This window comes from Lactuca serriola, chromosome 7 (assembly GCF_051521515.1).
Source record: "Lactuca serriola cultivar US96UC23 chromosome 7, Lser_US96UC23_V15, whole genome shotgun sequence".
Classification (NCBI taxonomy): Eukaryota; Viridiplantae; Streptophyta; class Magnoliopsida; order Asterales; family Asteraceae; genus Lactuca; species Lactuca serriola.
This window is the reverse complement of record NC_136414.1, coordinates 126,668,974-126,741,062: the sequence shown is the minus strand read 5'-3', so window position 1 is coordinate 126,741,062 and position 72,089 is coordinate 126,668,974.

The window sequence follows — 72,089 nt, the reverse complement described above, 5'->3', positions numbered from 1 at the left end:
ATTCTTCTTAATTTTTAAATTTGTTTTTGTTTCTGTAGGTAGGTTAATTTATATTTGCGCATTTTATTATCTTTTACTTTTATTCTCACCCATGCACAAATTTAGGGGGAGAAATAATCAAAAAAATCAAAAAACAATAAAAATTTCAAAAATCCAAAAAGCATAAAAAATTTAGAAAATAAAAAATATTGCTGATAGTCTTGTTTGCAGGTGTTGTGACGGGAAATGAAATTAGCAAGTGATAATAGGCAATCTAAATCTGCGTAACGTACCTAAGTTGAATTGTTTACGCTCTCTACTCGATGCGCTGGTAGGCACGAAAGATTTTAATTGGACTTAACTAAGAGGAGTTAAAACTTAAGTAATTAAGGGACTTGGCAAACATTGACCTAGTTAGATCCGTTTAGCCTGACAATACGACGCTCAGATAGGTTGAGCAGGGAGATATACATGGGAATCTACTGGTCACACTAAAGAACCCATATCTAGAAATGTGGATTCACTTTTCCTCGATGTGCGGATTCTATCCTTAATTCTGGTTTTGATGCGGTGACTGGGGGATTTCGATAAACTAGGTCTGTAGAAGGTTATTTTCTTTCTTTCTGTTTGTTAGTCATATGTTGCCTCCTCTACGTGATCGAGAGATCTGACCTGTACTGTAACATATGCAACTCTATCTCTCTGCATCTTCTCTCTAAGCAATTCTTTCTATCTATTAGCCATATACTATCTCCTTTGCGTGACTCAAAATTCGACCTGATACACAGTATATGCACCATTCTCTTCTCAATCCCTCTAAAAACTTCAGTTAGTCATATGTCTCATCCTTTGCGTGATTGGAAGAGATCCGACCTGGATGTACATCATATGCATTCTAAATCTATCTTCTCTCTTAATAATTTTTCTGCTCACCCGGTGTAAGGAGTATTCTGGAAGTCCTTGATGGCTGGAGCATATCAGGAAGCAGGAAACACGTTCTAGTGCAATTAAAAATTGAACACATACAGATTGTCTGTAGATCTCGCTGCTCAATTTAGGTGGACAACAATATCCCTGGTTGTCGTCAGCTAAATGGTCCCTAAGAAATTTACTTAAGAATAAGGGCTAAAAATGTCATGTTATTGGTAAATTGTCCAATATTATGTCACAAATGTTTCGTGTTTAAGTGGACCACAATATTGACGATCGATCAGACGAAGACGTGAAAATAAGGGTACTGACAAGTGGAATAGGGTTGTCCAACAACTTTGATCCCAGCATCACAAATTTATTCTCAGTAATTAAATTTTTTAAGTTGTATATTTTATTTGGTGTTATTTCTATTTCTATTTATTTTTATTTTTATTAACTGTTAAAATATAATAATTATTTTTCATTTTAAATTTTTGCAAAGTAATTTTATTTTATTCTATTTTATTTTGTTTTATTTTTAATTTTAGTTTTAATTTCAATCCTCAAAAGATTTGTGTTTAAAATTTTTGAAAAATATTGGACTGTGCCTTACACTGTGTGGACATTAGGTAAAGGGAGTCAAGGTATAAAAGGTGTTTACAGCCGGAATCCTTCTCACTTCTCTGATTCCGGCCGCAAACCCTCCCACCCTCTCTCTCCTCGAAATTTTTTTTCTCGATTTTTGCGAAATTACTCTGATAGCTTTGAAGGTATCATGTTTTCGACCAGGAATATGCATTTCTTTCAATATTTAACTGTTTTTTTAGCCTGAAATCGATGAAAAACGATGTGTCGGAGTTTACGACCGTAAACTCAATTTGTGGCCGCAAAGTTTGCGGTCACGAGTTTACGGCCGTAAACTCCCGTTGACCATAAACTAGTCGTTGACCGTAAACACCCCAATAATCATGTCATTTAATTTTAAAATTAATAATTCACTTTTGGCTCAAAATTAAATTATTTAAAACATTATTTGATTAGGTTCCTCTCTTGTTTTACTTGGTATGTTTTAGTGTAGTTAAAATGGCAGCTTTAAAATTTCCGGATATGCACAACCTGGGTATGGTTCTTGCTGATCCGTCGTTGGCCCATGGGGACTTCAATTCGATGATTCATGGATTAGTAGAATGCCATCTAGCCTATGCCATCACTATGGACACGGTTGTCTACCAAAAAACCATTCGGGAATTCTGGCAGACTGCCAAAATGACAAGGGACGATAATGGAGCTGTCCATATGGATGCGATCGTTCAGCGATGCAAGATTGTTATCGATGAGACATTTGTGAGAGAGACTCTTCTGATCAATGACCTTCCGACCTTTCCCACGGAGATTGGTATTGGTGATGCTCAAAGAATATTAAGGAAGATGGGGTACGAGGGTGATTCTCCACCAACAATGAAGAAACTTCTGCCGCCCTATTGGAGATTTCTAGCCCACGTGTTCGTGAGCTGCATCTCTGACAGAAGGTCCGATGCTAATGAGATATCCCTGAGAAACACTAGCTCTATTGTTTCTCTCGCTGCGGGGATCGTGTAACTCCCATAGATCCGGGCTAGTCAATATAGAGATAATAGGGGTCGAAAATGACTTTTTGGCAAAAGATTATTTAGAATAGATAATCTTAACCAAGTTGTAGTATATGTTACAAGGTTTCCGTACATATAAAGAGCGCCGAAATCCGTGTTATAACGAAGAAGTTATGACCCGTCGAAGTTTCGCGACGGAACCGGCACAGCATCGGGAAGTGTAAATAGTGGATTTACGATAGAGCGACTTTTAGCCTTAATGATCCAAACAAAAGTCATAAAAAATGTTAAACCGAGAGTGTCCATAAAAGGAACACCCAAATCTGACTTCGTATGAGGAAGTTATGATTTTTCTAAGATTTAGCATAGCAGTGCACAGCCCGAAAATTCGAATTTTAGATCGGTCGATTTTCAGCCAAAATAATCTAAACGATAAATGAAGATGTCTTAATAGGAGTTAAACGATAAAAAGAAAGTAAAAAACGGAGCTCGTATGCGAAAGTTATGGACGAAGCTTTGTCGCTACTCTTCGAGCGCGATAAATTCGATACAGTTTTATAAATCCGAGATAGAATGAGAATTAGCCAACGGGGTCTAAATGAAAGTTGTAGTACTCGTAAATACCAATGCGTGGATATAAATAAAGTCGAAAACGGAGCTCGTATGCGAAAGATATGGACGAAGCTAAGTCGCTACTCTTCGAGCGCGATAAATACGATACAATTTTTGTAAATATGAGATTGAAGGAGAATTAGCCGACGAGTTCTAAATGAAATTTGTAGTCCTCGTAAATACGAACGTGTGGATATAAAGAACGTAGAAAAAGGAACTCGTACGCGGAAGATACGGACAAAACTTAGCGGCTACTTTACTATAAAATCCCTATAAATAAAGGGTGAACCCTTTATTATTTCTTCACACCACAAGCATTTCTTTCTCTCTCTCTAACTTCTCTCTAACCTCCCTAAACCCCTCCCAAGTCTAGGGAACCTCCCTAGCACGAGAAGAAAGCCCCAGAGCGCCCGACGGCTCCGAGAAGAAAAGCTTTCGGCTCGAAAACGCTGCTCCAGCGAAGCCCGTTTTTTAATAAAAACCCACTGTAAGTGAGCTACGCCTATACTATAGATTTTATTTGATTATAGTAACATTATTAGAACCTTAAAATAATTATTTGTACTATTATTATAAGTTATATTGAGTGTTATTTAACGCTTATATAATAGTAATAATAGCTAGACTATTAATTAGTCTCGGCGAATAATAGACTAAACTCTACTGGTAATAATACTAGGTTTCGTCGAAGGAAATTATTTTTTTTAAGAAGCGAAGCGTTGTCTGAGTTCAAAATCACCACCTTTTCAAGTGAGTTCATAGTTACTTTCATCTTACACAGAGATATGAAGTATTTTTTATAAATTACGTGTTATGTGTGCATATTATCTGAGTACTTGCTGTCTATGCTAAATGAACGATTGTATACATGTTTTAAAGGATTTAAACTATATATGTATTTTATATCTACAATAATATTGGGGTAAAACATGGGTAGATGTAATAGATGGAATATGAGTTGGATGATGAGTTGAGAGGTGTTATAGACCACGAGGTGAGGGTGAGAGGTGGACGATGTGAGAAGCCTTTTCCCAAACGATGGCCACGTCATTCAGCAGAGTATGGATGACAACCACAGACTATTCTAGACAGTCCAGTAGAGCACTAGCAGGCTCGCAACCTGTAGGTGTTGTGAACGATGTGTTCACCCGGTGTACTCTAAACCTAGGTGATCATGCAGACTTGATGCCTAAACCCTGGTGATCAGGCAGACTTGATGCCTAGACCTTGGTGATCATGCAAACTTGATACCTAAACCTTGGTGATTATGCAGACTTGATGCCTAAACCCTGGCGACTATGCAGACTTAGTGCCTAAACCCTGGCGACTATGTACAATTAGTACCCGTTGTGTAAACCGTGGCAACGATGGACTTCGTGTCGATTCCTTAGGAATAAATGAACGAGGAATAGCTGCTTCTTAGGGTAGATCCTTAAGAATAAAGAAGATAATGGGGATGGGTAATTGGGTTGATTGTTTAATTGTTTGATGGTTAAACATAATAATTATATTATTGTGGGTTGAAAACCCTATGTACTCACCATGTTTCCCAACCTGACCCACTCAGTTTATTTATATCACAGGTGTTGATATGAAGTCATATTACACTGAGAGATTAAATAGATGTAGATCACTAGGGTAAATGAATGTAAGATCTGTTTATGCTTATGTTTATGTATTGACGATGACATCCCAAACGTTTTAAAATTAATAAAATACATTTCTTCGAAAATGTTTTAATAACGTTTTTATCGTGTTTTTCTGGGAAAAAATTCCGCAACGTTTTTATTAAAAGAGGTACTCTGATTTTTATAAAGCATAAACAAAATCGGTCTTTTCTGACCGTGAAAAATGGGGATGTCGCAGTTGGTATCAGAGCATTAGTTTAAGCGAACTAGGAATTTGTAGGAAATTTCTAGACTTAAACTTAGAATGCTAAGCAATGATTGTGAGGAGTGTGTCTAATAGATTTAGTTAATACACCTGAATAGACACAAGCACTAGCTTATTTTAGGAATGATACCTAAATTGCTTTTATGTGCAAAATGATTTGTTATGCTTTATGCTATCTTTTGATCGGATCTATGGTATGTTGTCGACCGGATCTGGAAACCTTATGTGTTCGGGATTCTAAGCGTATGATTACAATATTAGAACTAGCATGTAACGTTTCGGAGTAATAAGGAGATTTATACGTCCATCATAAATAAGATCTTTCCTATCTTAAATTCTCGTCTCGGTAAACCGAACATCTGCTTGGGTGTACAAAATAAGAGGAAGATGATAACCTGAGCCTAAGAATGTAATGGGTCATGCATCGGTCGTTGTGCCTGCACCCGAACCTATCACAATGGCAGAAGATCAGGAAATGATATGAACCATGGTAGACTAAGAAAATAGAGGAAAAGAGATGGCTTACGATAGTGAATGATACCTATCGGAATATATCATAAGAGAGGTATCTTGCCTTTAGAATATGTCTGATAAAATAGGAGTATGTATATAGAAATAGGGTACATCTGAATATACACATTTGATTGGCAGGATGATTTAACGATTGGTGTAATTCCTAAATTTTTCCTATCATCTGGAATGTCCATCACCAACCGAGGTGAAGCAGAATTGATGATTGAAGATATGCATGGAAGAAGTCCTATAGAGTCTAGGGAAATTTTTATGATTATTTGGACACACTCGTATGTGTTAAATTGTTTTGTGATTTTAGGACTTGGGGACTGCGAGACAATACTTGGGACGAGTATGAGTAGGTGTGAAAGGTAGTAGATGCATATACTACCAAAAGCACAGGACTCACACTTGGATCAGGGAAAATCACAAGGTTACCAAGAAGCTAGTAATTGATACCGTTTTATTCAAATATGTCGTTACCATTGTTTCGGTAAAGACTAAGAAGATGATTGTTATTCCGACCCTAGTGGTCATATTGAATTGAGTCCGACTACAATAAGTATGTTATGTGGTTCAGAGAACCAAGTTCAATGTAACATCTGACTTAAGCCATAGGATAGAAGTAAAAGATAATCGAAGTGATCGGTAGACGTATCGCGACGGTTTCTTGTAGCCAGAAATGCTACCTTTTAAAATGTGATCATCTCACATTAGAACATGAAGGGAGGTATAGTCTGTTCTGGAAATTTGACTCTAAAAGACGTGAGTCTAAGCAGTGCAACACACGATGTTAGGTCATTACAATATGACACATCGGTCCATGGTAGTAATCTTAAGATTGTTAAGAGGAAGAAGCAGTCTCCAGTAAGGATCGAGATTGTGACTTGAAGGTCATAATTGGGAGTCCAGCGTGAGATAGGGAGCGGGTCCAAGATCAGGAACCGCCTGTAGTCAGGAAATCTTAGAGTTAGATACTCGTTTGAAGAAACATCAAATTTACGGTTATTACTTAGGATGAAGAGATAACGTATAGAGTCATCATGTGAGCCCGGTTTCTTTGATGATTCTAGGACGTAATCATCCTAATGGGAGATAACTGTAACGCCCGTAGATCCAGGCTAGTCAATTTAGAGATAATAGGGGTCAAAAACGACTTTTCGGCAAAAGATTATTTGAATAAATAATCTTAACCAAGTTGTAGTATATGTTACAAGGTTTCCGTACATATAAAGAGTGCCAAAATCTGAGTTATAACAAAGAAATTATGACCCGTCGAAGTTTCGCGACGGACCCGGCACGGCACCGAGAAGTGTAAATAGTGAATTTACAATAGATCAACCTTTAGCCATAACAATCTAAACAAAAATCATAGAAAATGTTAAACTGAGAGTGTCCATAAAAAGAACGCCCAAATCTGACTTCGTACGAGGAGGTTATGATTTTTCTAAGATTTAGCATAGTAGTACACATCCCGAAAATTCGAATTTTAGATCGATCGATTTTTAACCAAAATCATCTAAATGAGAAATGAAGATATTGTTAATAGGAGTTAAAAGATAAAAAGAAAGTAAAAAACGGAGCTCGTATGCGAAAGTTATGGACGAAGCTTTGTCGCTACTCTTCGAGCTCGATAAATTCGATACAGTTATATAAATCCGAGATAGAATGAGAATTAGCCAACGGGGTCTAAATGAAAGTTGTAGTACTCGTAAATACCAATGCATGGATATAAATAAAGTCAGAAACGGAGCTCGTATGCGAAAGATATAAACGAAGCTAAGTCGCTACTCTTCGAGCGCGATAAATACGATACAGTTTTTGTAAATATGAGATAGAAGGAGAATTAGTCGACGAGGTCTAAATGAAAGTTGTAGTCCTCGTAAATACCAACGCGTGGATATAAAGAACATAGAAAATGCAGCTCGTACGTGGAAGATACGGACAAAACTTAGCAGCTACTTTACTATAAAATTTTTATAAATAAAGGGTGAACCCTTCATTATTTCTTCACACCATAAGCATTTCTTTCTCTCTCTCTAACTTCTCTCTAACCTCCCTAAACCCTTCCCAAGTCTAGGTAACCTCCCTAGCACGAGAAGAAATCCCCAGAGCGCCCCCGAGAAGAAAAGCTTTCAGCTCGGAAACGCTGCTCCGGCGAAGCCCGGTTTTTAATAAAAACCCGTTGTAAGTGAGCTACGCCTATAGTATATTTAATATAGCTTTTATTTAATTATAGTAACATTATTAGGACCTTAAAATAATTATTTGGACTATTATTATGAGTTATATTGAGTGTTATTTAACGCTTATATAATAGTAATAATAGCTAGACTATTAATTAGTCTCGGCGAATAATTGACTAAACTCTACTGGTAATAATACTAGGTTTCGTCGAAGGAAATTATTTTTTTAAGAAGCAAAGCGCTGTCTGAGTTCGGAATCACCACCTTTTCAAGTGAGTGCATATTTACTTTCATCTTACACATAGATATGAAGTATTTTATATAAATTACGTGCTATGTGTGCATATTATCTGAGTACTTGCTATCTATGTTAAATGAACGATTATATACATGTTTTAAATGATTTAAACTGTATATGTATTTTATATCTACAATAATGTTGTGGTAAAACATGGGTACATTTAATAGATGGAATATGAGTTGGATGATGAGTTGAGAGGTGTTATAGACCACGAGGTGAGGGTGAGAGGTGGACGATGTGAAAAGCCTTTTCCCAAACGATGGCCCCGTCATTCAGCAGAGTATGGATGACAACCACAGACTATTCTAGATAGTCCAGTGGAGCACTAGCAGGCTCACAACCTGTAGGTGTTGTGAACGATGTGTTCACCTGGTGTACTCTAAACCTAGGTGATCATGCAGACTTGATGCCTAAACCCTGGTGATCAGGCAGACTTGATGCCTAGACCTTGGTGATCATGCAGACTTGATACCTAAACCTTGGTGATCATGCAAACTTGATGCCTAAACCCTGGCGACTATGTAGACTTAGTGCCTAAACCTTGGCGACTATGTACGCTTAGTGCCCGTTGTGTAAACCGTGGCAACGATGGACTTCATGACAATTCCTTAGGATGATCCTTAGGAATAAATGAACGAGGAATAGCTGCTTCTTAGGGTAGATCCTTAAGAATAAAGAAGATAATGGGGATGGGTAATTGGGTTTATTGTTTAATTGTTTGATGATTAAACATAATAATTATATTATTGTGGGTTGAAAACCCTATGTACTCACCAGGTTTCCCAACCTGACTCACTCAGTTTATTTTTATCACAGGTGTTGATATGAAGTCATATTACACTGAGAGATTACGGAGATGTTGATCACTAGTGTAAATGAATGTAAGTTCTGTTTATGCTTATGTTTCTGTATTGACGATGACATCCCAAACGTTTTAAAATGAATAAAATACGTTTCTTCGAAAATGTTTTAATAACGTATTTATCGTGTTTTTCTGGGAACAAATTCCGCAACGTTTTTATTAAAAGAGGTACTCTGATTTTTATAAAACATAAACAAAATTGGTCTTTTCTGGCCGTGAAAAATGGGGATGTCACAGATCGACTTCAACTTTTCTAGGTTTATCCTGGATGAGTTTGTGGTCAACATTAATGCCACTACTCGGGATACTTTCCTAATGTACCCTCGTTTCGTTCAACTCTTCATCAATAAGAAATTTCCCAATTTGGTAAAGGATGGAGAAACACTCTATATGAAGTCTTTGGGCCCCCACACCATTGGGCTCATTAAACAAAACCACAAGGGGAAGGTGGTCTTTCAGGGGTTGTATCCATTGGTCAAGTTCGGACGATTTGCTGAACCGAACAAAACCACTGAGTCACATGGTTCTTCGGAAAAGATTTCATTGGAGCATACTTCATCGGAAAAGGTGATCTCAGAAGGAGATGTTGATCATTGTGTCGGATCAAGAAGGAGAAGAGACTGCTGCTCCTACTATGTCAGTGGCAGAGAAGCATGACCTACAAAATGTCCAAGTTGAAGGAGATTATAATGAAGGGTCTTCTAAGAACACTGCTGAGCCTAATCAATTTGAAGTCCTCGATCTCACAGGTTTCGACAGAGATGAGATTCCTACTAATTTTGGAACTAATGATGATATCAAATGTCAACCTCAACTCGCTGCCAGATAATCTCGGTGATGTTGTTCACACGGCAACGGAGAGTAGGGATTTGGAAGACGCTCTCGAATCAACCCCCATTACTACAGAACAAGTGGCTGTCTCTTCAATTCAAATGGTGACAGTGTCAAGGATTCCTCCCATTGACATTGCTTCACCTACATCTGAGCCACCTCAGGGTGATTTCTCAACAGACCAGACATTGCTGCCTCCGTCCAAAAGAAGACGACGAGATCCTAGGTTCGGGCATCTGGATTCTAGTTTGTCTCAGGGTTTGCCGTTCACTCCAACTACCACTCCATCTATTGTATCTACAAAACCTTTTCATGAAGGCCTCAGCACATTCTTTGAGACTAGTGGTTCCGTAATTCCATCAGGATTCTCTCCTCCAAGAACTGATCTTGATGCAACCTATGTGCATTTGGCCCAACATCTTGCTCAAGAACAAGTTGCTGCACCTTCTTCTAAGGGCAAAAGAATTGCTTTTAGTGAAGGTCATCCAAGAGAAGATGACTTTGTGATCGATGAACTCCAGAAAAGAGTGAGTGTGCTGGATTAGAAAAACATTGAGCTAAGCATTCGTGTTGAAGATCTCTTGAGTGAGAATAGGAATTTCAAGATTCAAGTTTCTGATCTCTAAGAAGATAAAGCAATGAAGTCCAGGCAAATCTCTGAGCTCCAAGATCATTTCAATCTTTTGACCTTCAGCTACTTTAATCTCAAGAAGAAGATTGAAGACGATTTTGGTGATAAGTATAAGACATACACAAATGAGCATAGAATTGATCTTCACTCTCAAGCTCATCCTGTTGTTGTGCCAAATGCTCAGACTTCTCGAGTGGTAAATCGTTTTGAAGATGAACCTGCTCATGCTCCACATATTTCTGAGATCATTCGAGTTAAACAAGAGAAAGCTGCCAAGAAGGAACAAATCTTGTTCAAGAGGAGTTCCGACAAGAATGCACCAGGAAATCAATCCACAATCACTGTTACGGATCTCGAAGCCGTAAGGTTTAGAGACACGTATGGTGATCAGTCAGGAATCATATCTTGGGGTTTTCATGATCCCCTGAAAATGTGGATTGTTCGTAGAAAGAGCGGCAATATGGAGCTCTACAAGGATTGTCATGATTTTAACTCTTGGACCAGGGTGGATCTTTAAAAGCTATCTCAATCTCCATTCTCAAACCCGGCGGATAATCAGCAAGCAACAAACTTCAAGCACTTTCTGGAAGATCAAATAAAGAAGGGTTTTCGAGCTATGAAGACTGTCGAATATGTGATAATGGGTCATCCTGACATCATTGATCCCAAAACTGGTAATCCACTCCAGGTGGTAATGTGGCCTGCTACAAATCAGGTCAAACAAATTCATGTGCTTCAAGATTACCCGGATAGATCTCTAAGCTCTATGATTTACTGGGCGTTTGATGAAACCACAGCATCTGCAGTCATCAAACTAAAGGAGGGGTGCTTTCGTTTGTCTGACAGAAGGGATTTGTTCCAGTTTAGAAAACGGGACATTCATCATTTGAGCCATTTTCAGATTCAGGTTGCTGAGGAGATATTTTAGTCTGCCGCGAAAGAATACACCACTATGGTTGCTGAGATTATAAACAAGTGGATGTGGAATGGAGTTATGGGGTTGGATGATGTGATGATCGTGGACAAAGATTGACTTCAAGCTAGCACCAAACCAAGGGGGAGATTGAAGGGTATAATTAGTGGTTTGGTTTAGGCTTTCTATGTAATAGGTTCTTTTGAGTCAATTTATAGCTTGTGGTAGATTGTGTGGAGTTTACGGCCCAACATGAGTTTACGGCTGTAAACCCAAGGCCGGCCCAGGTCCAGTATATATAGAGGTGTGCTAGGTCTTTTTTCAGTTGTTGATGTCTCAGAGTTCAAGGATGCTATAACCACAAGTTGTACCAGACGTTATTCCTAATAGAAAAGCGTGTGCAAGCTTGTTCATTCTTAATTCTACTTGTTCTTTATTGTTAACTGATTGTGTTTGCTATTTGATCACTTGTAAGATCCGTTTTAGGACCTTACACTCACTAAGCTTCGTGCTTACAGTTTTCAATTTATGTTTCAGGTACTTTCGGATCCAAGGGGAAGAGCTCGGGTTGATCGCATCGCACACACCACATTGTTCAGCATTGTATTTGACTTTGATGTATTTGGATGTTTAGGTTATACTTTGATTCTATTATGGTTTTATGAATACATTTTGAAAGATGGTTTTATTATTCTAAAAATTGAAAATTTTGGTCTTAATTTTTGGGACGTTACACATGCACGCTGGACGAATGATACATATTCACATATCGATCTAGCATAAAGCTGGCAACATTGGAAGAAATTTATGACATTAGAAAATCCATGGCAGAAAAGGACGTGGATGAGCCATAAAGTAAAAAAAATGGAAGATTCTATAGAAGTATTATACATTATATGAATATAAAGACTTGTTAAGAATTAATTAGACAATCTAATCAACCAAATCGATGTAACTAACTGGCAGCGGGACACATTAAATAAAGCATGCACCCAAGACATGTGTGTTGTTTCATTTACCAAGAAGGATCATAAGTCTAAATGTCAAAAATTTGGCGCCATTTTCTCCATATAGACTGGGGGACTTAATGGTGTATTTGGGCCGACACATTAAGCAATTATCGACCCGGGTCCAACAAGAAACCATCAACCCGGGGTTTGCCGAACTTAATGGAATGAATTACACGGAGTGATGCAACGGTGACCTAAATGATTAGCAATACAAGATGAGTAAGGACCTCTAAGAGAATATATCCCGAAGAAAGTGTAAGTGTACAAATCTCCATAAATAAACAAATAAGGTGGTAAAAACCAAATAGTTGTCTTTATCCATATCATGCAACCGACAAGTTAACACGTTAAACCGATGCACTTTCAAATGCCTACAACAGCCGAGCATCGCCAAAGGAAAGGGGTAAGATATTCGAACTAAGAGCAATTTTACTCCAATGCCTAATCGACATCTAATTTCTGGTAACGGGTCATTTTCGGAATTTTTATTGGGTTCGGGGGCAAGGAGTGGGTTATCGTTGTCACGCCCCGCCCCGCCCCTATTTTATATGTGTGTATATATATATATATATATATATATATATATATATATATATATATATATATATTGTTCGAATCATTTTGATGTTAATTGCATACATTTGAAGATATAATACTTACTGTGGACAATCTTGTTAGTTATTAACAATCTATTGTGAATCATCAGTTTTTATATTTCGACGGATTACACTAAACTTAAATCAAATCATTTTTAATATAACGTCCAGTTTATTTTATTAAAGTGATGCATGATATTTTCAATTTAAAAGAGAGGCTAGAATATGCATTTTTTATAAGACATCGAGGTACCCTAAAACGGAATAAAAATTTCGTTATGAATTGTTGTAAACCCGATAAGATATCTGAAAGCCGATGGGAAAACCCGAGACCCAACGGGGCGCCCCGATATGATATCCGAAAGATATCGGGTCGAGTTTGGGAAACCATGCTCCACCCCAAACTTGTCCCGTTGCCATTACTAGTCGGTGGTTTATACTATTGTTAAAATTTGTATCATAATGGATAAATTTTAGATTTATCTTTATTGTCCATTTACAAGAACATCAAAAGGAATTTGGTTATCTAGAAAATGTAGAACTTTTTATGTTTTTATTATTATTAAAGCTATACATAATAGTGTATTTTTTTAATAGGAACAATCCCTCAACAAAAGTGTCTCGAAAAAGTCTAAAAAAATGATCATGTTAGAAATTTCCTTCAAAAATATTTTCTAGGGATGTCGTCGCAAATATTATCCCTCGAAAAATCCAATAAAATCGGTGTGGGAAAAGTGTCAAAACATCCAAGAAAAGAAAGCTTCTCAAAAACATTACGGAAGATTTTTCGGAAATATTTCGAAACAATTTCCTAAGAGGTATTTTTCTACGAATTTTTTTTCTTCGAAAACACCTCTTTTGTAGTCATTTCGGACAAATTTGGCCCTATAGCACTCCCTTTAAAACATTATGCTTATCCGTAAAATTGTTTGAACGCTTTGTTTACATGTTAAATTGTTTATTTACCAAAGGGCTTGTATCCTATTGATATCCGGTGTTGTTTTTCCTCTTTTAGCTTAAAAGTTAAAGTCACACACCTATGTGCACCTAGGTAGAATAATTTAGATTTAGTTTAATATATTTTCTGTTTAAAAAAAAATAATAAAATATTTCAATACCCACACGGTGTAATTAATGTTTTTTAATGGCACCTCCATCTACCGCTAAAGTTACTGTTGAACACTTATATATACATTCCACAAAAAGGAAAACACTAACCACGTACTTCAGCTACACATAAAGGCACCATAAAATTATGCTAAATATAGGGGTTACGAATCATGTGATAAGAAAAATAGATGCAACCACCAGCCTAATCCACCTCAGCCTCATGTATAGGTGGCAATCGTGTCGTATCGTGTCGGGTTCGTGTCGTGTCGAAACACTAAACGGGTTGAAAGTGCTTAACCCTAACCCGACCCATTTAATTAACGTGTCGTGTCATGTCAATCCGTTTATTTTCGTGTCGAGTTCGTGTTGGGTTTCGGGTTAGGGCTATACCTTGAAATATGTTGTGTCATGTGATGTTAAAAGATTGAGCATGTTGAAAGAATAGGAGTTTGATAGGCGGAAATGAAAAACTAATTGTTTGGAGCAGAATAAATGAGCAAGTTTAGATTACAAAATTAAAAGAGTGGGAGCTGGGGAGGCGGATGACAAGGTCATGAGGATGTGAGATTGGTGAAAAAGACTGGGTAGTTTGGGAGAAAATAGAAAAACTGAAATAAAGTCTTGATCTACACGGCTAAGTCATTTCAATATTACAAAACAATTCAATTCGAAGGTTTTCTTTTACTTATAGTTTTGGTTTTATATCTTTCTAGTTTATTTAAATAATTCAAAAAACTTGCATATAAATAAACGGGTCATTTTCGAGTCATATTCGAGTTGAAATTCTCAACCCTAACCTTACCCATTTAATTTTCGTGTCGTGTCGTGTCAACCCGTTTATTTAAACGAGTTGAAATATCTTACCCAAACCCGTTTATTTCGTGTCGGGTTCGTGTCGGATTTCGTATCGTGTCAATTTTTGCCACCTCTAGCCTCAAGCCCTCACTAACTATGTTCCACAACATGTTAATTAAAATCTATTAAAACTAATAACATGATCCTTGTACGCAAAACAAACAATTTTGCTGGGGTTTGATGATTCTATATAAGAGATCGACACAACTTACAAATATCATAAGCATTCTAACGCATATATATATATATATATATATATATATATATATATATATATATATATATATATATATATATATTCTCTTCCACTAGCCCAAAATAAAAATGTGGGAGAATATTTGAGAAGTTTTGTTCCTATGATTAATATAGTCTATAAACTCTTAGTGATTAAGGTTTAGGCATAAACCCTTTAGGATTTATATAGATATTCTCTTCCACTAGCCCAAAATAAAAATGTGGGAGAATATTTGAGAAGTTTTGTTCCTATGATTAATATAGTCTATAAACTCTTAGTGATTAAGGTTTAGGCATAAACCCTTTAGGATTTAGATTAGCTCTCTTTTGTATCCCTATTTAAATGAGGTTTAACCTCATTATTTATCAATGAAGCATTATATTATATAACTTAAACGTGGTTCTAATTACTAACTATAGAGTAAATTGTTGGCGAATTGTCAGAGTCTAATATGACAAGTTATGCATGTTTGGTCCAAAAGTCGATATCTTGGAATGATGTCCAAATAACTTCTAGTATTGTCCATGTTATTGTAGAAGCCTTATAAGGAAAGTCTAGATGTTTAGGAATCCTAATTATATACTGAATTCTTTTTTAGTATATATACATGTCAGGTTTTAGTAAATGTAATTACGAGAAATTAAAGTTTTGAGTAGTTTTCTTCAATAAAAGTTTAATGCGAGTTATGCATTCCAATTTTTGTCTTTCTATTTAGCTTTGAATTGGTATCAGCGCTTCAAACCAAAGCCTTGTGACAGAAAGCGAACTTCCAACAGATAAGAACGAGTTCTCGTGTTCGAAATCAGAGAGAGAGAGAGAGAGAGAGAGAGAGAGAGAGAGTTTGTGTGGATTACCCGAGCAGAAAACCAAATCGACACATTTAAACATTAGTTTTCCTATTCATGTGGTGGGTTTCGTCGGCTTCGATCGATCAGAAGCAATATGATCATACCCCATGAACAAAGTTAAGGCTATGGGAATTCTCGATCAACATCTTGAAGAGCTCAGCAAAATCAACAGCATGAGAGCTTAGGTAGGAACAATACTTGATCGATAATGTTGGGAAGAGAAGCTTCGCAACCACCGGTGAAGGAATCGACTTCACTAGCGTTTCAATGCCTATCCATTATGAATACAAATTACAACATCAAGAGGATGTGCAAGGAGGTGCGACTTGGAATTCATGGCGTCTAGGATATGGTCGACCCTACACTAGATGACGCCAAGAAGAACAACATCGTGAAAGGTTGTTGTTTCAATCTGTGACAACTAGAAAATTTTCAGTCAAACCAAGTTTAAGGGGTCATGTGTATAAGTGTATCCACAATGTATACCTACATGACTTTGATACAATAACAATCATTGGAAAACCAAGAAGGCTTCATGATATGATTTAATATATATATATATATATATATATATATATATATATATATATATATATATATATATATATATAAAAGTGTTATGCATGCTTTAAAAACCAATGTTGGTAGTAAACACATAAGAGTTTAGCATGTAAACTAACTGGAACATAAAATCATGGAACTAAAACATTGTTTTGTAACTTTTGGCCTAAATACCCCACCTTGAGATTTTAGCTTGCTTCGGACCACACAAGGCCGAAATCTCCTACCTAGAATACCTTAGGCCAAAAACATCACCCTAGAACCCCACTAAGGCTGAAAACACCATGTGTGAGGGGGCTAGTGTCACACCCCGAAACCGAGACGGCGGAAACATTCAGGGGTGGAGGACGTCATTTACAGTATCATAACAATTGCATAATAGTAAAACAAGCAACAACATCCATTGTATTGAAAATATAATTAATACATTTGTGTTCTTAGTATTGGTTTCATGACACCAAAATATATAGCAAAATAAAAGACGAATCTTGAATATGCTTCGTCTTCACGAAAACCTGAGTGAGTGTACATGTCTACTGGTTCCCTAAGAATACAAGTTATTTTGAAAAGAGATTATCAACATTTAAGTTGGTGAGTTCATAAGCTTTTAGTATTAGAAATCTGACTTTGTTTCATGAAAATGTTAGTGTGTTGCTCCAAAAAATCCAATATTTTCTATAATAAATGAAGTGTAGTCTTAAGCCTTAAGACCAAAATGTTTGTATGTTATTGTACTTTGAAATAGTATAAGTGTATGTTTTCCATAAATGTATGCTTTCTTTGCTAGAAAATAGTGTATTGCACTTGTATACACTCTGGTGTGTACAAGTACTGGAAAGTAATGATATGTAGTCTTATTACTTAAAATAATACTCCTGAAGTGATGTTTGTTTAGTAAACCCAAAATGTTTAGTTAATACTTAATGTGAGTAAGATTATAACCATACTAAAATGACTAGTGGCCTGCACGACGTTCTTTAGGCGAATGAATTTTATGACATTTGTCACCCAAGACCTGCCGGTCTAACTGTAGCTAGTAGTCAGGGCGCGAGATTGCCAGTCCCGTATAGATTTATACACAAATTAACGCTCTCCCTCCAGAAGACTCTGGTTATAATTTAGGACGTTTAGCATGTACACGAGTAGGTACCATCAAGTAGTGGCTTACATTTTAGTATTAACTAGTTTACGTATAGTGTGTACACGTTTTCTTGTTCTTGTAAATGAATAATGTACTCATAGTGAAAAGTAGTTATACTTATGTAATTATTCATGTGATGTACCCGTGAACTAGAAAATAGTGTGAATTTATCCCTAAACTATACCTATAATAGTTTATAAGTCGTTATGTCTGTACTGAAAATGATTAAGGAAATACCCCTTTGCTTGACATGTTAAAAATGGTATAGAAATTTTTATTGAAATAAGTTTTATACATACAATCATATATATATATATATATATATATATATATATATATATATATATATATATATATATATATATGTTGCATGTATAATTAAAGTATAAAAGACAGTCAAACAAATAATCCTATCCTAAGCACAAAACCAAACAAGGAACATGAGTTAAGGCAGAAACACAGGTCCTAAGCTTGTTAAATCTTAATTATATATATATATATATATATATATATATATATATATATATATATATATATATATAAATGTAGCTTTGATAAACGCAATAATTTAAATATTTGAAAACAGTTTAGAATAGTTTGACATAGTTTATAAAGGTATTAAATAACTTGAAATAATATGTAATCGTTTTTAACTGTTAACACAAAATATTTTGTGTTTTACTTGTATTCTCCCCCTAAAAACATTAAAAAATAGTAAAACGCAAGGGTATGAACTCACCTTAAGTGAGTGATCGAGAAGGGATACGGTGTAGAAGTGATATTTCCACATGTTAGTACCCGTAAAATATCTGTATCCTATTAGTATTTCATGCATAATATATTTATAATTAGTGGAAATAGTAGAAAACATGTTATGTAATAGCGTATTATATAAGAATCACTTACAAAAAAAGAAGTCTTGGAACTAATTCGTAGGTGTGATAGGCGTTTTCGGTTGCTTGAAGATACAAAAGTGTTCTTGGTGGAAATAAGGAGATTGGGGTGTTTTTGGTTGGCAATATGAAGATTGGCTGGTGATTTCGGTTAGATCTTATGAAGATCCAAGTGTTTTCGGATGATACTTGAGAGAAAAGGTGATGATTTCGGTCTAATGTTTGAGAGAAAAAGGGAGGTTTTCGGTTAGAAGGTGTGTGAATGAGGAAGAGTTTTCGGTTTGGCTTATATATTGGATTAATAGTAAATGTGATATATGCATTGGAATGTACAATATTAAGTGTGCCAAAGGATAGAATTTAAGAGATTTCGATATGGAACTCTACCCGAGAAAAGGAGATTTGGGCCGAGAACGGGTTTGCGGTCCGAAGTGTTTTTGGTCAGAGGGGTTTTTCTGTTCTAATTGCGGTCTGCTGTTTGCGGTACGAAGAAAGTGAGGCCAATCACGTTTACGGTCTTAACGACAAACATGATTTCGGTCCGAGGGAAGGGCATCATGCGATGGTTTTCGGTGGGGATTTCGTTCCTCGCATTTGGTTCATAATTTTGCAACATTTATCCAATACAAGGTTTATATATATATATATATATATATATATATATATATATATATATATATATATATATATATATATTAAAATATTAGTTTAGCCTTAATAAATTAATAAATCAACAAATTTGACTTTATTTAGCAAGTTTGACTTTTGTTGACATTGGTTGACTTTTGTTGACTTATACTAGTTTAAAAATAATGGGTTGTCACAACTAGAAGCGAAATCAACCCCTTACTGGATGAAACTCAAACTGAAAACATCTCAAATTAAGATTTTGGACCGAAATCACTAAAGAACAAAGTGATTTCGGTCATACATGGCCAAAAACATTTCCTTTGACTCCTTCCTATAGAAATTTCGGTTAAGGTGTGACAACCCGAAATTTATTCTATCATTTTTAACCCCTCTTTCCGTTAATAAGTCTCGCTTTATTAAACTGTCCGTTAACCTTTTGGGCTGTTTAATTAATTTGGGACTTTTATAATGACTTGGTAAGGGTTGAAACAAATTAGAAACACCCTCATTAATCCCTTGAAAAGTTTTAGTTTCAACCAAGTCAAAATATGACCATTTAATCGGGTGCGACCAAAAGCCCCGTTTAACGTCAGTATCGGGTAGATTTCCACTGAGCCACAAGCTCAAACCCTGTAAAAGGGGGAGTGGACTCCATTCACACTCTTTCCACCCTCTCTCTACACTCTCTCTCTCTACAACTTGTTTTCGAGCCAAAAACGCCCGTTTCGAGCCCCAAACTAGTAAGTAATCTATCCTAACTTGTTGTATACCTTAGTTAACATGCAAATTCGTGTTTAAGACATCAAATAGGGGCAAAATTATGTGTTTACTGCCCAAGAACACTCTTGGACCGTGAAACACCCTTAAGTGGGGTTTTTAAGCCCCAAAACCCCTCTAAACTACCCCTAGGGCTTAGATATGACATGTGGACTTACACCTTCGAGCTTAGAACACTAAAACCTTGCATTTTGGTGAGGAAACATGAGTTTACAGCCCAAGAACACTCTTGGACTGTAAACCCCTCTTCATAGGCCGTGAACACCCTTTTAGGTGTTAGAAATGCCCTTAAACACCTCCTATGGCCTTGGAAAATGTCTAGAAGAAACCACCATTAAAGTAAAAGCTTTAAACTTCAATTTAATCATGTACTTACGAGTTTACAACTGTAAACCCCCCTAGGATTGGTCCATGGGCCGTAAACTCCCAAAAAGTGCCCAAATGGTGCCTTAACTTCTTCATTTCACTTGGAAAAATACATAGAACTTTATTCTCTACCATTTAAGACCTTAATACACCAAAGGAATGTGCATATAGGAGCTTATGGCCGTAAAATCCTTGTTTAGGGCCGTAAACTCCTCAAATGGTCCATTTAGAGCCTTAAACCCCCTTCATATGCCTTATATTTGGACCTAGCTTAATTTTATGAGAGATATAAGACCATTTAGCATCCTAGAACACCCCCACCATGAGTTTACGGCCGTAAACTCATGGATAGTTGGTCTTAGGGCCGTGAACTCTATAAAGAGTTTACTCTTGAAGAGTAAACTCCCTATCTAGGCCATACACACCCTTAGATGTTACCCGGGACACTCCTAGCACTTAACCAAAGTGTTTTCCGCATTTTAGGATGCGTATATGTGTTTAATTAGTATTATATTTACAAATTGTATGTAAACATATGTCATCATATGTTAATAGGTCACTAAGTGTGCTCAAGTCTTTATTTTACACCGAGCACCCAACCGGCACCTTCACCCGATCCACTTACAGCAGGTGAGTTCATACCCCAGAATTAACCTTTTAAATGTTTTTACATGCTTTTATGGGGGGGGGGAGGAATACAACTTAAAACATGCCAGTTATCATATTAATCACATGTGACTGATAACCCGCATGCACAAGGATTTATTACATTGTTATCTGTTTTACAAAGTATGATACTGTAAATGGTTTTCTAAAACGTCTTTACTTGTTCAAAGCTTTTCTCATGGACTCTCGTGCTGTATGTTTTATTTCAGATTTAGTTACAACAGTATTTTAAATAAAGGATTTCTTTACCTATAATGTATTATCAAAGTTTCATTTAAAACTTGTTTATGAAAGGTTTTCAAAGGATTTCTAAAGGTTTTCAAACTTATTTTACAAAAGAATACCAAATCGTGATTTTCTTAAGTATAAAGGTTTTCCAAAGTTTTCATCAAATTTTTCTTCCATGTTTTTATACTCCTACTTTGTTAGATACTACTGCTTCGTTATACTTCTACTTAGTTAATGCTCCCACTTAGTTAAATGCTACTACTTTGTTAACGCTTCTACTTAGTGATACACTCCTACTCGTTAACGCTTTTACTTCGTGATACGCTTCTACTTATTAATGCTTCTACTTCGTGATACGCTCCTACTAGTTAACGCTTTTACTTTGTGATACGCTTCTACTTATTAACGCTTCTACTTCGTGATACGCTCCTACTTCGTGATACGCTCCTACTTGTTCTCTAGTGTCTATCAGTATGTCACATTCTTTCCGACGCTTGCAGGGCGTCAAGTTCTCTAGTGTCTATCAGTATGGTTACGAGTATCTCGGGGTTACCTTATAATTCATGGCCTTAAGGTAACGGGAATTAACACTGTATTTCTGAAACAACACTCTTAAGATCACTCTTTGTTTTTAGACCTTGCTAGATGTATCATTCATTTGATACTGTCTAGGGTCTGTGCTCACTGTTTTAGACCTTGCTAGACATATCATTCATTTGATACTGTCTGGGGTCTGTATTCACTGTTTTCGACCTTGCTAGACGTATCATTCATTTGATACTCTCTGGGGTCTGTGCTCACTGTTTTAGACCTTGCTAACTGTGTCTTTCATTTGATACCGTCTTGGGTCTGTGTCTGCTTTTGTTAGACTGAGCCAGGCGTGTCGTTCACTTGATACTCTCCTGGAGTCTATGATTTCTTTTGCCTTAGTCAGCAGTATTTCCTGCTGAGGCATATGTTATTTTCCCTAATGTTTTTACTTGTGATATCCTTCTACTTCCTTTAAAATCAAATACCGTATTTTGGTAATGATAGTATTTCAGGGAAAATTCTCTTTAAAACATAACACCGTCGGGTCTTGGTAGAAGACTGCTTTTATTTAGAAAATATAGGATTTTCTGAAAAGGTCTCTAATACACCGTTGATTCTAAACTACTACTTTTTATAAAAGTTATTTGAATAAAATGACACTAAATACTTATGAACTCACCAGCATTTATAAAAATGCTGATACTCGCTTTCAAATAACTTGTATTCTCAGGTCAGCAATAGACAGGTACATCCCAGGAGCTTTTGGTGAAGACAGTTTAGTACCAAGCTACACCTATATTATTACTTGTATTACTTTGATGTTTTTATGTAATGTAAACTATCTAAAACTATTACTATTAATGCAATGGTTGTTATACTTTGATTACTATACTGCATATGTTGTGATACGTGGCATGACGTCATTTACCCTAAAACGTTTCCGCCGTTCCGGTTTTGGGGTGTGACATAAGGGAATGAGAAGATAAGGTTTGACTTAAGGATTTCATAGTTCAATCTTTTCCAAGACAAGTTTATACCCAATAGTACTCCAAGCAAATAAACCAACAATTATCAACGTAAATATCCCAACAATCTTTTCCACACTCTATTAGAACCATAATCATCATTTAGGAATTCTCCCATTTTCATTTTGTCACACCCCCAAACCAAGGATGGCGGAAACGTCCGGGGGTGGTAGATTTCATGTATAGTATCATAACATCGATTATAAAAGTGATCAAAGTAAATACAACCATCATAAATATAATTGAGAAAGTTACATGGTTTCATGAGTTACATGTTTCAAAATCGATTACAATATAATGATATGACATTTCTATAAAAAATGTTTTGCTAAATCTTATTTTATCATATTTCATTTTGGGAAAAAATTCCGCAACTCTTTTAATCAAAGGATTACTTTGAAATTAGTTTAAAATCATAAATTAAACTGGTCTTTTCTGGCCTTGAATTTTGGGGATGTCACAGTTGGTATCAAAGCATTAGTTTAGGCGAACTAGGAATTTGTAGGATTTCTAGACTTAAACTTTGAATATTAAGTGAAGATTGTGAGATGAGTGTCTGTCATATTTTAGACACGAGCACTAGTTTATTTTAGGAAAGATGCCTCAAATGCTTTTATGTGCTAAACGTTATATGTTTTTCATATATGATATTATTTGTTCAGATCTACGGTTTGTTGCCAACCGAATCTGGAGACCTTATGTGTTTAGGATTCTAAGCGTATGATTACGGTATTAGAACTAGCATGTGAACATTTCAAAGTGATAAGGATGATTTAATTATCTATCGTGATAGAGGATCTGAATTCACCTTATTTGGTGTGTAGATCAAAAATGGTAAGAACCAGAAATGGAGTTGGAAACGTGAATGAAAACAGGAATCAACTGCCTATGATTGAACAATTAGTTGTTGCAGTAGCAACACCTGAGCCTTTGACAATGGCTGGTGTAAAATTGATGATTCAAACGATGTTGGACCGTCACATGGAAGAAACGAGATGTCTGCTTCAGAATAATCGTGAAGAACTTTCAATGCCGATTGAACAACCCGAGTTGAATGAAGGGCAGTCGGAAGGAGGTAACTTCAGTGGCATTGTTGGTCAAGCCAACCCACCATTAGTTAGACGAAACAACCAAGATAGAGGAAATGATGGACTTGGATGCAAGTACAAGGACTTTTTGACTTTTAAACCATCAACCTTCACTTGAAAGGAGGATCCCATCAGAGTCATGGATTGGATCTCGGAGATGGAGTTAGCCTTCATGACATGTGGATGCAGAGGCAAGTTGTAGACCATGTTCGCCGTACGTCAGTTCAGAGGTGGAGCTGTTCATTGGTGGAACACTCTGGGGAAGACCCTAAGCCCTCATGAGCCACTACAACTAACTTGGGCAGGGTTCTTGGTGCAATTCAAGCGCAAGTTCTGCTCGGCCCAAAATCGGCTAGAGTTGGAGAACAAGTTTCTGACATTGAAAAGAGGCAGCATGTTAGTCGATGATTAGACCAATGCCTTTACTGATAAAATGGAGTTTCCCTTGCGCATCGTCCTAGAAAAGCTGACAAAGGTTGACTGGTACGCAAAAGGACTCCCATGGGAGTATGCAATGCCAGTATGTCAGGCACCTACTTTGGAGGCAGCTATTTGGGCTGCCAAGTCTGTGAGGATATGATCAAGGGGAGAACTGCCAGCAAGGTTGAAGTGGGCGAAAAGAGAAAGTTTAAAGGAACTTCAGGTTCCAACAAGAAAAGCAAATTTTCGAAGTCTAATTCGAAGAAGTTTGGAGGCGAAGGGATATGGTGTGAAAAGTGCAAGAAAAAGCACTTTGGGAAGTGTAGTGAGGAGGTGACCTGCTACAAATGTGGAAAAACTAGGCATTATACCAATAAGTGTCCATCCAACAAGAGGATGTGCTTCGGATGTAACGAAGAAGGGCACATTTTGAAACACTGTCTTAAAAAGAAGGAGGCAACAAAACCCAATATTCCACCAAAGCCGAAGGCGAGAGCCTTTCAGATGACCCTTGAAGCTGTGAAAGATGAAGCTTATGTCGCTTCAGGTACCTTTCTCATAAACAAATTGCCTGACCAAATTTTATTTGATTCTGGTGCCAACTACTCATTTATTTCACATGAATTTGGTAAAAAACTAGCTTGGCCTGTTGATTGACTAGATAATGCTTTAGTAATCGAGGTTGCTAGTGGCAAGTTTATACCTGTTAGCCATCTTATGAAAAACATCTGCATCGACTTAAATGGGAATAAGTTCCATGAGGAATTATTGCCTATCGAGCTAAACGGTTTCGACATCGTGCTGGGAATGGATTGGCTTAGCGCCAATGATGTCGGGATATTATGCAAGAAGAAGATAGTAAAAGTAAACCCGCCAGGGAAAGAGTCATTTATGGTGTATGGGAAAAATGAAGGGTAAATTTTGGTATCATTTCTTTATGAAATCCAGAAAGTGTTTGGTCAAAGGATGTACATCATATTTGGTATTCGTAATTGATGCAAAGAAGGAGAAAAAAGAGATGCAGAGGATTCTTGTGGTGTGTGATTATCCGAAATTATTTCTTGAAGATCTTCCTGGATTACCGCCTGATAGCCAAGTGGAGTTCAGAATAGACTTGTTACTAGGAGGCATGCCAATAGCAAAAGCACCGTATCGACTAGCACCAACGGAGATGAAGGAGTTGATGATGCAACTTCAGGAGTTATTGGACAAAGGTTTCATTAGACCTATTTCATCACCTTGGGGAGCTCCAGTGTTATTCGTAAAGAAAAAGGATGAGAGTATGAGGATGTGCATTGATTACAGAGAGTTGAATAAGGCAACGTTAAAGAATAGATATCTTTTTCCTAGGATTGATACCTGTTCGATCAACTACAAGGTTCAAGTTATTTCTCAAAGATCGACCTAAGGTCAGGATATCATCAGCTGAAGGTGAGAAAGAAGAATATCGAACAGGCTGCATTCAGAACATGATATGGACACTACAAGTTTTTGGTTATGTCGTTTTGGACTAACCAATGCTCCAGCAGCATTCATGGATTTAATGAACAGGGTTTGTAAACCGTTCCTTGATAAATCTGTGATAGTGTTCATAGATGATATTCTGATTTACTCGAAAAGCCAAGAGGAGCATGGTAGACACTTGCGAGAAGTATTGGAAGTCTTGAGAAAGGAGAAACTATATGCCAAGTTCTCCAAATGTGATTTTTGGATTCCAGAAGTCCAATTCTTGGATCACATGGTCAACCAAGAAGGGATAATGGTTGATCCAATGAAGATTAAAGCTGTGATGAAGTGAGAACAACTGGAAAGTCCCACGGAGATCCGAAGCTTTATGAGATTAGCCGAATATTACCGAAGGTTTATCCAAGGCTTTTCTTCGATCGCTACTCCATTGACAGCTTTGACACACAAAGGAGCTACTTATGCTTGGAGTGATAAGCACATAGAAACATTTGAGAAGCTAAAGAAGAAGATATGCGAGGCACCGATTCTTTCTTTACCCGATGGAGTTGAAGACTTTGTTGTCTATAACGATGCGTCTGGGGTTGGGTTGGGTTTTGTTTTGATCCAAAGAGGAAACGTGATAGCATATGCGTCGCGACAGCTGAAGGAGCATGAAAAGAACTACCCCACTCACGATTTGGAGCTGGCAGCGATAGTTTTCGCTCTAAAGATATGGAGGCATTACCTTTATGGCACGAAGTGAAAACTTTTCACTGATCATAAGAGTCTTCAATATCTCTTTAATCAGAAAGAATTGGATATGAGACAACGATGCTGGCTAGAGTTACTTAAGGACTACGACTGTGAAATACTTTACCACCCTGATAAAGCAAATGTTGTCGCTGATGCTCTCAGTCAGAAAGTAAATCTTGAAAGAAAAAGGCCAAGAGCGTTGAGAATAGAAGTTGTCTCTACAATTGTGGAGAGTATAATGAAAGCTCAAGAAGAAGCTTTTGAGAAGACTGACCGAAAGGAGGAACGTTTGGGTAAAACGTTAGTGTTCTGTATAAACAGTCATAGACTGAATGTGTTCTAAGATCGGATTTGGGTACCTAAGTCAGGAGGAATAAGAGATCATATGATAGAAGAAGCTCACAAAACCATGTACTGCATTCATCCTAGCAGCACTAAATATGTATAGGGACATAAAACCCTATTACTGGTGGCCGACGATGAAGCTTGATATCGCGATGTACGTGGCCGAGTGTGTGACATGTGCAAGAATTAAGGCACAACATCAGAAACCATATGGGAGTTTACAACCTTTAACTGTGCCTATGGGTAAGTGGGAAGACATTGCTATGGATTTTGTCACTAAACTGCCCAGAACAAAGAATGGTCACGACATGATTTGGGTGGTTGTTGATCACTTCACTAAGAGTGCACATTTCATAGCAGCCAATGAGAAATTGTCTATGGATAAGGTTGCGAATTCTTACGTGAAGGAAATTGTGAGGCTTCATGGTATTCCGTTAACTATTGTATCAGATCGTGATAGCCATTTCACCTCAAGGTTTTGGAAAATGGATTCTAAGTTGTGTTTTAGTACATCTTACCATCCACAGACTGATGGTCAGAGCGAGAGGACGATACAAATGCTTGAAGATGTGCTGAGAGCATGTACCCTGGAATTCCAAGGTAACTTGGATGAACATTTACCTTTGGTAGAATTTTCCTACAATAACAGTTTCCACTCATGCATTAAGATGGCACCTTATCAAGCTTTGTACGCACAGAAGTGTCATACGTGTTGGCTTGAGGCTGGGGAAAAGCTGTTTATGGGACCCGAGATAGTCCATCAAACTGCTAAAAAGTTGAAAATGATTAGGGATAGATTGTTAGCAGCTCAGGATCGTCAAAAGAGCTATGTTGACAACTAGCGAAGACCGATGACTTTTGCAGTTGGAGATTCGGTTTTGCTTAAAGTCTCACTGTGGAAGGGACTTATAAGATTTGGTAACAGGCGTAAGTTAAGTCCATGGTTTACTGGACCGTTTAAAGTTCTTCAAAGGATAGGGAACCAAGCATACAAGCTAGAACTACCCGAAGAACTGAATGGAATTCATAACACTTTTCATCTGTGTTATTTGAGGAAGTTCACGACAGAAGTTCCCGACATGATTCCACTTTTGTAATTAAGAATTGATGAAAATAAGAGGTTAATTGAAGAACCAGAGGCAATCATTGACCGTAAGACTAAGAAGTTGCGACGCAAGATGGTCGAATTAGTGCTTGTCCGTTGGAAACATTCGAATCGGCCAAATATCACCTGGGAAATGGAGAGTCACATTATGAGTCGCTATCCGCATTTGTTTGTTGATGTGTGATTCCGGAGACAGAATCGTCCTAAGGGGGAGAGAATTGTAATGCCCGTGTTTCTAGGCTAGGCATTAATATTGATGTAATAGTCTAGGTTAACCTTTGTAACTCATTTTGAAATTATAGAAATGTATTATCTGAGTATTATGTGTTTTATGCTTAATTGTGTGGCTTAAATGAATTAATAATGAAAATAAGCGTAATAATAAAATATTAGATAAGCCTAATATCTATGAAGGAAGTTGTAGTGGTCGTGACAAGGGTTCCGTATATATAAAGAATTCTGAAATCCGAGTTATAACGAAGGAATTATGAGCTGTCGAAGTTTCGCGACAGAACCAGTACGATACTGCATGACGTAAATAGTGAGTTTACGATAGAACGATATTTAGCCTTAGTGATCTAAACGAATGTCTTAGAGTTTGTTAAACCGAGAGCGTGCATGAAAAGAAGATCTAAATCTGACTTCGTATGAGAAAGTTATGAGTTTTCGGAGTTTCGACTTAGCAGTATGCAGCCCAAAGTTCGAATATGAGATCGAGTAATTTCTAGCCGAGACAATCTAAACGAGAATCAATGATCTCGTCGATATTAGTGCAAAAGTAAAAAGACAAACGAAAATGGACGTCCGATGAAAAAGTTATGAATTTCTAACGGAGATATCATGTCTTGGCGAACAAAAAATATAATAATAAAAATAAAGTCAAAATTAGCCGACGGAGTCTAAATAAAAGTTGTAGAGCATAGTCTCACCTATGCGTGAATATAAAGAATGTCAAAAAAGGAGCTCGTACGTGAAAGATATGAATTTCAAAAGTTTCGAAATGCGGAGTACGCCCAGCATGCTCATGGTTCACGCTCTGGGTTAGGCCACGTCGCCCTAATCCACCACTCAAGTGTCTATTATATAGCCTGATGTTTGAGGCATGTAATATGGTTAACAAGAAAATACTATTGTAATCATCATTAGACATAATAATATACCTATTTAGATACTATTCAATGTATGTTCAATGTCCATGAATCACTAAAAACATCGTACAGCCTGACGTTTCTGCCGTTAGCCATGGGTGTGACAAACATTTATTAAAGCCATTGGCTATAGCAAACTAGTACTTTCTTAAGAAATTACGGCTATAGCTTTAGGCTCACTACTTTGATTACGATTACCCATTAAACCTACTAGATAAAAAGTATTATTAATAATTACACTACTAATAGACTACTTACGAAAAAAGTGGCTAGAAGGGATTATTAGCCTTCGATTGCTGGATTTCTGAACTACTATATGCTAGAATGGTCCTACTCTCTAACTTTTCTTACCTGGTCAATCATTGCTTTTTAGTATTGAATTGTAGAACGAGAATTTAAAACACATAAGAAAACATAAAATATAAACTTAGAACATTTACACAACCCAAAAATACATAATCCAAAACAAGGTTTTAGGTCAAATACTGTTGCGATAATTTTTGTTCTGTCAATTGTAATGTATGCTAGATTAGTCCATTCCGTATTGGGTTTGGCCTATCCACCTGGATTTTAATGATTCTAGGGTTACACTATTTAAAGTGCATGCATACACCTTATTAGGGGATTAATTGTATTTTGGCCCTACCATGCCTGTACAAAGAAGTTCTTTATCGAGCTCTTCTAAGGCAATGATTTTAATCATCCAACACAACTTCGATCATTAATTTTATTGTTTGATTGACATTTCTATTAAGAATCTATCGATCTATTCTTATTTGTTTCAACAATTGGTATTAGAGGAAGAGATTGTGTAAATCATACGCAACACTCTTCTGTCGAAGTGTTATTAGGCTTTTTCCGCTTGAAGTGTTATTAGGCTTTTTCCGCTTTTATTGGATCTATTCTTGCCATCTTCACCGTTTTCATCGATTGTTGACGTTGGATCATGATCCTTATTACGCCCTAAACTCGATTTCAGTTTTACACATCTGATTCTTAATAGGTTTTAGTGAATCTACAACATGCACCATGAAGATCTACACACTCTATCTTTCAATCTTTCTTGCAACATCGGATCTACAACCAAAATCCCTATCCTCTTCCCACAAGACTATGAAGTATGGGATTTACATTTCGAAGACTATGTTTTGGGTATTGAAGACCATGGAACTACAATATGGCAAGCCATGACAGAGGGAACCTTCATGCACATGGGAACTAGGAGCGTCATCAAAACTCAAGCAGAATATAATGCTCTTCTTATGGACGTTAAAGACATCCCTCAGGATGAAAAGGATAAACTGCTAAGCAACATCAAAGCAATGAGGATAATCAGGTTTGCTCTACCTGCAGACACATTTCTTCTGGTGAGCTCTCATGAAATAGCGAAGGAGATTTGGGATGGGCTGAAAGAACTCTATTCAAATGATGCAGATCTTAAGCATTCTGTTCAGACACAACTTCTTTCGGAGTTTGTTGCCTTCGTTCAAAAGCCATATGAGAAACATGAGTAAATGTTTAATAGTTTTAATCATCTTCTAAGCAGGATGTTAAAACACAAGATCATACATGAGAAGACTGAACAAAAGGTGACGTTCATGAATAGTTTGAGATCGGAATGGAAAGCTGTAATATCAACTGTTAAAGCACATGAATAGTTTAAGAATTACACTCTAGCATAGGTGGGGGTTATTTTGAGATCCTACGAAGATGAGGTGACGAAAGATGACAAGTTTGTTTCTAGTATGGGTTATATGGCCTTGATCACAAAGGGCAAAAAGGCAACAAAAGGAGATTTGGAGTCTGACCTCTTAAATTGCGAACTTTAAAAAGAGGAATATTCTCTAATAGTTTCAAACCCCAAAAAGATTGCGAAAATGAACTTTGGACGCCTCGAAAACAGGAACTGACAAGGAAACTACAGTTTAGAAAAGGCTAACAACGAAAGCGTTAAGAACTCTCAGATGGACGAAGTGAAGAAAGAGAAAAAGGTATTGGGAGACTCCGGAAATGACTACAACTATTGTCATGGAAAAAACACACTTGGCCAAGGAGTGCATGCTGAGAAAAATGAGTGAGGAAAAAGAAAAAGAAGATGATGAAGCTTACAATCTCAAAAAGATAGAGGAGATTAAAAAAAGAATGTTGATATTGCTAAGCATGCATTGATTTTGCAGGAAGATGATGACAGGTTTGGAAGAGTCGAAGTTTGGTCGACTTATTTAAAGGATGAAGAAGTTTGCAAGCCTACACATGGAGAGTGTTTCGTAGCAAAGTCTGAAGTCCCTGAGTACGAGGGAAAATATTTGATGGTTCGTAATGATGCATCGGAGCAAAGAGGATACACAATCAAAAGCGGTAAGGCTTCTAACAACTATTTTGATGCGAGTCCTATCTCTGAGTAGATCAGTGAGTGCAACAAAGTGATCAACAAGGTACACTCTATCCTTGAGTCTCTTAATATTCATGTCTGTCGGTATGAAACTGGATTAGATGATTTGAAATTTATTGTTTCTAACTTAACTAATCAAATCACTAGGGTAACAAACAAGAGTGAAGAGAGACAAATATGGATTGAGAAGTTGGAGTTAGAGTTGTGTAGGTCTAGGGATAATCTCACTTATTTGCAATGAGACAATTTAAGGCTTTTGAATCAACGAAATATTTTATGTTTGATTGCTAAATGTCTTTATTTTAATATGACTTAGGTGCATCTTGATTGTGAAATAGGAAAGAATATACACAAAATGATTTTTCCCTTTCTCGAACTGAAAGAGGACGAAATTGATGAAGACTGCTACAAATGCGAATCCCTTGTGTTCCTCTGATGATGTCTCTAATTCTTACAAAAGTGGACAAGACAAAATTGAAGTTTACATCCAGTCCAAAGAACAGAAGGCCATGCTGAAACAAATTTGATTGAAAAAGATAAAGAGCAAATTAAATTTGATACTATACAGAAATTTGACTCATTGTGCACTAAATTAAGTTCGGAAAACACCCTTCATGTTGAAAATGTATCTAAATTTAATGATGAAAGTGAGATGAGGAAAATTTCTATGGAGTATGATATTGATTGCTGTGAACTTTTAAAAAGTGAACCTGAACCAAAGAAAAATCTGATTTTTGAAAATTCAGTTGAGTATTTTCGTATTTCTGAAAATAAACGTTCAACGGTTTTAAAAGAAAACGCAACAATTTTTCCAAAAGTTCAAACTATTCCGAATGAGGTTTTCGTAACTTCTGGACTGAACAAAAATCATACAGCATAATTATTGTCCCTTGTAGAAGAAGATAATGCAGATGGGTGTGACGAATTCCTTTGTTCTGCTCCCATTGATAATGCTGATGAAACGAAAGGACTTTCTGAGATGACCTCTTGGAAGACAAAATGGAGATATGTTGTTGAACCACTAAACAAAGTTAACTCCAGTTACGAGAAAGGCATTTCGAGTGATACTAAAAATGTTCCAAATGATATGCCATTCGAACAGATTGACACTCCTGTTAGAAAAGTGAAATCTAGGGCTATTATTCATAAGTCAACAGGTGAATTTGTTACTAAGAAATGTCACTGAAATTCTAGATATAAAAACACCTAAAAGACAGAAAGCATTTCTGGAAGTCTAAAAGTTCCAGTTCTGTTAATCAAGAAAGATCTATAAATCCAAATGTGAAAGTTTTCAAATCTGAATCATAAAAAGATATCAAAACCACAGTCTTCTCCACTGGATTCAAAACCAAAAGTTTTTCAAAAACCATCATTTAAAAAAAACGAAGCCTTTGGACAAGGCAAAGCCTAGTTTTTCTCCAAAAAAAAATGTTTCAAAATCTGATAGCAATCGAAAGATGTTAAGGGCAAGGAAAAGGTTGTTTCGGAATTTAAAACTCCCTTCCAGAAGTCCGAAATACACTTGAAAAGGGAGGAAAAGAAGTTTGAGAAGAAGGTTGTTAAGAAACAAATTGTAGCTAAACAAAGAAAATTTTATTTAAAAGAAAAGAATCCTAAAGATAATAGGATTGTTGTTTTCAAAATTATGAAAGAAGATAATTCAACTTTGGTAAAACGATCTGACTTGGTTGATGAAGCTATAACTTTTTGTGTTTATAAGAAAGCCTCACATGGACCCAAACACCTTTGGGTTTCTAAATCTCTCTGATTTTTGCAAGTAATTTGTGACAAACGGTTCGAATCTAAATGGTATATTGATAGTGGTTGTTCGCATCACATGATAGGAAGGAGAGAAGAATTAAGGGAATTCAAATCGTTGAAGGATGGAGGACGAGTCAAGTATGGAAATAATTCACTCGGGAAATCAAAGGATACAACATGATTACGAATGTGGAATTCTCTATTCGGAAGGTTGCCTATGTTGAAGTCCTGCAACAAAACCTCATAAGTGTATCTCAACTAGTTATAGGTACTGGTTTGAAAGTATCGTTCGATGTTGATGGATCATAGATTATCGAAAAGAATTCCAATAAAGTGCTTCTGAAGTTTAAGAGGAAAGGAAAAATTGTTGGGCTGAAGATAGTTTTGATGTTGCGTCTTTTGGGCTCGTTGTTTAGCCTTGTATTCTCCGGTTTGGGCCTGTCCAACCGAGAGCCTTTTATGTATTGTATATAAGTTAAATGCTTGCATGCATATTAGGTTAAGATTGCTGAGATTATCGAAATAGCGATTCATCAAGAGTACAATATTTTTCTTTAATCGTTCTTGTAATCTTCTAATCCTTTACAGTTGATGTTCTTAATCGAGCTCTTCTAAGGATTTTATTTAATCATTCGACACGTTTGATTCAAGCTGTTTTGTTCTTATTATTGCGTTTTTACTGTTTCATATTCATATACTTGTTCAAGATCTAATCGATCTTCATAGATTAAAAGTTGTTTTAATCCCATCAATTGGTATCAGAGCAGGAGGCTGTGTAATCGATACACATCTTTTCTGTGAAAAAGATTTCCATTAGGGTTTTCCGCAATCATCGATATTTATTGAGCCGTCATCTTAATTGACGTATCTTAATATTTATTGTTTTGCCCTAATCTGCTTTATTATAAGTCTGATCTTTGAACAGGTTTTTACGATCATAATGGACGCGACGCAATCAAACCCTATTAATATTTCCAACAGCATCGGTTCGACGACAAAGATTCCAATCTTATACACCCATGACTATGAAGTATGGGCGCATCATTTTGAAGATTGCGTGATTGGATCGGAGGAAAATGGTTATCTCATATGGGAAGCCATCATCAATGGACCGTTTTCTCATTCTGCGACATCCAGAATCATCAAGACACAAAAAGAGTACAACGATCTGATTAAGGACGTGAAGGATATTGCACAAGACGAGAAAGACAAATTCCAGTGTAATATTAAGGCGTTAAGGTTGATCAGATTCGCCCTTCAGTCAGACACATTCAGACTGGTCAGCTCATGTACTACGGCAAAGGAAGTATGGGATAGACTTCGCGAACTGTATTCCACAGACGAAGATCTTGAACATTCTATCCAAACCTTGCTTCTATCTGAGTTTGGAGAATTCAGGCAAGGGGCCGAAGAAACGGTGACCCAGACGTTTGATCGCTTCAATCATCTTCTCAGCCAGATGATCAAACACGACATTGAAAGGAAGCTCATCGAACAAAAGGTTACTTTCTTGAACGGACTGAGATCTGAATGGAGAGCAGTAGTTTCCACAGTCAAAGCCCATGAACAGTTTAAATCATACTCTTTGGCGAAACTGGTGGGTATTCTAAAGTCCCAAGAGAAGATTGTGGTTCAAGAGAAGAACGTTGTTTCTAGTCTTGGTTCGTTGGCCCTCCTATCTAAAAGTAAAGTTGTGATGGAGGATGAAGAGCTCAACTTGGAAGAATATGACCTCACAACTGAGGATTATGCCATGATGGTATCCAATCCTAAGAGGTTCATAAACAAGAGATTCCCCAGCAACAAAAACCGAAACTGGCAGGGGAGTTACAGCTCTGAAAAAGCGAACAATGAACCGAAGGCTAAGGAGCCCAAGAAGGAACCGAAGGCAGATGGCAATTCCGGAGTAAGCTGTTTCTACTGTGGTGGCAAGAACCACTATGCTAAGGACTGTGTTCTTAAGAAGATGGCTGAAAAGGACGATGGAAATGATGAGGAAGCCGTGCTGCAGAAGAGATTGGATGAGTTGAGAAAGAAGAAGTCTACCGCTAACCCTTCTATTAATGCTTTTATTGTGCAGGGTTCGGTTAATGACGATGAGTTCGGTAGCACAGAAGTTTGGTCTACTGACTCAGAAGACGAAGAAGTGAGGAAGCCTACTCATGGAAAGGCTTATGTGGCGAAGGAGGAAAGCAGTGGTGGAAAATGCTTCATGGTGACTGACGTATCTCAAATGAGGGGATACAATACCGATGGAGGAAGCAATGGACCGAAGGTGCAGGAGGATATGTGCTTTACGGCCAAACCACTCAGCCAGCAGTTCAATGAGCTCGATGAACTGATAAAGAAGGTACAATCTGTTTTTATTTCATCTAAAGTACCATCATCCTCATATGAGAAGGAACTAAAAAATGTTAATACAAGAATTTCTCATTTAGATAGTAGCTTAACTCAAACTCGAGTCACCAATTCTAACCTGACTGATCAATTAAGCAGGGTGGCGTCGAAGAGTGAGGAGCGGCGAATGTGGATTGAGTTAAAAGAGTCGGAATTAGTTAAAGTCAAAGACGAAAACATTTATTTGCAGAGAGACAATTTGAAATTGTTAAAACAACGAAATGTTTTTTGTTTAATAGCTAAACGTTTATATTCCAATATTACTCAACTTCACTTGGATTGTGAGAAAGGCCAAAAGATCCATCGCATGATTTTGCCCTTCCTAGAATTTAAGGAGGATGAAATCGATGCCGAAGCCCACAATTGTGAGAGTGTGATATCGTCTGATGATGTCAATCCGACCTACATGTATGGACTGGACAAAATTGAGGCCTTCATTAAATCCAAAGACCACAAGGACATGCTCAAAAATCTTTTGGACGAAAATGACAGACTTAAACTGAGAACCGAAACCATGCAAAAATTTGACACTCTAAACACCAACGTAAGCTCAGAAAACAAAATCGATGTTGAAAATGCATCTGAGCTTAACGAGGACGAAAACATGAGTGAAATTTCTGTAGAGGATACGGTTGACTGCTCAGAATTTGTTAAAAGCGAAACTAAAAACCACAAAAATCTTATTTCTGAAAATTCTGTGGAATTCGCTAGATTGTCCCAACAAAAGTCCCCGAAATTAGTAGAAAAAGTTGTTGTGTATCAAAAGGTCAGCACCACTCCGAATCAGGTATACAAGGTGACTGGAGTAACCAAACATCAAACAGCTGAACTCACAGCTATTGTTAACGAAGACAATGTTGATGACTGTGATGAGTACTTCTAGGAAGCTCCTATTGATAATGCAAACGAAACCGTTGGCTTGTCTGAAAGAACCTCCTGGATGAGCAAAGGAAGATACATCCCTGAACCATTAAATAAGCCAGATAACTTCAATGAGCCAAGTACCAGTGGTACGAAAGATATTCCTCAGGAGAACGATCATTCAGCAAAAGAAGACATTCCCTCTACTCCAACAGCTCAAAGTGAAACTTCATCAGATATTCCCTCCACTTCCTCAACGCAAACTGAATCTTCTTCGAATATTCCCTCTGCTCCCTCGGCTCAATGTAAAACTCCTGAAGTTCAAAAGGAACCAGCCAAGGTGACAACAAAAACGAAAGTGAACGTTCATCATCAACCTAAGCAGATGAGGGATAAGAAGATAGAAAGGAACCAAAGATACAGGAAAAACCTTTCTGAAAGGAAACAATTCTGGCACTCTCAGAATGCATACTTTTCACACAAAGACAAGAATCTGAAGTATGAAAACAATCCTGTAAGAAAGCCTGAAAGTTCCAACAACCGAAAGCCAAGGTTCGGTTCACAAGAAGATACCAACCGAAGGCAAAGGTTCGGTTCTGAAAAGGACTTCAACCAAAACCAAAGGTTCGGTTCCAAGAACAACTCCAACCGAACACAGAGGTTCGGCTCTAAAGTCAAAAGAGAACAAGACTCGAAGGTTAGTTCCTCCAATGATCAAAAGCAAAAGGGTCACCTAGAGTCATCAGCCAGGAAGTCCTCTCCATCCAAAACCTCTCATTCTAACTCTTCTCGTTCTTCTAATTCTTCTACTTCCACCAATTCATCTCCATCTTGCTCTAAAGCTAATCCCGCATGTTCTCAAAAACCTCATTCATCAGCTGAACAGAAGGGAAAGCAGAAGGTCGATGAATCCAAACCAGAGTCCAAAACGAACATACCCAATCCTAACAAAATAAAAGTCTTTACCATTAAAAGGAAAGATGAAACAACTCTAATTAAAAGAACATATCTAGTTGACATCTTTCTTACTATTCCCGTTCCCATGAAAAGCTCACATGGACCCAAGAAACTTTGGGTTCCTAAATCTGCTTAATTTTTGCAGGTTATGAGTGACGAGCAGTTTGACGAAGAATGGTACATCGACAGTGGCTGCTCGCGTCACATGACAGGGAGGAAAGAGGAGCTCAGGGAATACAGATCTCTTGCAAATGGTGGCAACGTTAAGTTTGGAAATAACTCTTTCAGCACCATAAAGGGATACGGGATGATAACGAATGGTGACTTTACAATAAGGAAGGTGGCTTATGTGGAAGGACTCCAACACAACCTCATCAGTGTATCTCAGCTTGTTGGAGGTACAGGTCTCAAAGTTTCATTCGATGATGAAGGTTCTGAAATCATAGAGAAAAAGACAAAGAAAGTGATTCTGAAATCAGAGCGAAAGGGTGAAATGTTTCCTCTGAACATGAAACCCATCAAAGGAAACCCAGCCATATGTCTGTTATCAAAAGCTCAATCCGACGAAAGCTGGTTGTGGCACAGAAGACTCTCTCATCTCAATTTCAAAGATATCAACCGACTTGTCACTGGAGGTCATGTTAGGGGTCTTCCATTGCTCAAGTTTGACAGAGAGCATTTGTGTGCTGCATGCGAAATGGGAAAGCAGAGTCGTCAAAGTCACCCATCCGTAATTAACACAAAAGTTGTTGAACCACTCGAATTGCTTCATATCGATTTGGTTGGTCCTTCATCTATCGAAAGCATCAGTGGTAGCAAGTATATTCTTGTTATCGTTGATGACTTCTCACGATTTACATGGGTGTTCTTTCTAAAGCTCAAATCTGAAGCGACTCAAAAGCTGAAAGTGTTTATCAAGCAAATTGAAGTCCAGCTCAAGAAGGTCGTTCGAAACATCAGGAGCGACAATGGTCTCGAATTCAAGAACAAGGATTTTGAAGAGTTTCTTGCAGAAAAGGGAATTAGTCATAATTTCTCAGCTCCCTACACACCACAACAGAACAGAATAGTCGAAAGACGAAACCGATCCTTGTGTGAAGCTGCCCGAACTATGCTAAGTTTCGCTTCCTTACCTCTTTATTTTTGGGCTGACGCTATTTCTGCTGCTTGTTATACACAGAACAGGTCCTATCTCAATAAGCGATTCACGCTCACACCATATGAGATAATAAATAACAGAAAACCCAATGTGAAATTTTTCCATGTGTTTGGCTCAAGGTGTTTCATCTTTAACTCTAAAGAACACCGCAACAAGTTTGATGTCAAAGCCGACGAGGGAATCTTTCTGGGTTACTCACTCACATCCAAGGCGTACAGGGTCCTAAACAAACGTTCAAGACGGATTGAAGAGACATACTATGTGACCTTCGACGATAGCTATGTCAAGAAGCTACAGGCCATAGATGACACTGCCAGGGAAATCTTTCCTCAAACTGGCCAAGTCACAGTCTCAATCGCCAATTTGTACGAGAATTTTCTGGAACTCTTTGACGAACCGGAAAAAGCTTCTCTCTCAGAAGCAGGTGCAGCTGACAACAAAGTTGATCATATGAAGCAAATTGTCGAAGATGCTGCAAAAAGAATGCATGAAGGAGAATCGCCCACTGATGAATCTCCAACCAACAATGCTTCAGTCGAGGGGGAGCCAAGTTCTCATGTCGAGGGGGAGCCAAGCTCACAAGTCCAGGGGGAGCCAAGCTCTACTACTTCAACCGAAGGTCCTTCACCAACCGAAGGTGCCTCTCCAACCGAAGATGCCCCTCCAAACGATGGTGCTTCAATGCCTGAAAGTCCAGCACCACAAGAAACCCCTGAACCTCATGTTTCTCAAGACTCATCAATTGAGGGGGAGCATGATGATATGACGCTTGATTACGATAGCCAATCTGAGCCAGAAGAGATGATCAACGCTGAACTAGATCCAACCTTCGATCCGAATTACCCTCCTCTTACCAAATAGACCAGAGATCATCCTATCTCTCAAGTAGTTGGTGATGTATCTGAAAAGGTTCTGACCCGATCTCAACTGAAGGCAAAACAGACATCCTTATTTTCAAAGGTTGAGTTTTGTATGTTTAACTCATTCGTATCAAAAGTTGAACCGAAGACAGTGAACACTGCCCTCGATCACTCTGATTGGGTTCAAGCAATGCAAGACGAACTGAACGAGTTTGAAAGGAACAAAGTCTGGCGCCTCATTCCAACTCCTCCAGATGCTTCGGTTGTTGGTCTTAAATGGGTTTTTAGAAACAAAATGGACAAGGAAGGTAATGTCATAAGGAACAAGGCTCGTCTGGTGGTCAAGGGATACTGTCAGGAGGAAGGAATAGATTACGAAGAGACGTTCGCTCCAGTAGCTAGGCTAGAATCTGTTAGAATATTTCTGGCCTATGTTGCTCACAAAAACTTTGAGGTTTTCCAAATGGACGTCAAGTGTGCATTTCTCAATGGAGAACTCGAAGAAACTGTGTATGTGGAGCAACCTCCTGGGTTCGTGAACGAAAAGTATCCAAATCATTGCTATATTCTGGATAAAGCTGTGTACGGCCTCAAACAAGCTTCGAGAGCCTGGTATGAAACGCTTACAAAATTTTTAAAGATGTCTAAATTTAAACAAGGTTCGGTTGACCCAACCTTCTTTCGCAAAAAGGAAGGTAATCACCTTATGATAGTTCAAATTTATGTCGATGACATCATCTTTGGCTCCACGAATCCCAGCTTAACAGCTGAATTCAGACAGTTGATGGAGACTAAGTTTGAAATGAGCTCAATGGGTCCTATTAATTTTTTCCTTGGTTTAAATATAAGACAGGGACCCGAAGGCATCTTTATCAATCAGGAAGCTTACACGAAGACTCTCCTAGCGAAGTTTGGAATGATGGGAGACTCAAAGGTCAAAGTCCCAATGGCATTTGGCACCAAACTTACCCCTTCACTAGATAAACCGGCTGTCGATATCACGCTCTATCGTCAAATGATAGGCTCACTGATGTATCTAACAGCTAGCAGGCCTGATATCATGTTTTCTGTGTGTTATTGTGCTCGATTTCAGGCTAACCCACGCGAACCTCACATGCTGGCAGTAAAGAACATCCTACGCTATCTCAAGCGAACCACCTCCTTAGGTCTATGGTATCCATCCAATTCAGGCTTCTTCGTTCAAGCCTATTCTGATGCTGACCTTGGAGGATTTGGACTCGACCGTAAAAGCACAATTGGTGGCTGTCAATTTATTGATGGGAAATTGGTCAGCTGGCAATCCAAGAAACAAACATGTGTGTCGCTGTCTACTGCCGAAGCAGAATACATTGCCGCTGCATCCTGCACATCACAAGTGATTTGGATCCAGAGTCAACTTCGAGACTATGGACTCAATATGAAGAAGATCCCACTATATTGTGACTCTGAAAGTGCAATTAGGATCTGTCATAACCCAGTGCAACACTCTAAAACCAAACACATAGCACTGAGGTATCACTTCATCAAAGATCATGTGGAAGATGGAAATGTCGAAGTTCACTTCGTAAGAACCACTGATCAACTGGCTGACGTCTTTACCAAAGCTCTTCCAGAAGCATCATTCAATAAAATATTGCAAGGGCTAGGAATGATGGAATCAGAGTCAGTACCTCACACTACCTCTCAACCTCAAATGTAAGAAGCGAAACCAACCGAACGTTCGGGTTCGGTTCAACCATCTGACTCGCTCATTACTTCAAAGGTAGTTTTTCTGTGTTGTATATTTCTTGTACTATTTTGTTTTTCTTTATGTTAAAAGTATTTATTTCTTGTATATCTAAATTCCTTAGTTTCTCAAAATTTTCCAAAACCGAAACCTACCGAAGGTTCGGGTTCGCTTTTTCAAAATTTTGTGGAACCGAAACCAACCGAAGGTTCGGGTTCGGTTTTTCAAAATTTTGTGGAACCGAAACCAACCGAAGGTTCGGGTTCGGTTTTTCAAAATTTTCTAGAACCGAAACCAACCGAACGTTCGGGTTCGGTTTTTCATTTTTTCCAGAGTTTTTTTTTAGGTCTTATTTTTATTTTAACTCTTATTTTTTTATTTTTATCTGTTATCTTTTTTTTTATTATAAATTTCAAAAACTCCAAAAATATTTTATTTATTTTTCTTTGTGTGCTCATTCGTTTATGGGGATATATTTGATGACTTACTTAAGTGTCCCTAGAAGCATGCTGCTGTATGTGTCCCAAGCCTCATAAGATTTTGAATAATAGCCTTCATGACCTGGTATACACAAACCTTGTCTTCCCAATAAGGCTAACTCATTTATTCTAATCGTGAGCTACCTCACTCTCTTCTCACATGAGTTAAGAGTCTCCTGCTTGGTCCTTATTTTCGCAGCAGAGGTACTATGTTTTCTTACACCTTCCCCATTACACTTCTCCATTACATTCGTTTCATCACTGTAACCCTTGAGACTCTCAGAAACTACCACTGAGGTTTATGGTTACACAACATCTGTGTTTATGATCTTAGTTTCGTGCCACTACGAGCTGAGTGAAACCCAAAATTCAACACCAACAAATTGACGGTGACCAATTAATTTGATCAAGTTTTCACCAATGAATTGACGAATGTACCTTCATGGAATCTCAAATTTTCTTTTGCGTGATTCCAATGAAATTGTTACACACCATAACATTTCTTCCCAAGGGATCCAGTTTTACATTTTTTTATCTGAGATTTCATATTAATCCAAGCCACTATAAAATCAACTCCTACCTACTTGTTCAACAGACTACACCGGTCTCACAAGTACTTTGTTCACTTTCGTTCTTATATCAAGAATTGAATTGATGCATCAAAGCGAAACCACCCTTAATTAACCTAATTAAAAGAAGCCTTTCAACATTTATTTATAAATGTTTGATCGTAATTCAACGGGATTCCACACTAACACTTTGAGGTCTTTCTTGACCTTGAAGGAAGAGATTCGTGCCCGGGATCATCAGTTTCGTGTCATTATGGACATCACAGATTATCCTAAAAAGAGTTGCTTTATTTCTTTTTCTTTTACACTCTTTGCACGAAAATCCTAGATTTTCAAAAACTCCGTTACTAATTATTTTACAGGCTGGATTATTACTGGATGGTTACTAATGAAGTTGTGATCAAAAATTAGCCACGTGGGTCATTAATTGAAAACAGACGTTTAAAAGGGGAAAAGACAAAAAGTTGCTGACTCGGCGGGAGTTAAAAGGATAGAAATTCAAACGACGGTAAAAAGGAGGGCGCGTGAATTTGAAACGGCCGCGCTTTTTCTGACATTTAAAGGACGCGTGTGCGATATTGAAGCATCATCAATCTGGCATTGAGGCGCGTGTGGAAATGGAAACGGTTCCTTTCTCTGAACCGGCGCTTATTGGGCGGCGTAATCCTAGGAAACTGACACTCTCTCTCCTACGTGATCATCGCACGCCCCAACTGTCACCAATCAGTCACTCAAAAACCCGTTTTGTATTTCCATAAGAGATTTGAAACGATTTTTCTCTCTCCTATCACCCACTATAAAAAGCCATCAACACCACCTTTTACCTCTTTACTGCCTCCATAATCTCCAAAGCAAAAATTCTCCCAAACTCTCTCCCGTTCATCTTCTTCTCTAAACCTGCAACAATGGCTGAATTCTCTTCTGTTCATGCAACTTCCCAGATTCTTCCCATCCGACCCCAACAATGCCTAGTCATTGATCTGAACCCACTGGCGTATGATTCCTACATGTCGTCGGTCATAGAATGCCTCAAGTACTCCCAGCTTTCTCCTGCACTATCAAAAATTGAAACGGTGCCAATGGTGGCCTTATCTCAGGTCTATGCGACGGCTTACTATGACAAGGCCGTCGACCGGGTATTCTTTGAAGTGGGAGAACACAAGACTTCAATTTCTCGCTCCCGTTTCTGCACTATGTTAGGGTTTGCAGCTGACTCATCGCGAGTTCACCCGGAGACGATTCCGGTTGGGATGTTGTACAACATGTTTTACAACATGGGCTACACAGAGGTTCTCACCTCCGTCGCCAAGTTTTAGAAGTCCTGCCTACCGCCCCAGTGGAATGGGTTATTTACCGTTCTCTTCAAGGGACTGTCAGAGAGGAGCTCAGGATCTGACGGTGCAAGTCGTCTTTTCCTTTCGATAATGTATGGGGTGTACAATGGGATAAACCTAGACTATGGGTTTGTCCTTTGGCAACAGCTGATTCAAAGCCTCTCTTCCTCTTCCCGACACTCTGAGGTGTCGTTGGCCTGGTTCTGGATCTTGATCACACGATGGGCCATGGACAAGTTCAATGTTCCAACAGCCGATGGTGCATCGATGTCTTCTATTGGTACGTTTCATACCAAGAAGATCATCGTATCCGATGCATCAAAATTTTCTTTCATTGGCTCTATCCCGGAGTGGATGTATGGTGATGTGCCTTCCGACAGCAGACTGATTAGAACGATCAAGGAGTTTAGGCCAACTGGTCCGAGGGAACTGACACCGGACATGCTGCGATCGATTCATGATGCCGACAAACCGGTGGCCAGGGGCAAAAAGGCAGAGAAGGGGAAGCAAATGTCCAAAGCTCCAAAGGGACCTTCTCCCAAGAAGCGCAAACAAACGAAGGCTGCTTCATCCCCACACCCGAAAAGGAGGAAGACCCAACAGAAGCGAAAGCTTGTCATTCCCTCCTCTTCAAGCGAATCCGAAGGTGGGAGTTCGGACTCTGAGGGATCACAAGAAGACGAATCTCCTCAACGAGGCAACACACCCCCTCGGTCCCCAACCCCAGAGATGGAACTTCATCAATCCCCAGTTCCTTCACCTCCACCCACAATTCCTATTTCCATTCCCACCATAAACCCCACAATTCCCCCAACCTCTATCCCTATACCTCCACCCATATTCACCACATCAACCGAAACACCACCAGTTACCGAAACCCCTCCAGTAACCGAACCTCCTCAAACCGAAACACATACCACCCAAACTACCCATACACAACCACCACCCGAAACTATCCCCCCACCCACTCAACCAGAACCAACCAAACCCATAACACCCCCAGCTTCTCCACCACCTCAATCTCCAGAAGACGCCTCCGATGGTGGTGATCAATACCTCGGTGGTGATCACATGAACTTCGATTCGGTCTACTATAGTCCGTTTCAAGTTCAGAGTGATGAGGAGGATGATGCTCCAGTGACACGGAAGCATCTTCGCGAGCTTAACGAGAAGGTTGATCAACTTCTCGCCTCCTCTTCCAACCAGCAGTCATCTTTGTCTGAAGCTGCCCTTCAGAAGATCGTTGACGCCTTCTCCAGGGCTCAACATGATTCTGTGGCCTCAGCAACTACTACTATAGACGCCTCCACCCGAGCCTGTGAGGCAGCGACCGCAAAAGTCGATAAACTATTCAATGACGCTTCTGTCCTGCTGCAGTCTTTGCAGGAGAACGCCGAAGCCACTAAGACAACTCTGGAACCAGTTGTTCAACAATTGGCCCAGTTTGTCTCGATGGAGCTGTCTTCGTTCGCTACTCTCAGACAACATCTTAGCGACGACAACTCGGTACTTCGTGCCTCCATCGATGCCCGCTTGGCAAAGCTACAAGAGGATCTTGCGGCAGAAAATTCTCTGATGGACGTCTTGGCGAGTAAGACTACCGCCCTTAAGGTCAAGAGCATGCAACTTTCCAACTCCCAGCAACAATTGGAAGCTCTTCGATCCGAGAGGGAGGTCATAAAGACGTGTGTTTCGGATGTCCACGCAGCTCTCTCAAACATCCTGGAAGCACACGACCCCATCCTTAACCACTCAGTGAGGCGTACCCTCGCTGAAAAACTCTCTCCGGCCATGGACCTTTTAAGTAAAATTGAAGGCCTACCGAGTTTCGTGTCCATTCCGAAACAAGGGGGAGATGAGAAGCAAGGATCGAAACCACCTCCTTCCTCCAAAGCGACTCACACAACCGAACCAACCCCAACTGGTCATGCCTCGGGTTCGGGTGTGAAGAACAAGGGCAAAAACATAGCAGAGGGAGGAGATGAAGATGAAGATGAAGATGAAGACAAGGAGACCATTGCGGACATGTTAAAAAGAAAGAACAGTCGCAATGCTGAAGACGATGCCAGTCGTGTGGCGCGTGAGGCTGAAGAAGCCGAACGAAAGCAAAAAGAAGCCCACGATATCCTTGAGAGCCGAAAGTTGCTCTTCCCTGCCTGGACCAGGGATCGTATGATAAAAGAGGCCATAGAGACTCCAAGCATACTATGGCTCGAGCCGGTGATATCATTCGACTGCAACAACTCTATCGATTCGCAGTTTGATATGCCGCTGACTCGAAAGGCGTTCATCTTCCACGCCTTCTCTAACATTTTTGAAGTCCCGCATCCGAACGATGAGCTTGACAGGGAGCTCATTGACTTCTACCTGGAGGCCGCTCGCCCTCAATACCTTACATGGAGCGCCCAGAAGATTGTTAGTGTTCGGGTGCTGAAGCCTTATGCCGTGGGGAGATTCACAAACGTTAAGTTCAAGCTCATCCGAGGATCTGCAAGAACTGCCCACATCATCTCCCTGGCAGATCTGCCCAATCTGAATCCTCATGATTGGATAGTCTTGTACAATATCCTGCTGATAGATGAATCTAAATATGGTCCCATCATAGACCATGTCAAAAGGATGCTGGCCTACTATATCATGGAGGTTGCCCTAATGGATCAGGAGGTCGCCACAGTTTTTAAGAAGAAACCGAAAGTCGCACCTGTGGGATCGGCCAGTGATCTAAATCAAATGCAAATGGGTAAGATTGATCCGAGGCGAAACTCTGTGATGTTCACTAGAGCCGAAGGACAGAAGTGTCTCTTCGCTTTAGCTGACAAACATCTTTACACCACAACTTGCTTGGAGCACGTCTTATCAATCATCAAGCGGTGTAAAGACAATTCGGCTGATGATATCAAGTACTTCAATGATATGATCAATTGGTACATTCGGTTTAGACAGACCATCCTCTCCATAACCAAGTGTCTGTTTAACACCGTGAAGAAGAAGGTACCAGCTTCAGCTGCCGGCCCAAGTAAGAAGTGAAGGTCTCGCTCCAAATTGATGCAAAGGGGGAGATTGTTGGGCTGAAGATAGTTTTGATGTTGCGTCTTTTGGGCTCGTTGTTTAGCCTTGTATTCTCCGGTTTGGGCCTGTCCAACCGAGAGCCTTTTATGTATTGTATATAAGTTAAATGCTTGCATGCATATTAGGTTAAGATTGCTGAGATTATCGAAATAGCGATTCATCAAGAGTACAATATTTTTCTTTAATCGTTCTTGTAATCTTCTAATCCTTTACAGTTGATGTTCTTAATCGAGCTCTTCTAAGGATTTTATTTAATCATTCGACACGTTTGATTCAAGCTGTTTTGTTCTTATTATTGCGTTTTTACTGTTTCATATTCATATACTTGTTCAAGATCTAATCGATCTTCATAGATTAAAAGTTGTTTTAATCCCATCAAAAATGTATCCATTGAATCTGAATCCTATCACAGGAAAGCCTGCCATATGCCTTCTTACGAAAGCATCTTCGTATGACCGTTGGTTATGGCATCGAAGGCTTTCGCATCTCAACTTCAAGGACCTCAACAAACTCATACTTGTCAATCATGTGTGAGGACTTCCACTTCTGAAGTTTGAGAAGGAACATCTCTGTGTTGCTTGCGAATTGGGAAAGCAGAGCATGAAGATTCATTCAACAATCATTAACACTAGAGTGATTGAGCCACTTGATTTATTCTGTATAGATCTATGTGGTACTTCAGCCATCGAGAGTATTCGTGGTAACAAGTACATTCTAGTTACTGTTGATGATTTTTCCGGATTCACCTGGGTTTATTTTCTTAAACAGAAATCAGAAGCCACATCTAAGCTTAAGGACTTTATCAAGCAGATCGACTTGCAACTATGAAAGCTAGTGTGAAATATTCACAGTGATAATGGTTCGGAGTTCAAAAACCAAGTGTTTGAAGAATTCCTGACTGAAAAGGGAGTTGTTGATAACTTCTCAGCTCCTTACACTCCTCAGCAGAACGGGGTCGTTGGAATGCGAAACCAATCTCTATATGAAGCTGCGAGGACGATGTTATCCTTTGCGAATTTGCCACTATACTTCTGGAGTGAGGCGATCGGAATAACATGTTTCACTTAGAATCGATCACTACTCAATAAATGATTTTCCAACACTCTCTATGAGATATTGAATAAACGAAAACCTAATGTCAAGTTCTTTCATGTATTTGGTTCCATGTGTTTTATCTTCAATTCCAAGGAGCAACGGACCAAGTTCGATCTGAAGGATGACGAAGGAATTTTTCTCGGCTATTCTTTGACTTCTAAGGCATACTGGGTTCTCAACAAGAAATCCAAACAGATTGAAAAAACCTACTATGTCACGTTTGACGATAACTATTTAAAGAGGTATCAAACATCCAAACGTCAATCTAAGGAGATCTTTCCCATGAAAAATTCAATGACGATTCCTCTATCAAACCTCTATGAAGAAATCAAAAAGTTGTTTGACGAGCCAGAAAAGGCGATCTCTTCATAATAAAAAGTAACAGATAACAAGGACGATGAACTCAAAAATAATATTGATGATGTTGTGAAGGATTTTGAAAACAAACCACAAGCTACGAATGCTCCTGTTCAGGGGGAGACTGTAGATCCCGAAGTTAGCTTAGAACTGCCATTCCAGGGGGGATTTAACTCCTGCAGTTCACCACGAAAGTCCAATCCAGGGGGGCATCATATTCCGAATGATGAGCAACATACATCATTCGAGAGGGAGAATGTGAGCAACAACAATGATTCAAATGCTCAGTCATAATTTGAGGACTTGAATGCCTAATTGGATCCATCCTATTATCCAAACTATCATCCTCTGTCCAAATGGACCAAGGATCATCCTAAGAAAGATGTAATTTGAGAAGCATCTTCAGGAGTTCTTACGAGAGCACAACTAAAGGCGAAGCAGACTGTATTATTTTCTAAGATGTAATTTTGCATGTTCAATTCGTTTATCTCCAAGATTGAGCCCAAAAATGTTAAGATTGCTCTTGATCATTCTGATTGGGTGGAAGCAATCCAGGAGGAGCTCAATTAGTTTGAGCGTAACAAGGTTTGGAGACTAATTCCAACTTCGAAGGATGTATCGGTTGTAGGACTGAAATGGGTGTTTCGAAATAAGCTTGCCAAAGAAGGTAACGTAATAATAAACAAAGCTCGATTGGTCATAAAAGGTTATTGTCAAGAGGAAGGAATAGACTATGAAGAAAATTTCTAATTAATAGTAAGGCTGGAGTCGGTTCCAATCTTTCTGGCGTATGCAGCTCATAAGAACTTTGAAGTCTATCAAATGGATTTCAAGTGTGCTTTTCTGAACATGGAACTTGAAGAAACAATCTATGTGGAATAGCCACCTAGGTTCGTAAACGAGAAATATCCAAACCACTGCTATCAAACAACTATTATGAGAAATAGAAAGAACAGCCACCTAGGTGAGTTCATACCCCTTAATCTATCTTTTAAATGATTTTAAATGTTTTTATGGGGGGAATACAAGTTGATAACATAATAGTTTTTATGTCAATCACATGTGATTAATAACTATCAAACAACTGTATTTTCTTATACTTCAAACTGTTTTATCAAACAAACTCTTCAAAACATTTTATAAACAGACATCAAGTCATCTATTACCATTAAAATGGTTGACACTCTTTTATATGTTAAACCCTTTATTAAACTCTTTTAAACTTATATATATATATATATATATATATATATATATATATATATATATTGTCAAAATCGTGTCCATATAGATATAGTTATATAAGTGAGGTTGAAAGGACTTAGGAGTGATAACTCACTTTATTTCTTGTTCCTTGTTTGGTTGTGGACTTAGGGTATCCGGTTATTTGTCCGAGTGTCGTTTGAATCTTAGTTATATATTATGTATATATGTATAGATATAAAAGTTCTTACATCAGTTCAGTACCTATGGGTAGCAAAGGTGTACAAACATACTCATTCATTCAAACAATATTATTAGTAAACTATAATAGGTATAGTTTAGAGGTCCATTATTCACTATTTCTAGTACAATGAAACATACAAGAGTCAGCTCATTCATGAGTCAATACAAACTTACTATTATGAGAAAGTAAGAAAGCATACACTACACTATACAAGAAAACATACTATACACTAGAACAGAGAGAACATACAATACACTAGAGCATACTATACAAACACTAGAATACTATAACATTAATGTGAGACACTACTTCATGGCATGGCAATCTACTGATGTGCCACGTTTTGTAACAAGAGTCTCCTGGAGCGAGAGCATGAATTTGTGTATAGATCTATATGGGACTGACCGTCCTACACCTTGCTGCTAGCTAGAGTGGGACATGCAGGTCTACGGGTGACGAATGTCATACCAATTCGACGTCTTTGATCGTCGTGTTTTACTAGTCAATTTAGTATGGTTACAAACTCATCACTTTTTACCTTAATTAACAAACTGGTTTAAGGTAGTTAGTACATTGGTAATTACTTATATACAATACTACAGTACATCATTATTTTCCCATTGCATTCACATTGTGGTCTTCTCACATAAACAATAATGTAAACTATATTTTGGTAATGATAGTCACACTTGGGAAAATTACACAATTTTACAAACAAACAATATACAAAACATTCGGGCCTTGGTAAAAGGCTACTTTTTAGAAGAAAATATAGGATTTTCTAGGAAATATAAACATTTACTACAAGCTCTTACAAACATTTACATCAAACATTTACAAACACTTTCATACAAACAATGACACTAAAATTCTTATGAACTCACCAGCTTTCATGCTGATCTACTCCTTTAAAATAAGTTTTATTCTCAAGTCACCAGTCGACAGGTACCGATGACCAGGTTTTGAGAAGACGGAGCTTTCAAGACTCGTCTTTATTTTGATTATTGATTTTTTGGTGTCTTATAAACTATACACATAACACACAAGTATTAAATTATATTATTAATGCAATGGATGATGTTGTTGCTTGTTTACTATTATGCATTTTTGAGATACTGTACATGACGTCCTTCGCCCCAGAACGCTTCAGCCATTCCGGTTTTGGGGTGTGACATAAACATATTGCACTGAAGTATCATTTTATAAAGGATCATGTGGAGGATGGCAATGTTGAAATTAACTTTGTAAGTTCTCTTGATCAACTGGCTGATATCTTTACGAAATCCTTATCTAAACAAACTTTCAATCGAATTCTTCAAGGCTTAGGTATGATTGAAGCACACTTTGTTTCGAAACCAGCTTCGCATTCGAAATGCATTAGTTAAACTACGAATAGGTCTGAACTCTCAAAGTCACGCGGAGTCTACTGTTCACACTGTGAATGGGTCCGAGCCCTCGGAGCACCTCGGATTTCACTATTCATTCGATGATTCGGAACATCATGTATCCTTTGTATATTATGTATTTTCGATATTTTATTTACTGTTTTTATTTCTTTCTCAGAAAAATTTCATAAACTCCAAATTTTTTTCGTTGTGTGTGTCATTTTTTAAATTCATTTTATTTTAGGTACAATTTGGTTATCTCAATTTGGAGTGATGAGGCAGTTATATTACTCTGATTCTATGTACTAGCTAAGTGTCCCTAGAAGCATGTTGTTTCATGTTGACCAAATCCTCTAAGACTCTATGATGAATCCTTAATGAAGCATTCACTCCGAATGTTTCTTCCCAATTAGGCTAAATACTCACGTAAGTCGTTGAGCTACCTTACTTTTCTCATATTGAATTAAGAGTTGACTGCTTAGTCATTTGCAATACAACAAAGGTAGATTCTCTCTTTGGAACCATCTTATATACTCTCCATTACCTTCACTTTCACATTTGTAACCCTTGAGACTCTTATCAATTACCACTGAGGTTTATGGTCACACAACTTCTATGTTTATGATTTTAAATTAATTGTCACCACGAATTGAGTGAAACCCAAAATACGAAACCAGTTTCTGAATTGACGATGAACAATTACTATGTTCTATGTTAACCATGGAATTGAAAGTTTTTAACCCTCGTGGTTCGTACCTTAAAATATCTTTTTCTTTGAGATCTTAATTGAATGTTCTTGAACTAAGACATTTCTTCCCAATAGATCTAGTTTTTATTTTTCTTGAGATTTCGATTTTGTCTAGCCATTTAAATATATCCCTAGCATACTTGTTATTATGACTACACTAGTCAGACAAATACTTCTTTCAAATGTTCAGACTTATGTTGAGTTTTGGAGTTTGGTTGAAGATGAAGCAACCCTACGAGCCTAATGAAAAGAAGCCTTTAATTATTTCTCAACAAACAAATGATCGTAATTCAACGGGATAACACACAAACACTTATGAGTCTCTCTTGACTCTGAAGGAAGATATCATTGTCCGGGATCCAACTGTTTCATGTTAATTTATAATTGACATCACTAGAAGCCCATATATTTTGGTTTTATTTCTTTATCTTTGGCACACTCTTGCACGGAAATCCTTATGATTTTCCAAAGTCTGGCTCGTAACTCCGAATGATAACTTTCATGTCCTAGAACATGTTATGGTGATTGATGAATTCCGAATGTCTCTGTACTCCAAACGTACAAAAATGAAATATCGACATCTAAGGGATAAGATTTCAAATATTGGGCGCATGGTTTCAAATTTTCATGAAATCATGCTTTGTCAGTTATGCCGCCTGACATTATGCCTGTCACTCACGCTTTTTCAGGCACCTTTTCAGGGAACTGAATGGTCTTATAGGTGGCTTTCTCTTACCAACCATACTGTATATAGAGAAAAAAAATGACGATTTCTTTCTCTCATCACTCTCAAAATCTCTAAAGCAATATTCTGCACTGTTCACCTTCTTCTCAACTGCATCCATGGATGCTTCTTTAGACACTCCATTTGCTACTGATCAAACCGCCTCATCAGCGCTGCTGAGCATTAAGCGTAATCAAAACCTTGTTCTTGACCTCGATTCATCTAAGTATGATGCAACTATCCAACCTATGATCGAGTGTCTTCATCATTCTCCAGTGGATCTTGCGCTAACAATGTCAGAGCATCTTCCCTTGGTTCTTCTGTTTGAGGCATTTTCATTTGCACGGTATCAACAAAGTGAAGCTCTGATTTCCTTCGAGTTCGGTTCCATCAAAATCACAATTTCCAAAGCCCGATTTAGCCGCCTCCTAGGGTTTTCTCAATAAAGAGATTTCTTGATCTAGAGTCAATCTCTTCTTTTGCACTTCTAGAGATGTTCTTCCAGATGGGATATCTAGACAACCTAACCATTCTTTCCAAGTTCAAGAAGCCCAACGTTCCTCCGATGTGGAATTATCTATTTACTCTTCTCTTTAAAAGCTTCTCAGAGCGAGTTACCGTATCCGACAGTGCAAGTAAGCTTTTCTGCACTATTGTCTATGGGCTATACTCTTGAATTAACTTAGATTATTGGTCCAACCTCTGGGCTTAACTGGATCAAAGTACCTTATCAACCACCAAGCACTCGGAGATTTCATGTGCCAGATTTTGGTCCATTGTTGTTCAAAGGGCTATCACTCGCCACAACATTCAAGTGGTTGAAGGTTCGGTTCTTGCTTCTATTCCTATATTCCATACCTAAAACTTCATCGTATCTGATCGCTCCAAGTTCACATTCATCGGCTCAATTCCAGAATCTATGCTATGTTCCAATAGCAAATGAGCTCATAAACGAGTATCACAAGCAGCCTGTTTCAGGACTTCACCATTTAACTGACGAGATGTGCAAGGCAATGGAGGACGCCTCCAAACCCAAAAAGGGAGGTAAAAGAAAACCAAAGGTTGGACCTTATGAACCGACTCAAACTCCAAAGAAGAAAGTCAAAAGAGACGCTTGCACGCCGAGGTCTCCTTCTCCTGATGTCGACGAGGATTCAGAGTCTCATACCATATTTGATGTTCGTAGAACAGAGCCAGTCAAGTACAAACTAATGACACTTCTGTGACCTCACATCCGGTGGTCTCGGAGCCATTTTCTACTCAGACAAATCCAAAGGTAACTTTTTCAATACCCACCTCTTTTCATTTAAACGAAGATTTCTTTAAGGACTTTACTCCTCCATCTTCTCCAAATCATACCTCCACTCAAACAACTCCGATTTCAAATGCTCCATGTTCGAATGTTTCCGTTGGAGTTTCACAACCTCAAGTCTCGATTCCTATATCTACTCCATTATACACCGAATTAAACACAATAGTTACCATTACGACCGATTCACCTCTAATGACTGTCAACGTATCTGATACCGGGGCATGAGCTTTTGGTGTTACTCTTGGTTTTGGTTCTGTTACTGTTTCTCCTATAATGCAAGATGATCCAGACACAGTTTTTGGTGAGGATAGGGATTATTTCCAAGATTTTACCTTTAGTCTTTTCAACGTTCAAGAAGAAAGTGATGATGATGATGCCCCGATTATGAAAGGGCAATTCAAAGCTCTTAATGAGAAGTTAGATACTCTCCTTAAGTCTTCCTAACCTGACGCACTCAGTTTCTTTGTATCATAGATAATGGTTTCAAGGTACATTATGATGAGAGATTCAAGGAGTTTTAGGCCATTAGTATAAGTTAATGTAAGGCATGTTTTGTTTATGCTGATGTTTTGTATCAATTATGATATCCCAAGTTTTAATAATGATGAGATATTCAAGGAGTTTTAGACCAATTCCACATTTTTAAAGATCCCTCTGATTTAAAATAAGCAAAAATAAATAAAATGGTCTTTTCAAGCCGTGAAAATTGGGGATGTAATAGTTGGTATCAGATCATTAGTTTACGCGAACTAGGAATTTTAGGGAATTTCTAGACTAAAACGTAGAATGCTAAGCAATGATTATAAGCTAAGTGTCTATTTTATTTTAGTTAGTATACCTAAATTGACACAAGAACTAGAATATGTTAGGGAATGTGCCTTAATTTGTATTGTGTGCTAAATGATTTATATTCTAGCAATGAATTAGGTTGCCAAATTGCTAGTACTTAACTAAATGAAAGGGCTATGGCCGATAATAACTTGGATAAAGAAATTTTATGTGTTCAGGCCTCTAAATGCTTAATTACAATATTAGAATTGGCATATAACTTTTCAGAATAATAATAAGGATTATGCATCTAATCATAACTAAAATTTTATGTGTCATAATATACTCACAATTTAAGTAATCTGAGAAATTTTCTGGAGAAACAAAATGTCATGATAAACGGCTTGTAGCGAACTGAGCAAATTAAAAAAAAAATAAGGTGGATTATGATAGTGAATGATACATTTCGAAAGATATCATAAATAATACTTATAGAGTGGTATCATACCTTTAGAATGCATCTGATAAATAATACGTTTGGCACATCAGAAGTACTCTTTCAATTGATAGGAAGATAGAACTTTTCTGTAATCCATGAGGTCGTCCCATCATCTGGCGTATCCACCGTCAACCAAGTTGAAGCAAAATTGCTATTAAAGATATGCATGAAAGAAATCCTATTGAAGTCTATGGAATTTCGTTATATATCTTGTTTCTACACATCCATATGTGTTAAGATGTTTTTAGGAGTAATGACTTGAGGACTATGAGAGATTCCTAGGATAAATATGAATAGTTGTGGAAGGTAGTATGGTCCCGTACTACTAGAAACATAGGATTCGTACTTGAACCATGATGAGTCACAAGGTTACTAAGGAATTAGTAATTTGATTTTCTTTTTTTATATCCATCGTCACCATCGTTTTGGTAATGGCTAAGAAGAAGAATCTTATTCCAACCCTAGTAGTCAGTGCAAATCGAGTCCGTCACAACTAGGAAATTTGAAGCCTTGTAACAACAATGATAACAAATGTGAACCAAAATGTGAAAGCATGTATGATGCTTATTCAATAACAACAAAACTTCCATCAAACACTTTATACAACCACTGCAAATAATCAACAAAGAATTGGAAACCATAGAAATCCCAGTTTCAGTCGATTTTGGACTACGACTTCCTAATTGGGCCTAATGGGCCAATAAGCTTCCAATTTGACTATCTTGGGCTTAGAACTCTTAAATGGGCTCTAATTGGACCCACTTCCATTAATTTTAATATTTTGGACCATATTGGGCCTAGAATGAAATAAAATACCTTAATAGACCCTATTGGGCCATAACTAACCTAATTAGCCCTAATGGGCCATACAAACTTATACATGATTTATTTTGGGCCGTGAACCCTCTCCAAAGACCAATTGGGCCAAAAAATTCATCTAAGTGGTTCATAATATGGGCTTAAGCATTCAAGGCCCAAATCTTTTTCTCTCTTATCCCTTTCTCGGCCCAAGAAGAAGAAAACAAAAAAATGGAAATTGATGAACTAAGGAGGGTTATCCACCTCCTTATTATATTTTGGTTTTCCACGCACCATCACATACTTCCATGCACACCATGACTTCACTTATCTCTCTTTCTCCCTCTCCTTTCTATCCTCGGCCGAAGACACACACCCACACACACATTACATCCAACTTTTAAAACAAACTCTCTCAAGAATACCTTCACTTCTCCTCATCATATTTTAGAGATTTAGAGCTTTTCATGGAGTTTCTTCTACAAAAATCATCATTCGAGGTAAGTTGGTGCTTAAATCCATGATCTAACTACTTCATTTCATCCAAAATCTCCTCCTAATCTATTCAAACTCGCGATCTTGCATCTTAGAACATATCTAAGCCAAAGATCCTCTAAGAAGCTTGCTAGGACGAGCGTAGCATCAAACTTCTTCCATTCTTCTTCAAAACCAAACCCACAAACTCAAGGTGAGTTCATACCCCTCTCTTTTTCGGTTTTTACAAGTTTTATGGGGGAGAATACAAGTAAAATGTGTAGATCTATGTGTATGTGTGTGCTATGTATGATTTTATGCATGTATGTGTGATTGTAAGTTTTATGTGGTAAATATGCAACAAAAAGAGAAGCAATCTCCAGATCTATGACATCAGAAGGAAAAAAACATGATATAAGGTATACCACACTAAACAAGTCAAGAAAAATATCCTCTAAGATTTAAAATAGACATATTGTAACATAAAACAAATTTTGGGGCTTAAATTGTCAAATAAACAAAAGTTGGGTAAAAATTTGTCATTCATGGTTTACTTGAGGGTCAAAATAGTCAAAACAGTTAAAATAAATGTTTTTCTGAAAATTATGCTCTTCAAAGGACTTGAAATGTAAATAATAGCTCAATGGTTCAATTTTTGGGCTTTTTGGCTCATTAAGCCCAAAGTTGCGAAAAATCTGATTTTCAAAGGGCTAAAATGAAAAATTCCTCAACATAGGGGATAAAAAGGTAAAAAAAATTATTTCAAGGGTTAAAATGTGTTTCTTTACTAAAAAGGATAAAAAAATGTAAAGTTTTTGGATTTTGGACCAAAATTGTAAAAGTTGCAAAAGTTTGGGCTTTAACCGAAAAACACTTTTCTGGAAGGGCTGGAACTGTTAAAGAATAAATTTTGGGCTAAAAATATCAATTGAGTAAGTCTATAGGTTAAAGGTGTCAAGAAATTGATTTAAGGACTTAAAATGTCTTTTTTTTATATAAAAAGGACTAAAATTGTCATCTTTATTAAAGAAGGGCTGAAATGGGTCAAACCAACCTTTGAATCAATTATTTTACTATCAAGATATTTGAGTCAAAAATACAAAACTACAACTCTTGAAGATGAATATATGTATAATTCCAAGAATCGTTAACAACAACCGAGCGGCCTCGTGCCAATCCAAAATAACAATCGTCCAAATCAAACCTTCCAACAATTATACAATTCCTAAAAACAAGTAAACAATCCAAACCTTGGGCTTGAAACTCCAATCATGCTTGTTGGGCCTTTGTTACCTATTAACATGATTTTGGGCCCAAGGAATAGTAATAAATGTTATTGGGCCTCTTACGACCCAATTTCATATTTAAGGGACCCTCAATGGCTTTTAAGTGCTATTGGGCCTTAGTGGCCCATTAGTACTGCTAGTAAGGTCCAAGTAAACAAATACAGGTCGATAATCAATAGTAATCAAGTAAATTGGGATTTAGTGAGTAATAATGGGTGACACCAATGTGTGTCGGTCGTAGTCTGTAGTTATAATCAAAGTCTCCTAGAGGGAGAGTGTGAGTTTGTGTATAGATCTATACGGAGGTGACTCGCCCACACCTCAGTTGTTCGCTATAGTTAGACTCGACCAGTCTAGGGTGACAAAATAAGATCAATTCCGGCGTTCACCAGAGTGCCAAGACAGACGAACTAGTCATTATCGTGCATGGTTATAACGACTCACATAAATAAATCCAATATAAATCAATTAATGAAGGTAGTTCAAAATCATTCTTGTGATGGATAACAATTCAAACCGTTATATGAAATTTTTATTTTGGAAAACATCGGGTTTTTCGGGGAAGTTCAACATTTTCACTTGTACGTTTAATACAAAGTTTTACAATTATACATGTTTTGAAATCATCATGCATATATTTATGGATCTTCACACCTTTTTATAAACAATGGTCTTTTCAGAAAATACCGGATTTTCTGGGTTTTTTTCGTTCAAACTACACAAAACATTTTCATATCAAACCTGCTTATGAACTCACCAACATTCCATATGTAGACCACTTTTCAAAATAACTTGTATTCTCAGGTAACATGTAAGCTGAGGGTTAAGTACCAAGTATGTTAGTGTGTTTTGCTTTTGAAAACTATCAAACAATTTATGTATGGATTGTAATGTTAAAAGAATGTACTTGATGTGAATAATGTCAGTTGTAATATATTGATGCATGGTGATGTTTATGTTATGATTGATATATATTCATTGTGATGACATTCAATTTAAGTCACACGAGCCCTCGGACATTTCTGCCGTCTGGTTCGGGGTGTGATAGGTTGGTATCAGAGCTCTGTTTATAGTGAACTAGCATATCTAACCACACATTGATTTGCAACTATAAACCAAAAAGGGACAAAACAACTCTGAACAAAACAAAACAAATAAAACACAACGATAAAACTTCTCTACTCGTAAGACATAGGAAAAATAACATAATACCAAATCAAATAAGATAATGCTAGCATCTCGGTTAAGTCGGGACTGTTTATAGTCGTATTAAGGAGTGAATATAGCCTGATCAACTACATTTCCTCTGAGGTACAACTATCACATGCCCCGAGGAAATCGCGATGGTAGGTAAACCTAAAAACATACCCCTTTATCACCAAGAAGAGAACATCAACTCAATTTATACAATAATTAAAACTACTTAGGAGTAATGATAGTTTATTCGTATACCTCCTCTCAGTCACCATGGAAGGGGAGCACCAGGGGATTCAGTTTCATCAGGTCTTAGTGGCTCACAGGATGATCGAAGATGAGCATCAGGGAGATAAGGGGGAGCACACGATGTGGGTCCTGATGAGTACACAGACTTAGACTACAAGTTTGATGGGACCGATGACGACATGAAGGAAGAACAAGACTCAGGCGAGGACTCTACCACATCACCTGTCAGCGAGGCGCAGCAGGACCACCCCGCCCTACCAGGGAATCCCGCAAGGGAGAATCGCTCTCCAGAATATGATATTGCTGCTCTGCGGCAACAACTATTCGCCATGGAAGCACGAGCAGTGCAAGCTGAGTCGGAGAGGGATGAAGTCATTGGAGAAATGACTGAGATGGCCCAATTGTTGGCACAACACTTCGGTATATGACCTCGCTGCAGTCATAGGGCGCTCCATAGAGTGTTAGGAGTAGACTTACCTTACTAGTGCTATGATTTATGCTATGTACCATCGACTCTATGTTTAAGTGATTACACTACTCATAGAGTCGTTAAGCTGCCGAACTTGCACCACCTATGTATGGTCTTTCGAGCAAATTTTCATGTATCAAAGTGTGGATAATATTAATGGAAAATATTATGTGTTCTACTATGATGTTGTAATCTACTATGTGTTATATATCCATGATTGTATGCTAATTCATGAAATTACTTAAGTTCGTGCCACACACCTAGTTTATAGGACCACAATCTCACAAAAACCGTAGGCACTGAACATCTTGCCGTTCCATGACAGAAAGATGACTCAACGACCAACTTGCGGAAAACCTAGGCCAACCCCACCCGAAGTCAACTCAGCTGCATCCCAAGCAGCTATATCTGCTGCGGTTACTATAGCGATGGCGCAAATCCACCAAGGGAACAATGGTGGAGTCAATGAACAAGGGGCTGGAAGTTCAAACAATGGGATGAATCAAGGACCTACCAAAACATGCTCCTACAAAGATTTCACAATGCCAAGCCACGAACCTTTATGGCACTGGGGGAATGTTAACACTGAAAAGATGGATCGAGAAGGTGGAATCGGTGTTCGAGATATGCGAGTGCCCATAGGAAATGAAGGTGAAGTTTGCCGCATGCACTTTCGTGGATCGAGCTCTCACTTGGTGGAACGGACACGTAGAAGGCATGACTCTCCCTGTGGCCAACTCTATTCCCTGGGCGGAGATGAAAGAAATGCTGATGGCCGAGTACTGCCCGAGAGGCGAAATTTAGAAGATCGAACAAGAGTTATGGAATCTCACCGTTCGAAATTCCGACATTGACGCGTACATATCAAGGTTTAGCGAACTGTTTCTATTGTTCCCTGGCATGATTACTTCGGAGGGAAAGAAAATCAAACGGTTGATCTGGGGATTAACCTCCCCAATCCAAGGAAATGTGATAGCAGCAAATCTCGAAACTTTTGACAGTGCTAAGAGATTGGCCAAGAAACTGCACGACCACAACAACAAGAAGGGCAAGAAGTCGGTGGAGGCTGAAGGAAAGAAGGAGAGTGACAACAAGAAGGGAAAGAATAACAAGAGGAAGGGACATCAAGGCTTGGAATCGTCCAAGAAGCAACAAACAGTGATAGTCAATGTTGCAACCACCCAAGTTCCCTCCACACCACATGCTCCAGTCTCAGCTGCTCCAAGTGCTCCTAGGCAGTATTCTGGAATTCTTCCAAAGTGCAACAAGTGCAGTCTCCATCATAATGGAGAATGCAAAGAGATGCATTGCACCAGCTTCAATCGAAAGGGTCAAACGGAAAAATATTGCAAGACCTATCCTCCCCAGAATCAGCAGCAAGGAAACAACAACAACAAAAACAACAACAACACCAACAACAGCGGCAACAATGCAGGACCGAGCCACACCTGCTATGGATGTGAAAAGACTAGGGATTTCCGTCGAAACTGCCCCAACAACAACAACCCTGGGAATGGAGAAACATGAAGAGTGCTGACCATGGGCCAGGGAGAAGCGGTTCAGGATCCCGCTATTGTCACCAGTACGTTTCTCCTAAACCACGCTTATGCATGCATCCTATTTTTATACCGAAGCAGAACGAATCTTTGTGAGCAATAAATTTAAACACTTGTTAAAACAACAACCCAGAAGCTTAATGAAACCTTTATGGTGGAAATGGCCAATGGGAAAACAAAATCCACTAGGGAAATCTATATCGGATATGCCCTAGCCTTAAACCAACACGTCTTTCGAATAAACTTAATGCCTATTTCCATTAGGAGTTTTGATGTGATTATTGGCATGGATTGGTTAAGCCCCCACCATGTTGAGATTATGTGTCATGAGAAGGCCGTTCGCCTTCACCTTCTGATTCGCAAAACCCTAATTATATACGGAGACAAACCTAGCACAAACTTTCGACTTATCTCGTGCATTAAGGCATAGAAGTATCTGCGAAAGAGGGACTTGACGTTTCTGGCTCATATAGTGGATAAATCCAAGGAAGAGATCAATATTCAAGACATTCCAGTAGCTTGTGAGTTCCCAGATGTCTTTCCTGAAGATCTTCCGGGGATACCCACCGAAAAACAAGTTGAGTTTCGAATTGATTTTGTGCCAAGAGCTACTCCCATTACCAAATCGCCTTACAAGTTGGCTCATGCGAAGATACAAGAATTGTCCAGCCAACTCAGTGAACTTTTTGACAAAGGATTCATCCGACCCAGTTTCTCACCATGGGGAGCTCCGATTCTCTTTGTTAAGAAGAAAGACGGATCTTTTAGGACATGCATTGACTACAGGGAACTAAATAACCTCACTGTCAAAAATCGCTTCAAGGCGCAACCTATTTCTCCAAGATAGATCTATGATCTGGATACCATCAACTCAAGGTCCAATAAGAGGACATCCCCAAAATCGCTTTCTGAACTCGTTATGGACATTATGAATTTGTCGTAATTCCCTTCAGTCTAACGAATTCCCCTGCCGCATTCATGGACCTAATGAATTGAATATACCGACCATTCCTTGACAACTTTGTCATCATTTTCACTGAGGACATTTTAGTCTATTCTCGAAGCGAAAAGGAGCATGGCCAACACCTCCGACAAATCCTGGAAACCCTGCGAACCGAAAAGTTATACGCAAAACTCTCTAAGTGTGAGTTTTGGCTCCGTAGTGTTAAGTTTTTGGGTCATGTTGTTAGTCAAGAAGGGATACACGTGGATCCTCCCAAGGTTAAAGCCATCGAAGGATGGGTAATCCCAACGACACCCACATAAATTCGCCAATTTTTTAGGCCTTGCAGGCTATTACAAGAGGTTCATCCAGAACTTCTCTAAGACAGCCAAGCCATTTACCATGCTTACAAAAAAGGGCGTTCCCTTTGAATGGACATATAAGAAAGAAGTTGCATTCCGAACTCTGAAGCAAGCACTCTGCAGTGCACCAATGCTATCTCTACCAGAAGGAACAAAGGACTTTGTAGTTTACTGTGATGCGTCGAATTAGGGTCTAGGTTGCGTACTTATGCAGCGTGGGAAGGTGATAGCTTATGCATCCCGACAACTAAAGACACATGAGGTGAATTACACAACCCACGATTTGGAATTGGGAGCTGTGGTCTTCGCCTTAAAAATCTGGAGGCACTACCTTTACGGTACAAAGTTCAGCATTTTCACGGACCACAAGAGCCACCAACATATCCTAAATCAAAAAGAGTTGAACATGAGGCAACGAAGATGGGTTGAGCTACTAAATGATTATGAGTGTGAAATCAAGTACCACCCAGGCAAGGCTAACGTGGTAGCAGATGCCTTGAGTAAGAAAGAATACTCAAATCATCGTGTGAAAAATCTCTTGATAACCATCCAATCCCACCTGACCTCGTAAATCAGAACAGCCCAGTCATATGCCATGAAGGCGGAAAACAGAACAAGCGAAGCGTTACGTGGAATGGAAAAGAATCTCGAAGTGAAAGATGACGGAGCATATTATTTCATGAACCGCATTTGGGTCCCTAAACTTGGGGGATTCAGAGAGGTAGTCATGAATGAAGCCCACAAGACACGATACTCCATCCATTCGTGTTCAGACAAAATGTACTTGATATTAAGCAACACGATTGGTGGCCCAACATGAAGGCAGAGATTGCCACCTATGTTAGCAAATGCCTTACTTGCGCTAAAGTGAAGGTGGAATATTAGAAGCCCTCGGGATTATTACAACAACCAATAATTCCCAAGTGGAAATGGGAAAGGATTACTATGGACTTTGTGACCAAATTTCCCAAGTCAACAGATGGATTGGACACCATATGAGTGATAGTCGATAGATTGACGAAATCCGCTCATTTCCTGCCAATAAAAGAATCCTACAAGATGGAGAGGTTGACAAGGATATACATCAAGGAAATTGTGAGACTTCACGGAGTGCCAGTATCTATCATCTCAGATAAAGATAATAGATTCACTTCACGTTTTTGGCAATCGCTTCAAAAAAAGCACTGGGAACACATCTCGACATGTGCACTGCCTATTATCCGCAAACGGATGGTCAAAGTGAATGACCCATTCAGAAACTTGATGACATGCTTCGCACGTGTGTGATAGACTTTGGAAAGTCGTGGGATACCCACTTACCTTTAATCGAATTTTCGTACAACAACAATTATCACACGAGCATCAAAGTTGTTCCTTTCGAGGCATTGTATGGACGTAAATGTAGATCACCGTTGTAGTGGGCTGAGGTAGGTGACACCCAGCTAGCGAGAGAATTGAAACCAGGCGGTGTATTAACGGGACTAGAGATCATACGTGAAACGACGGAAAAGATAGTACAAATCAAAGATCGACTACAAGCATCACACGACCGACAGAAGAGCTACGTTGATAAGCGACGGAAGCCCTTGGAGTTTCAAGTCGAGGAACGGGTACTGTTAAAAGTCTCTCCCTAGAAAGGGGTCATTCTTTTTGGAAAAGGAGGGAAGTTGAAACAACGATATATCGGACTTTTCGAGATTCTCGCACGAATCGGTCCAGTGGCGTATAGACTGCAGCTACCCGCTGAGCTCAACACTGTACACCTTGTGTTCCATGTTTCCAATTTGAAAAAGTGTTTATCCGACGAAACCCTCTTCATTCCCCTTGAAGAAATAGAAATCAATGCGAATCTCATGTTCGTCGAATAACCAGTCGAAATCATGGACAAGGTGGTGAAGCGTACTAAGCAAAGTCACATTCCGATTGTGAAAGTATGGTGGAACGCGAAGCGTGGGCAAGAATTCACATGGGAACACGAAGAACAGATGAAGCAGAAGTACCCTCACCTATTCTCGCATTCTCAAATCTAGCTTTTAAAAGAATTTCGGGACGAAATTCCCTCTAACGGGGGGATGATGTCACAACTAGGAAATTTGATGCCTTGTAACAACAACAATGATAACAAATGTGAACGAAAAATGTGAAAGCATGTATGATGCTTATTCAATAACAACTAAACTTCCAACAAACACTTTATACAAGCATTGCAATTAGTCAACAAAGAATTGGAAACCCTAGAAAGCCCGGTTTAAGTCCATTTTGGACTAGGACTTCCTTATTGGGCCTAATGGGCCAATAAGCTTCCAGTTTGACTATCTTGGGCTTAGAACTTTTAAATGGGCTCTAATTGGACCCACTTCCATTTATTTTAATATTTTGGACCATATTGGGCCTAGAATGAAAAAAATACCTTAATGGACCTTATTGGGCCATAACTAACCTAATTAGACCTAATGGGCCATAAAAACTTATACTTTATTTATTTTGGGCCGATAACCCTCTCCAAAGACTAATTGGGCCAAAAAATCATATAAGTGGATCATAATATGGGCTTAAGCATTCAAGGCCTAAATCTTTTTCTCTCTTATCCCTTTCTCGGCCCAACAAGAAGAAAACAGAAAAAAATGGAAATTGATGAAATAAGGAGGGTTAGCCACCTCCTTATTATATTTTGGTTTTCCATGCACCATCACATACTTCCATGCAAACCATCACTTCACATATCTCTCTTTCTCCCTCTCATTTCTATCCTCAGCCGAAGACACACACCCACACACACATTACATCCAACTTTTAAAACAAACTCTCTCAAGAACACCTTCACTTCTCCTCATCAAATTTTCGAGATTTAGAGCTTTTCAAGGAGTTTCTTCCACAAAAATCATCATTCAAGGTAAGTTGGTGCTTAAATCCATGATCTAACTACTTCATTTCATCAAAAATCTTCTCCTAATCTATTCAAACTTCTTCCATTCTTCTTCAATACCAAACCCACAAACTCAAGGTGAGTTCATACCCCTCAATATTTTGGTATTTACAAGTTTTATGAGGGAGGATACAAGTAAAATGTGTAGAACTATGTGTATGTGTGTGCTATGTATGATTTTATGCATGTAAGTGTGATTGTAAGTGTTTATGTGGTAAATATGCAACAAAAAGAGAAGAAATCTCGAGATCTATGACATAAGAAGGAAAACAAACATGATCTAAGGTATACCACACTAATCAAGTCAAGAAAAATACCCTCTAAGATTTAGAATAGACATATTTTAACATAAAACAAATTTTGGGGCTTAAATTGTCAAATAAACAAAAGTTTGGTGAAAAGTTGCCATTCACGGTTTCCTTGAGGGTCAAAAGAGTCAAAACAGGTAAAATAAATGCTTTTTTGAAAATTATGCTATTCAAAGGACTTGAAATGTAAATAATAGCTCAATGGGCCAATTTTTGGGCTTTTTGGCCCATTAAGCCCAAAGTTGCGAAAAATCTGATTTTCAAAGGTTTAAAATGAAAATTTCCTAAAAAAAGGGGATAAAAAGGTAAACAAAAATATTTCAAGGGTTAAAATGCGTTTCTTTACTAAAAAGGATAAAAAATGTAAAGTTTTTGGATTTTGGGCCAAAATTGTAAAAGTTGCAAAAGTTTGGGTTTTAACCGAAAAATACTTTTCTGGAATGGCTAAAACTGTCAAATAATAAATTTTGGGCTAAAAATATCAATTGAGTAAGTCTATAGGTCAAATGTGTCAAGAAAATGATTTAAGGACTTAAAATGTCTTTTTTTTATATATAAAAAGGACTAAAATTGTCATCTTTATTAAAGAAGGGTTGAAATGGGTCAAACCAACCTTTGAATCAATTCTTTTACTATCAAGATATTTGAGTCAAAAATACAAAACTACAACTCATGAAGACGAATATATGTATAATTCCAAGACTCGTTAACAACAACCGAGCGGCCTCGTGCCAATCCAAAATAACACTCATCCAAATCAAACCTTCCAACAATTATACAATTCCTAAAAACAAGTAAATAATCCAAATCTTGGGCTTGAAAGTCCAATCATGCTTGTTGGGCCTTTGTGACCCATTAACATGATTTTGGGCCCAAGGAATAGTAATAAATGTTATTGGGCCTCCTACGACCCAATTTCATATTTAAGGGACTCTCAATGGCTTTTAAGTGCTATTGGGCCTTAGTGGCACATTAATAATGCTAGTAAGGTCCAAGTAAACAATTACTGGTCGATAATCAATAGTACTCAAGTCAATTGAGATTTAGTGGCCCATTAGTACTGCTAGTAAGGTCCAAGTAAACAAATACACGTCGATAATCAATAGTAATCAAGTCAATTGAGATTTAGTGATTAATAACGGGTGACACCAACGTGTGTCGGTCGTAGTCTGTAGTTATAATCAAAGTCTCCTGGAGGGAGAGTGAGAGTTTGTGTATATATTGTTGGGTTTCAAAGCACTCCATGGATGATGACAATGGGCCCCTTGATGAAGTGTAGGTTAAAAGCCCAAGACTTGTCTTTTCCCTATAAATAGTAATGTAGTATTCATTATTAGGGTTAAGAGTGAGGCAAAATGTAGCCGCGACGTGAGGTTTCTTATGTAATCTTAGATTCTTTAGTTTATGCTGAAAGTATAATTTATTCCTCTTATTTGAATAAATCGAGTGATCATTCGACCTAATCTTCATTTTTGTGTTTGTTCTTATTTTTCGCATCTTGTTCATCAAATCTCAATTAAGGTTTTAATCCCAAGAAGTGGTATCAAAGCGGGTATTGATTTTTGAAGTATCGGTTCTTGATTTGATGATTTTCTACACATGTTATTGATGATTTATTGGTGTTTTGGCGTTTTGGAATCAACATCTTGTTCAAGCTACTGTTCATGAAGATTTATGATATTCTTCTATTGTTCATTGTGGTATTTCTCTGTTCTTTGGATCTGATTTGTTTTTAGATCAATTTTTCTATAGATCAATTTTTCGATTCTTATTTCCATTGATTTTGCCCGATTGTTTTAATCTATGTCCATTCATCTGATGACGTACTGTTCTTGAGCCCATATTCATTGTCTACTGTTCATTTATTTCACTAAAAAAAATACACTAATTTCGTTCAATGTTCATTGATTGTTCTTGTATTGCCGTTTGACATAACAAAATCATGCAGGTCAAAATTCTTCTTTGATTTAAGAGTTTAACTTCATGGTGATTGAACACTTTTTTGTTCTGATGTATCTTACTATTCTCGATTTCTATTTGATTTGCTCATCGCTTTGGTCTTGCTCTTGAGTTTTGGTCTTAAAATCGATTTCGTTTGACCTAATCGACTTTGTTCTCGAGTTTTAATTTTACCGAATCAACGATTGATAATAATTTTAGTGAATGAGAATCACCTCTTGGTATATGTATGATCGATTGTGATAATGGGTCTAGATTTGCCATTCGATGTGAATTAGGGATTGTTGTTGATAAATTGATCATTTATATTTTGAGAACCGATGAAGAATAGATGAAGACGAATCGATGAGTGGATGTGTTTGGAACAATGGGGTAATGAACAATTTGGTAGTCAGAATGATGTCACTTGATTGGAACTTAAATCTAAACTGAATTGTAAAACCAATCCGAATCATGTTGTTCAGAATGAAAGAATCGGAGTGTTCATGAATAGAAGTGATTGGAAGAAGATGTTTTTGGTGGTCAATTCTAAAAGTCAAAATTGAAAGAAATGGTCTCACCTGCAAATACAATAGAATACGAAGGCTGTATGGGAATGACTGTGAAGTTCGGAACATAAACCTTATTCGCATTTGATGGTTGATTTTGGGAATTGAAGTGTAGGTCTCGAAATCATCATTGGCGTATCGATTGGGAAATTCACTCGGAATCAGAATCGGTAGTGTGATCGATTGATTCGGAATCGGAATTGTGACTGGGCTTGTATTCGTAACTCACATCTACATCAGAAACGAACATGTGCTCAGAACGTTGAGTTAAATCGAAGTTTGTACTTTTGTTCGATCTTGGAATCGATTGCCATTCGGAACTGGATGCTAGGAACCAATGCATTCAGATTTCACTGTTGCTTGAAATTATTTGGATTCCTAACTTTGGATGTTTTCCACTTTGGTTTTCAGTCGATGTCTCGGAATCGGAGTTCTATTTACGGGTCGTGAGGTTGTGTTCGTCAATCATACGATAAATGAGGTAGATGACTTCGATTTTACACATTTGGCCCCTGTAATTTCACCAACATGGCAATTTTAATTTGATTTCCGGAATTTGTTACAAATCAAAGGGAAAATGATGCAGAGTTACTATTTAAGTCCCTGAATTTCAACAAGTGAAAGTTTTTGCCTTATATTTAGAAAAGTTTACAAATTTAAGGGCCAGTGAACAGTTTTGAATTCTTTAACGCACATATTTTTTCGTGAACAGAAAAGTAAATTTTTATCCATTCAAGATCATTCTCATGACCATTTGAAGGCTTTATAATCATGTTTTTGATTATAAATCGGGGGAGAATTTGGTATGGTTATTCGAAATTGGATTTGTAACTTTTCAAATTTGAAGATTTTTGATAAAGCTTGTGGTAGAATTATGAAGGTAGCTTTTACAGTGGAAGTTCTTCATCGAGCTCTACTAAAGCTTTTAAAGAAATGTATCCTTTACAGCGTAAGTTCTTCATCGAGCTCTGCTAAGGACTTGTTATATCTCCGACTTCTAGTATTTTCTTGATCAAGTGGCATTACGAATTTTAAAGTTTGGGATGTTACATGATATTTTTTGATGGCTTATATCATTAGCTTATTTGAAGATCTTTGTGACTTGGAGGGGGATCTCTTCAAAGACAAGAAGTGATTCGGTTTCTTTGTTCTGAAATGGGTTTTTATGGCAGACTTGGTTTTCATGAAGTTTTTTTGGGATTACATTCAAAAATGAAGTTTAAAGACATTACTTTAGTGCTTGATTTATATATCCTAGAGCCCGTGTTTGAAGACTATTGAAGAATCAAGATTCGTGGATTGCTTCATCTATTCCTCGTTGCAAGATCTTTTTATTTGCTAGATGCTTGTTTTGGAAGTTAAAGCATTGTCATCTATTCCATACTTTGAGGGGGAGATTGTAGAGTTTCAAAGCACTCCATGGATGATGGCAATGGGCCCCTTGATGAAGTGTAGGTTAAAAACCCAAGACTTGTCTTTTCCCTATAAATAGTCATGTATTATTAATTATTAGGGTTAAGAGTGAGGCAAAATGTAGCCGCCACGTGAGGTTTCTTATGTAGTGTTAGATTCTTTAGTCTATGCTGAAAATGTAACTTATTCGTCTTATTTGAATAAATCGAATGATCATTCGACCTAATCTTCATTTTTGTGTTTGTTCTTATTTTACGCATCTTGTTCATCATCAAATCTCAATTAGGGGTTTAATCCCAACATAGATCTGTACGGGGGTGACTCCCCCACACCTCAACTGTTTGCTACAGTTAGACTCGGCCAGTCTAGGGTGACAAAATTTTAAGATCAATTCCGGCGTTCACCGGAGTGCCAAGACAGACGAACTAGTCATTATCATGCATAGTTATAACGATTCACATAAATAAATCCAACATAAATCAAGTAATCAAGGTAATTCAAAATCATTCACGTGATGGATAACCATTCAAACCGTTATATGATATTTTTATTTTGGAAAACATCGGGTTTTCCGGGAAAGTTCAACATTTTCACTTGTACGTTTAATACAAAGTTTTTCAATTATACATGTTTTGAAATCATCATGCATATATTTACGCATCTTCACACCTTTTTATAAACAATGGTCTGTTTAGAAAATATCAGATTTTCTGGGTTGTTTTCGTTCAAACTACACAAAACATTTTCATATCAAACCTAGTTATGAACTCACCAACATTCCATATGTTGACCATTTTTCAAAATAAATTGTATTCTCAGGTAATAGGTAAGTTGGGGGATAAGTACCAAGTATGTTAGTGTGTTTTGCTTTTGAAAACTCTCAAACAATTTATGTATGGATTGTAATGTGAAAACAATGTACTTGAAGTGAATAATGTCAGTTGTAATATATTGATGCATGGTGATTTTTATATTATGATTCATGTATATTCATTGTGATGATATTGAATTTAAGTCACACGAGTCCTCGGATGTTTCCTCCGTCTGGTTCGGGGGTATGACAGAGTCCGACTTGGATAAATGCTATGAAGTGAGTTACTTGGTTTAGGGAACCATGTTCGATGTAGCATATGAATTTAGTCAAGAGATCGAAGGGAAGGAGAATCAAAGTGATCAACAAAAGAATCAAAATCTTCGTTAGGACTAAGCAGCATGTAGTTAGAAATGCTACCTACAAGAATATAGTAATAGCACTTTAGAACATGAATGAAGAAATCCTCCATGCGAAAGTCTAACTCAAAGAGACTAGAGTCTAGCCATTTCATCAAACGATGAAAGGTCATTAGAACATGACCTATATGTCTATTACAATAGTAAAAGTAAAGACCATATCTTAGGATAAGTTAATTCTAGAAGGAGGAAGACCCTCCAATGGAGATCAAATTTAGAAGGAAGAGAAAGTGCATGATTGAGTACCGCCATCAATTATACAAGAGTTGTGATTTTTACCTAGGATGGAAAGGTAACGTGGAGAGCTATTATACAAGCCCTGGTTTGTTGATGATTCTAGGACATAATCATCCCAAGAGGGAGATAATTTTAACACCTATAGATCCAGCTAGTCAATTAAGATATTATAAGCAATATAAACAAAATTTTGATAGAAGGTTATTTAGGAAAATAAACTTAACCAAAGATATAGTATATGTGACAAGGATTCCGTACATATAGAGAACGCCTAAATCTGACTTCGTGAGAGGAAGTTATGATTTTTCTAATATTTTAACATAGCAGTATACGACTCAGAAACCGAAACATAAATCAGTCTATTGTTAGGAAAAAACAATCTAAACAAGAGTTGAATATCTCGTTAACACCTATCCACAATTTTGAGAGAGTTATAAATTTTTAACGGAGTTTGTTAAAAATATAACATTAAAAATAAAATCAAAATTAGCCAACATAGTCTAAATGAAAATTGTAGATCTCATTGATAGCTATGTGGGGATATAAAACGGAGCTCATGTAGAGAAGATATACGTTTAAAAAAAAAATAAGAATTCTCTAGCCACACTCACACACGGCGACCACATGCACGATGTACATATGAAATACCACAAGAATTAGACACATATCACCATAGAGAAGTTTCCATGTCACCTCTTCTTAAAATATGCACGATTCATACAAAATAGGTGTGCGACGTGCAGTTCAAATTCAGCTATAAATATCAGTCTAAATTAAGTCATTTTCTCACAACTTTTCTTCCATAAGTCTCTAAATTTCTTTCGTATCTCTCATACTTTTTACTTTCTATTTCCCGACCCCTTCGGTGAAGCCCTCAGGTATCAGATAGCAAGTGAATAGAAGCTCTCGGATCTGAGTTCTCTCCGTAAAATTCCCAGGCTTTTATCAAAATACTCCGTAAGTTAGGTTACACTATTTTTTTTAGTGTAACTCATATTTATAGTCATAAGTCATTATTATAAACCTTTAAATAAGATTTATAAATAATTCCAAGTCATTATACTAATTGATCTAATTATTGGAGTGATGTCTACGCTTGATTTAGCGAGGTGGTTAAAGTGAGATTTCCAAATAGTATACTCCTATTACCAAACGGACCCTACCTCTAGTATTATCCTACTTGGTTTTTACTTACTTGATAGATCTTCATGTAGAAATTGGGATTAGTGAGAAATGTAG